The 72,089-nt window shown below is 39.7% G+C and overlaps 2 protein-coding genes across 10 annotated transcripts in view; both read right to left on the bottom strand.

The window, feature by feature from the left end:
* gria3a (glutamate receptor, ionotropic, AMPA 3a) overlaps window positions 1-38,314 on the bottom strand; it is a 267,421-nt gene extending 229,107 nt beyond the window's left edge. For 5 of the 6 annotated variants that reach the window (XR_009815421.1, XM_061962198.1, XM_061962199.1 and 2 more), the window contains exons 1-2: window positions 10,304-10,683; window positions 6,245-6,403 (exon numbers count right to left, since the gene is read on the bottom strand). Coding sequence is in view for 5 of the 6 variants with exons in the window: in XM_061962198.1 (XP_061818182.1) it covers window positions 6,245-6,403; window positions 10,304-10,385 (241 nt within the window). In the remaining variant the exon portion in view is untranslated. Of the gene's footprint in view, window positions 1-6,244; window positions 6,404-10,303; window positions 10,684-38,183 lie in introns of those variants that run through there. The other variant, XM_061962200.1, reaches the window with a different exon arrangement.
* Window positions 38,315-43,177: 4,863 nt separating this feature from the next.
* Window positions 43,178-71,073, bottom strand: cchcr1 (coiled-coil alpha-helical rod protein 1). Of its 4 annotated transcripts, none has more exons than XM_061962204.1 (20): window positions 70,744-71,073; window positions 66,223-66,502; window positions 65,967-66,134; window positions 65,755-65,872; window positions 57,436-57,582; window positions 57,120-57,283; window positions 56,942-57,044; window positions 56,714-56,824; window positions 56,205-56,348; window positions 56,030-56,140; window positions 52,320-52,426; window positions 52,136-52,248; window positions 51,991-52,063; window positions 51,789-51,907; window positions 51,522-51,710; window positions 45,334-45,435; window positions 43,798-43,877; window positions 43,621-43,738; window positions 43,457-43,550; window positions 43,178-43,371 (listed from the first exon to the last, which is right to left on the bottom strand). In XM_061962204.1, exons 1-19 carry the CDS (start codon window positions 70,814-70,816, stop codon window positions 43,459-43,461), a joined length of 2,412 nt encoding a protein of 803 aa, XP_061818188.1. In that variant the 5' UTR covers window positions 70,817-71,073; the 3' UTR covers window positions 43,178-43,371; window positions 43,457-43,458. The 4 variants fall into 4 exon arrangements, 3 of the variants coding, with proteins under 3 accessions (XP_061818188.1, XP_061818189.1, XP_072769911.1); XM_061962205.1 differs by having other exon boundaries at window positions 43,457-43,527; XM_072913810.1 differs by having other exon boundaries at window positions 43,178-43,527.
* Between the last annotated feature and the right edge of the window lie 1,016 nt (window positions 71,074-72,089).

Raw genomic sequence — 72,089 nt, 5'->3', positions numbered from 1 at the left:
TTAACCTATCCCCAGGTGCACGTCTTTGGAGGTGGGAGGAAGCCGGACTACCCGGAGGGAACCCACGCTATCACGGGGAGAACATGCAAACTCCACACAGAAAGACCCTGAGCCCGGGGATCGAACCCAGGACCTTTGTATTGTGAAGCACATGCACTAACCCCTTTTTCCACCGTGCTGCCCGCAGCCAATATTACATACAGATAATACGTCATGTGACATGCAAATATAAATTAAATACACAGAGGACATCAAGTAAATTAAATGAGCTCAAATATACCTACAATAGAGGCATAATGATGCAATATGAACATACAGCTAGCCTACATAGCATGTTAGCATCAATTAGCTTGAAGTCATGTTAGTACTTTGTGCATTCACGCACAGCATAAAACATTTGGTGGACAAAATGAGACAAAAAAGTGGTATAAAACCGGTCTTTCTGTGGCAGCGTTGGATAAAGTTGTACATGTAAACAAACTACGGTGAGTTCAAGAACCGCTGAATTAGTGGTATAAAACAACGCACGCCAAATACTCATCAGTGATGCATGTATAACATAAACAATGGGATTTCTAAAAATTAGGAAGGCTTGCATTAGAGGTGTCTGATAATGGCTTTTTTGCAGATATCCGATATTCCAACATTGTCCAACTCTTAATTACCAATTCCGATATCAACCAATACCGATATATACAGTCGTGGAAATAACACATTATTACGCCTAATTTTGTTGTGATGCCCCGCTGGATGCATTAAACAATGTAACAAGGTATACCAAAATAAATCAACTCAAGTTATGGAAAAAAATGCCAACATGGCACTGCCATATTTATTATTGAAGTCACAAAGTGCATAATTGTTTTTAACATGCCTCAAAACAGCAGCTTGGAATTTGGGACATGCTCTTCCTGAGAGAGCATGAGGAGGTTGAGGTGGGCGGGGTTGAGGTGGGGGGGGGGGGGGGGGGTGATAGCGGCGGGTGTATATTGTAGCGTCCCGGAAGAGTTAGTGCTCCAAGGGGTTCTGGGTATTTGTTCTGTTGTGTTTATGTTGTGTTACGGTGCGGATGTTCTCCCAAAATGTGTTTGTCATTCTTGCTTGGTGTGGGTTCACAGTGTGGCGCATATTTGTAACAGTGTTAAAGTTGTTTATACGGCCACCCTCAGTGTGACCTGAATGGCGGTTGACCAAGTATGCCTTGCATTCACTTGTGTATGTGAAAAGCCGGAGATATTATGTGACTGGGCCGGCACGCAAAGGAAGTGCCTTTAAGGTTCTCCCTGCGTCCGTGTACACAGCGGCATTTTAAAAAGTCATACATTTTACTTTTTGAAACCGATATCGATAATTTTGAAACCGATATCTTCCGATATTACATTTTAAAGCATTTATCGGCCGATAATATCGGCAGTCCGATGTTATCGAACATCCCTAGTTTGCATCATGTTTGTCCTCCATACAGAAACCATATCAAAACCAAAAATATATTGATGTAGGATATCGGTTCGATATCAGAAAAAAATCGGATGATATCGGCTTGCATGTAGAATCTTACATGAGCTTTGAAAGAAACAGTCCTACAGCATGTTTACTTGTGCAAAGCTGGACAGCCGGTTAGCATCTAAATTTCCTCCAATACGCACACAAAGTTGGTCTTTTTAGTCGCGTCATTTACAAAACGTAAGCATGGTAGGCTATATGTTACTAGGACCAATCAGCTAAACAACAGTTAAACACACAATAGCACACAAGCTAGACATTTATAACATAATTGAACAATATCGCAGTCAAAAACACAATTGTCAACATAAACAAGTATCAACTAATGATAGTTGCAGATACAGAGCTCCAAAGCAAAAGTGTATCAGAAAGTATCCAGTAACAAGCGTGTCCGCATCATTCCACTTACTGAACTTTACTAAATAAATCAATGTGACCACAAGGTGTCACAAAACATACCACTCCACTTCAACTTAAAGAATGCGTAAGTCCATTCCAGACAGTTATTAATAAATAGGCTAGTGTTTTTTACACCTACCATTGTTCACTGTATGAGTAATTTCACTTGATCAAACCTTTTTTAATACAAAATACAACATTACACAGGTATGTATGATTTGTGCCGATATCGTATTAGATCAATATCGATATCCTCCAATACTCCAGGCTCCAATATCAGTACTGTAAATTAAAAAGTTAAGTTGGACACCCGAAATATTACAAACCCCGTTTCCATAGGAGTTGGAAAATTGTGTTAGATGTAAATATACACAGAATACAATGATTTGCAATTGATTTTCAACCCATATTCAGTTGAATATGCTACAAAGACAACATATTTGATGTTTAAACTCATAAACATTTTTTTTTTTTGCAAATAATCATTAAATTTAGAATTTGATGCCAGCAACACGTGACAAAGAAGTTGGGAAAGGTGGCAATAAATACTGATAAAGTTGAGGAATGCTCATCAAACACTTATTTGGAACATCCCACAGGTGAACAGGCAAATTGGGAACAGGTGGGTGCCATGATAAAAGTAGATTACATGAAATGCTCAGTCATTCACAAACAAGGATGGGGCGAGGGTCACCACTTTGTCAACAAATGCGTGAGCAAATTGTTGAACACCTTTCTCAACCAGCTATTGCAAGGAATTTAGGGATTTCACCAGCTACGGTCCGTAATATCATCAAAGGGTTTAGAGAATCTGGAGAAATCACTGCACGTAAGCAGCTAGGCCCCTGACTTTCGATCCCTCAGGCTGTACTGCATCAATAAGCGACATCAGTGTGTATTGAATATCACCACATGGGCTCAGAAACACTTCAGAAACCCACTGTCAGTAACTACAGTTGGTCGCTACATCTGTAAGTGCAAGTTAAAACTCTCCTATGCAAGGCGAAAACCGTTTTTCAACAACACCCAGAAACGCCGTCGGCTTCGCTGGGCCTGAGCTCATCTAAGATGGACTGATACAAAGTGGAAAAGTGTTCTGTGGTCTGACGAGTCCACATTTCAAATTGTTTTTGGAAACTGTGGACGTCCTCTGTCCTCTGGACCAAAGAGGAAAAGAACCATCCGGATTGTTATAGGTGCAAAGTTGAAAAGCCAGCATCTGTGATGGTATGTGGGTGAATTAGTGCCCAAGACATGGGTAACTTACACATCTGTGAAGGCGCCATTAATGCTGAAAGGTGCATACAGGTTTTGGAGCAACATATGTTGCCATCCAAGCAACGTTACCATGGACGCCCCTGCTTATTTCAGCAAGACAATGCCAAGCCACGTGTTACATCAACGTGGCTTCATAGTAAAAGAGTGCGGGTACTAGACTGGCCTGCCTGTAGTCCAGACCTGTCTCCCATTGAAAATGTGTGGCGCATTATGAAGCCTAAAATACCACAACAGAGACCCCCGGACTGTTGAACAACAAACTGGGAAGCAAGAATGGGAAAGAATTCCACCTGAGAAGCTTAAAAAATGTGTCTCCTCGGTTCCCAAACGTTTACTGAGTGTTGTTAAAAGGAAAGGCCATGTAACACAGTGGTGAACATGCCCTTTTCCAACTACTTTGGCACGTGTTGCAGCCATGAAATTCTAAGTTAATTATTATTTGCAAAAAAAAAAAAAAAACTTTATGAGTTTGAACATCAAATATCTTGTCTTTGTAGTGCATTCAATTGAATATGGGTTGAAAAGGATTTGAAAATCATTGTATTCCGTTTATATTTACATCTAACACAATTTCCCAACTCAAATGGAAACGGGGTTTGTAAATCATTGAAGTGACAGTTGTAATTCTTATCTTTTTTTTTTTGCCACTGTTCGATCGTGACGAAGGAAGCTAACAGGCTAAATGTGTAGAAGCACAGACAACTTAAATATGCCTAAAACACCAAATTAAATTATACATTATGTGATCATGAAGACTCCCTTTATTGTCATTCAGTTTACATTTTTTTTTCAGTTATGTGCCGGTTCAGTACATAATGGTACATTATTACAGTCCCTTGTATTACAATTGCTACATTAAATGTCTTTCATACATAGAAGAATACAAAATGGTTTAACAAATTCCCATGAGACATGCACCATATTCAACTGTACCATGGCAGCAGGTGCCTGAGTGCCCTTGAGCAAAGAACTGACCTGCCTGCCGCTGCACAGTAGTTAATAAAGGCTGACAGTGCAAGGCTGTAGCATGTTCATGACCATGTATCAACAACAACAACAACAACAACGTGTCAACGGGTCTCTCGCACATGCATGACTTACAATGGCAGTCTATGATTTATTGTGTGACACCACGTTACTGTGCTCGTACTTTATACACAATACTCAATTCTGTTTCTTGGAGCTTCACTAATTTCCTTGGACATTGGAGTATTGCATAATCCAATGAATGCTGTCACAGCAATTATCTGAAACTACAAACTGCAGTTTACGTGCAAAGATAAACAATATTCTTGTCTTAAGCACAATATTTCATGCTGATTAAGGAACATTGGACATATCACATCTCTAAATTTGATCTTGGAATTGTGGGGCTCGTGAAAAAACGGTGTTCAATGTGATTTTTTTATTGCTTTTTTTACTTTTTTGAAGTCCTTGTCAAGCAGGAGTCCTCGGTATTATCCTAACTGTTTCCTCTTTTACACGCCTGCTTATAATTAGAATCTTCGGCCAGCATATTATTTTACGACCACTCTCAAGCATACTGTAGTCAGCTAAGTGAAGCACATTGCTTTCACTGGAATGACTTCATTACTTGACACATTCACAGTATTTGGCAAACTACAGCCCATCATGCACCATCATCCAGCCGGTGATTTTGGACAACAGGACTAGAGGATTGTGTGGACATCTGGCAGGTCTTGGTCGGTGTCCATGAAAGTTGCACATAGTGAGGACTCAAAACACAATCTCAGACAACAAAGCTTATACAACTTGAGAATATACATGCAGGTGCAATAACTAGCCCCAAGAGCTAAAATGAGCAACACCAGTGAATCCTATTTCCAAAAATTGGATGAATTCCATTATTGTCGCTAAGCAACTTCTAATCCTCTGACCACTTAAAACCACATAAAACAACAACAATTTGACATCTATATACTGTATAGGTCAGCAGCACATTGAAGGGGAACTATACTTTTTATTTTGCCTATCGTTCACAATCATGAAAGACATGACGACGGATGTATTTTTTTAATGCATTCTAAATATTAAATAAATGCCATCAAAATCCGCTTACAATGGAGCCTATTGGAGCCGTTCAATTCTGCCCATAAAGCCCTTAAAAAAACATCCAAACACGTCCATTAAGGTTTTATATACATTATGTAAGTTGTATATATGTAATTTAGTAACAGGCACATTTTTAATAACATTTAATATTTACGTATTTTGATCATTTTAAGCATACACGGCGCCTTAATAACAAAATGCATCACAGCGTTCGCTTTATTTTCTTCATCACTGATTATAACTCACTGCAAACTTCATGAGAGCCAACAAACATAATAAAATATCACTTACTGCACAATGTCTGCTGTCATGAGGATGCCGACTGCTAGGATGTTCATATAATTTCGTTTAGATGAAAAATTATTCACAATCCTCACAAAGAAACTGGAGAGGGGGTACGCGAAGGGGGACTGAGGGTTTGTAGGGGGGCTGGGGACCAAGCGTCTTTTCGTGAGCTTCACTATTTCCTTTCTTTTCTGGACATTTTGGCCGCGCTATTAGCCGCTCATTCCTGGGTCTAAATTGGATGTCAAAGTGTACCAACTTGTCAGAATACGTTCTCAGCCTTCTTCTGTCTAGGTAAGAGGCGTGATTTATGATCCACAATTAACTTTAAGGGAGCAAGGAAGCGTGGAAACAGGTGACCACTCAATGATGTCAACATATGGACACAGGGTAGTGATCGCTATAAATAGTTTGTCTGTGTTAGTGCTTATAATAGAAATATCACTAAGAATATTCAAGTCACAAAATGTAAATGGCGTAATGTTGGTGCTTTTTGAATGGTTATTTATTGGATTTTATGGGTGGAATATAGGACCTCCCATTGGCTCCATTGTAAGCAGACTTTTATTTACGTTTATTTAATATTTAGAATGCATTGAAAAGAAAATCAATCCGTCTTGTCTTTCATAATGATTGTGAACGATAGGCAAAATTCCCAAAAAAGTGCGGTTCCCCTTAAACAATGGTTCAGTGCATGACTACTCACAGGCATGTGTGACAGAGAAGCTGTTGGAGGACTCCAGGTTGTCAACATTGTAGTTGAGGTGGAAGGGTTTCTCCGTCACGTTCTGGTTGGTGTTGTACAGCTGCACTGCAAACCTGAAGGCGCTGTGCTCCTGCACTGTGGAGCGCATGAAGAGTCCACCTACAAACAAAGAACACGGAATATGGGACAGTGCCAACATAATGCAAATGAAAATGACAACTTCGAGCAAATAAGTCCAAAAAGACACGCCAATTGTGTATTATTGTGCAGTGTCTGTCATAGCGTGGCAGTTTTACACACCTGCTTTTGATTAGTGATCAGGGGACATAACTGCCCCTGATTACTAATCGGGTATGTTTATTCCCCAGCGTTGAAAGGAAAGCAACACCTGGGAATAAACACATTCGATTAGTGATCAGAGGCAGTTGCGTCCCCTGATCACTAATGGGTGTGTTTATTCCCCAGTGTTGCTTTCCTTTCAACACTGGTTCATTGACGAATGTTTATGGTGTGGCATTTAATTTTCACGTGCCTAGTCCAAATTAAAATACCTTGTTATCCGCACTTCACCGACTGTCTGTACATCCTGGGGTCACACCAACAGCAACCATGCGCCACCATGACATTATCAAGTACACTATAATTACCTTCACATACATTCTGACCATACATTACAACACTAATTGTGCAATGTTTTTAGCATGTGTCATCTGCAAATAAAGCTGCAAGTCACTCCTCGGGTGAAAAATATTTAGTTGATTGTTGCTCCCCAAATATGAATTTCAGAAATGCTTACCAACTAGGGGTGTGGGAAAAAATCCATTCAAATTCGAATTGCGATTCTCACGTTGTGCGATTCAGTATCAATTCTCATTTTTTTTAAATCGATTTTTTTATTTTTTTAAATTAATCAATCCAACAAAACAATACACAGCAATACCATAACAATGCAATCCAATTCCAAAACCAAACCCGACCCAGCAACACTCAGAACTGCAATAAACAGAGCAATTGAGAGGAGACACAAACACGACACAGAACAAACCAAAAGTAGAGAAACAAAAATGAATATTATCAACAACAGTATCAATATTAGTAACAATTTCAACATAGCAGTGATAAAAATCCCTCATTGACATTATCATTAGACATTTATAAAAAATAAAAATAAATGAACAATAGTGTCACAGTGGCTTACACTTGCATCGCATCTCATAAGCTTGACAACACACTGTGTCCAATATTTTCACAAAGATAAAATAAGTCATATTTTTGGTTCATTTAATAGTTAAAACAAATTTACAATATTGCAATCAGTTGATAAAACATTGTCCTTTACATTATAAAAGCTTTTTTACAAAAATCTACTACTCTGCTTGCATGTCAGCAGACTGGGGTAGATCCTGCTGAAATCCTATGTATTGAATGAATAGAGAATCGTTTTGAATCGGGAAAAAATCATTTTTGAATCGAATAGTGACCCCAAGAATCGATATTGAATCGAATCGTGGGACACCCAAAGATTCACAGCTTTATTACCAACCCTCCAACTAAAATATCATGGATATGTTCGGCGCATGTGTGTCGGGGGTGCAAAGGTGTAAATTGTGTGTATTACATAGACAAAAATATATATTACTCTAGCAGTGAGCCCTAATTAAAGAAAATACCCAATCAGTGCTTTTCTTCCTGTCACTCGCACACAGGAGAGGTGTGGCCACGCCACAGGAGACCCACTTGAAAGTGAAAAGTTTGGCAAGTTATCAAACAGAAGAGGAATTATGATTCTAATTTTATGATGATGTCACAGTCATCCAAGAATCGCTGAGCACCTAAGAAATATATTTTTATTTATAAATTCTATTGTTTGTTTTATTATTACATTGATTTATTTCTTTACATTGTTTTTAAAGAAAACAAAAGGTATATTACATAGTTTGTCTTAAAAAAAATTATATACTGTATATTGTAGATGTTGAAAAAGAGGGTCCAGTCCATATTTTATTGTCAATCATTTATTATTTTCAGTAAGATATTGCATGATTGAAGACAAGAATACATTTTAACATACATGCACAGTAGTGTTAAGACACTACTGTGCATAATGAAATATTAGTCACAACAGTCATATTACTATATTACAGCAATATATATATATATATATATATATATATATATATATATATATATATATATATACATACACCGTATTTTTCGGAGTATAAGTCGCACCGGAGTATAAGTCGCACCGGAGTATAAGTCGCACCGGCCGAAAATGCATAATAAAGAAGGAAAAAACATATATAAGTCGCACTGGAGTATAAGTCACATTTTTTGGGGACATTTATTTGATGAAACCCAACACCAAGAATAGACATTTGAAAGGCAATTTAAAATAAATAAAGAATAGTGAACAACAGGCTGAATAAGTGTACGTTATATGACGCATAAATAACCAACTGAGAACGTGCCTGGTATGTTAACGTAACATATTATGGTAAGAGTCATTCAAATAACTATAACATATAGAACATGCTATACGTTTACCAAACAATCTGTCACTCCTAATCGCTAAATCCAATGAAATCTTATACGTCTAGTCTCGTACGTGAATGAGCTAAATAATATTATTTGATATTTTACGGTAATGTGTTAATAATTTCCCACATAAGTCGCTTCTGAGTATAAGTCGCACCCCCGGCCATACTATGAAAAAAACTGTGACTTATAGTCCGAAAAATACGATATATAGATATATATATATATATATATATATATATATATATATATATATATATATATATATATATATATATATATATATATATATATATATTCAAGGTTTCTGTGGTTTATCCGTTATACAGTCCTCAATACCAGGATAGAGCGGAATATACGTTAGGTCAGGAAAGTGAGACACTTCAATTAATCCCCTGAAGAGCAGAGAAACAGGCTTGTAGGGATGAAATAGCCTCTGTATTTTTTCCTGATCCAACATGTGTATATATATATTCATAAACATAAAATGGGTATAGTGTCCCCTTACGCCCAAAATGGCTGCGCCCATGTTGTTTATACCGATAACGTTAATTATGCGATGTTTTAGACAGTTGAAAAGGTAAGAAACAAAGTAATCTCTGGGTGTTTTTGAATCAATTTATTCGACAAAACAATTCCGTTACAGTTGTCCATTAATAAGTAAAAAGTCAAGGGTGGTCACGGCATGTTCTTGCTGTCGATGCTGGTCAATTTTTTAGGGCATTACAGCAAGTGACAAGGGTGGTCGCGGCCGTGGTTGCCGTGGTTAAATTCGAGCCCTGCATCAGATGCAGTCTATAGTCATTTGTTCAACATCTTTAGTTATACTAGTGGTGTTCCTCAAGGCTATATTTTAGCTCCTCTCCTTTTAACCATTTGGGCTATTCAACTGGTGGCCCGTGATTTCAGTTCAAACAACCTGTGAAAAACTCACTTTTTTTGGGGCAGCAGATTCTTAAAAACACCAGAGTGCTGTCAATGCGATGATCTTTGACTGGCTTTTTTGCACATGGTCCTTAAAAACAACAGAGCACTCCTGTAACTCTGACAAAATAAATTGTCCAAAATCAAATGTCCACGGTAGAGGATGGAGTATACCGAATAAAACTAATAGTAAAGGGGGAAGTCCGGTCCCCTGGTCCTTAGTGTTCTGTAAATGTGGCCCCTAAAACAGTTTAGTTGAATATCCCTGTCCTAGACAGTAGCGCAGGCATGTTATGTAGTGACAGAAACTATGTAGTTCTATGTGATTTGTATGATGTATGATATGTTGTTGTGTCTAAGCCTCACTTAGATTCTCCATTCACTTCTTTCTTTTGTATTATAGATGCATGACATCGTCTCTCAGCGTTCTCATACATATTTCCAGGAGAAAGGTGATTTTCTAGTGATCAACCAAGAAAGACGTCTCACTTTTGAGTGAACTTGGTGATGAATTATTCAAAGCTAATCGATAGAGTTGGTTGGAGCGTGTCTTGTTTCAGCCGTGAGCACAAAGGAAGCATATTTCAGTCAACTCACCGATGTTGATTTGGTTCGGAAAGCCGGCCATGGAGACTCCGCACCAACACAACAAAAGTGTTGTCACCACGGCCGGACACATTTTCTCCGAGAAGTGAAAGGAACTCCTGGTGAGGTGGAGCACAGTGCTGCATGTACGCGGAATGGTCGGGAAAGAAATCCACAAGATGCGTGGGGGGAGCAAAGGGGGCTACTGTGGCACACACACCCACACACACACACACACGCACGCACGCACACACACACACACACACACACACACTGAATGTGAACGTGCACCCTACAAGAATAGTAAACGCTAAAGAAAGCGTTTTATTAGCAATAGATGGAGATGCCGCTAGACGGAAGAGAGACACACGCAGCTCCTTCTCTGTGGACGAGGGGCGTGCAAATGGACCACTGAAATAGAGAGCGAGATAGTTGGAGAGAGAGGCAGGAGAAGGAGGAGGAGGATATCAAACTTGTGTTGCCAGCCTCAGTCACTGCAGTGTGCGTGCGCATGTGTGTGTTTGTGTGTGTGCGTGGGTTTGTGTGTGTTGCTATAGCTGCTACGATTGCACACTGTTTACCCCATGAGGACCTGAAATGTGCTTCTAAGGCAGTCCTTCTCGACTAGTGGGTCGGGCCCCCCTGGGGGGGGGTGCTGTGCGATGCCAGGAGGGGCGCATGTGACCTCGGGGAACATGTTGAGGCGTATGTAGCACTTGGTTTCACCGGGAGACGAGGAAAGGCCGGTGTGTTGTTTCCTTTAATGTTAATAAGCTCACAATGTTATGCAGAGGTATAGTTCTAACAATTTCATAGACAAATAATGCTATTTATAGTCACAGTGAACGTGGGGGGCGTGAAATATTTTCCTCTTCCCAGGGGGTGCAACAGAAAATAATTGAGAAGCACTGTTCCAATGTTCCCTCTAATTTTTCATGTGTGTGAGCAAACGCACAAACTCCCTGAGCATTCAGTGGAGCACATGTGAGCAACATCAGACGTGCACACTGTGGCCACACCAGCGTCACACCTGTCCCAAACCTGACATCATAACAATTTAAAATGTTTTATTATATTTTATATACAGTCCGGGGGTCTCCGTTGTGGTATTTTAGGTTCATAATGCGCCACACATTTTCAATGGGAGACAGGTCTGGACTACAGGCAGGCCAGTCTAGTACCCGCACTCTTTTACTATGAAGTCACGTTAATGTAACACGTGGCTTGGCATTGTCTTGCTGAAATAAGCAGGGGCGTCCATGGTAACGTTGCTTGGATGGCAACATATGTTGCTCCAAAACCTGCATGTACCTTTCAGCATTAATGGCGCCTTCACAGATGTGTAAGTTACCCATGTCTTGGGCACTAATACACCCCCATACCATCACAGATGCTGGCTTTTCAACTTTGCGCCTATAACAATCCGGATGGTTCTTTTCCTCTTTGGTCTGGAGGACACAACGGCCACAGTTTCCAAAAACAATTTGAAATGTGGACTCGTCAGATCACAGAACACTTTTCCACTTTGTATCAGTCCATCTTAGATGAGCTCAGGCCCAGCGAAGCCGACGGCGTTTCTGGGTGTTGTTGATAAACAGTTTTCGCCTTGCATAGGATAGTTTTAACTTGCACTTACAGATGTAGTGACCAACTGTAGTTACTGACAGTGGGTTTCTGAAGTGTTCCTGAGCCCATGTGGGGATATCCTTTACACACTGATGTCGCTTGTTGATGCAGTACAGCCTAAGGGATCGAAGGTCACAGGCTTAGCTGCTTACATGCAGTGATTTCTCCAGATTCTCTGAACCCTTTGATGATATTACGGACCGTAGATGGTGAAATCCCTATATTCCTGGCAATAGCTGGTTGAGAAAGGTTTTTCTTAAACTGTTCAACAATTTGCTCACGCATTTGTTAACAAAGTGGTGACCCTCGCCCCATCCTTGTTTGTGAATGACTGAGCATTTCTACTTTTATACCCGATCGTGGTACCCATCTGTTCCCAATTTGCCTGTTCACCTGTGGGATGTTCCAAATAAGTGTTTGATGAGCTTTCCTCAACTTTATCAGTATTTATTGCCACCTTTCCCAACTTCTTTGTCACGTGTTGCTGGCATCAAATTCTAAAGTTAATGATTATTTGCAAAAAATAAAAAATAAAATATGTTGTCTTTGTAGCATATTCAACCAAATATGGGTTGAAAATTATTTGCAAATCATTGTATTCTGTTTATATTTACATCTAACACAATTTCCCAACTCATATGGAAACGGGGTTTGTAATATTTCGGGTGTCCAACTTAACTTTTCAATTTACAGTACTGATATTGGAGCCTGGAGTATTGGAGGATATCGATATTGATCTAATACGATACAAATGTTTATCAGTTTGAACATCAAATATGTTGTCTTTGTAGCATATTCAATTGAATATGGGTTGAAAAGGATTTGCAAATCATTGTATTCCGTTTATATTTACATCTAACACAATGTCCCAACTCATATGTAAACGGGGTTTGTATGTATTACAAATTTGCATCGCTTTTTTAAACAATGTCTCTCAAAAAGGTTGGAAATTTGACCCCTTTAAAAGTGGGACTTGATGCCAAGCTGACATTGTGTAGAGTGGCAGCACTTTCCCAAAATGCTATTATGATGAGGCAGCTGAAGACCTTGAAACAAAATGGTTGCCAATACAAACCCCCTCAGGAAAAGCAGGATTTTAGCCAAGGCAGACCCTCAGCCAGGTCCCCTGCTGGTGTGGGTTTGCAAGACCATTTCACAATAGCATGGATAAATGCACAAATACCAGTACGACCATTTTTAATAAATGCCAATAGGTCTGAAAACAACAAAAAAAACGGATGAAGTCCTACAACACACAAAGACAGTGTTTGCACCAGAATACATAAACCACAAATAAGAGTTCTAAATTGCAGGATTCCATGCACTCTTACTGACCTGAATATAAAACAACCCTGAACATAAGACCACTACTGACTTAAAACTAAGACAAAAAAATATATTTAAAAAAAATAATTTCAACATGGGTGAAATAAGAACTGGTAGATTACCATAAAAAATATGTTATATTTCTTAGGTACATGTCAGTTGTTTGATAACTCGTCGTCAGTGATCAACATTACCTTAGAATTAGCATCATAACTCCTCCTTGCTATTTGCTAACTTGTTAAAAACCTTTTAGACATTGTTTCCCATGCAGCAAATACTGATATTATAAAGTAGACTTTGCATAGAGTTGCAATGCGTCCAATGCCTTAGATGGCAGTAGTGTATAGACTACGGCCAGGAAGTAATCTTTGCCATTAAGTTGATTCCACCAGTTTTTTCTTTTGTTAAGCCCTACAAAGTGTTTGAACTGTAAGTATCTTTGAGGTTCATCACAAACTGTAGAGCCATGACACACCACTGTGACTTGTACTCTCGGGTGGGATGTGAAGTGAAGTGAATTATATTTATATAGCGCTTTTCTCTAGTGACTCAAAGCGCTTTACATAGTGAAACCCAATATCTAAGTTACATTTAAACCAGTGTGGGTGGCACTGGGAGCAGGTGGGTAAAGTGTCTTGCCCAAGGACACAACGGCAGTGACTAGGATGGCGGAAGCGGGGATTGAACCTGCAACCCTCAAGTTGCTGGCACGGCCGCTCTACCAACCGAGCTATACCGCCTTCTCTGTCCACTAGGAGACAGTGTCCTTGGTACACTTTTATTTACAAGGCTCTTCTGGGACTATTGCCTGATTACATTTGTACATTGATTTCACAGAGAAGTACGAACTCTTATGCACTGAGATCCAACAATCAGCTGTTGCTCTCTGTCTATTTTGCTCGCACTGAGCTAGGGGACAAATATTTTGTCTGTGCAACTCCTTGTGTTTGGAACATGTTACAAAGAGACTGGAAGCTGACTGAATTTTTATCCTTAAATGCTTTTAAATCTAAACAGAGCATTTGAAGGAGCCTCAGTTATCTGTAACTGTTTTACTTGATGTCCATCCTGTCATTTTAATGTGTCATGTGGATGTAATCTTATGTGTAACTTTGCTGCCTCTTGGCCAGAACTCCCTTGAAAAAGAGGTTTTTAATCTCAATGGGATTGTTTTCCTGGTTAAATAAAGGTTAAATAAAAAATACAAAATACAAATATTGTACTTATTACACACCAGCTGTTTAAGTTTTCATTACAAAATTTGGAGGTGGTGAAATCCCCATGTAAAATAGTTAATGCTAATTAGTAGCATGTCTACAGCAAACCCACTGTGCAAAAAAGGTATCGAAAAATCGCACTGTTTGCTTGTGTACAAGTCTTTTCATGGTCTTGTGCCAAAGTACATCTCTGACATGTTTGAGACATATGAACCATCTGGGGCTCTGAGAATCCTCAGGAAGTGGTTCTTCTGCTGTCGCCGAGTCAGGACCAAACATTGTGAGGCTGCGTTTCAGTTTTATGCTCCAAAAAGATGGAATAATATTACTAAAGATGTGTGACAGGCCTCATCATTGACCATGTTTAAATTCAGGCTGAAAACACTTTTATTTATTTGCACATAAAACAACGGAAAATATTTCATCTACACTTTTTGATTTGAGTTATAATAGTTTAATGATTAATTTATTTTATATATTCCACTTGAATTGAATGATTGAATGATTACTTTTATGATTATTTTATTTTTAGTTTGGACTTCCTGTAATTTTCTGTAGAGCATTTTGAATTGCCTTGTGTATTATATGTGTTCTATAAATAAACTTCTGCACCACGCCACCCCTATCACAGATTACATTACCAAACATCTTTGACGATCCACATTTTGTGTTATTAATGCATAGAATTGGTATCTAAACATGGTGTAGCTCCTCCTCTGAAGGCAAGTGCTTCTACAGCAGGAATACCAATTCTGTATTCCTACAAAATGTAAACTCCGGCAAGACACTAACAGACTTCAAGTATTTTTTTTTATGTCATTAAAAACGTGTTTATGTTCATTTTGTGTTGAGCTGTTTAAAAATCATATTTAAAAATAAATACAAAATATTAAAACAAACGTATCAGTCCAGTCATGGTATTCAACATTTTTAAATTATACAGTCTAAAGTACACTTATGAATGAGGAAAAAGAATATCTATCCATGATCAAATATTTTAATCGTTTGACAGCCCTTGTTTTCATGTATGATTTTGTAGATCACAAATAGACAACTTTCAGACTTTTTTCTAGAGCTAAAGTACTGTCGATTGAGTCATGCCTAGATATGCTTTTTAAGCCTGGCAATCAGTACCTGCTTCGTCTCATTGTGAAGCTGTTCACAGCAGCAGTATGCATTTAGTAAGAACACATTTTACTTATAAGGCACCTTTCAAGGCACTCAAGGACACCATACAAAAGAAAACTAATGAATAAAATCATTGGATAACAACAACAAAGATACAGTAGCTAAATATAAGTGAATAAGCAGTCAGGGATAAGTGTGTTTCGAGTCTTGATTTGAAGAGGAAAAATATTGCCAAGAGGTAGAATGTATGTAGAATGATGAAAAGCACGAGACCCACAACAGAGCCCGAGGACGCAGGAGAGTTGGATGAACAAAGTTGAACGGAGTTTAACAAGTGAGTGCGGTCGGAGAGACATGATCTAAACCAATGAAGGGGTGTGTTTGTGATGCCAATATTGTGAAGTCTATTGAGGACAGTGTGTGAAATGGTATCAAAGATCTTGGAGGATGAGGATAGTTACTACTATGGCCGTTCCTGTCGCATGCAACAAACTGCTTCCCGTTTTCTCTCTTCCAAGAATGGCTCGTATGCCTCTTGAGAGACTCTGCAGCTGTTGTTAATTGCTGCACGCCAGTTAGATCTGTCACTTGCAAGAGCCTCCCAGTTGTCAATGTTGATGGAGAAATATTTCAGGTCCCTCTTGATTACGTCTTTAAAACGTAGGCAGGGACGTCATTGTTTGCGCGGAGCATTGGCTAGCTCGCCATACAATAAGAGTTTGGGTAGGTGAGCGTCATCCATACGATGAATGTGCCCGGCCCATCTGAGATGTCGTTGGCAAAGAATTGTGTACAGGTCAATGGAGCCTGTTTTCTGTAGTATGAGTGAATTGGTTACATGGTCCTTCCAACAAACGGCCAGTAAGGAACGAAGGAAGCGGAAGTGAAATGCATTCAGGCGATGTTCATTCCTGCGGTATATTGTCCATGACTCCGATGCGTATAGTAGGGTACTAAATACACATGTGTGGTAAACACATACTTTGAAGAGCAAAGAAAGGTTCTTGTTGTGCCAGACACGCATTCTCAACTTGCTATAAATTGACGATGCCCTTCCAATGCGCATGTCAAGTTCTGCATCAAGGTTGTTGGTGTTGGAGACTGTGGATCCCAGGTAGGTGAATTTGTCCACCACAGATAGAGGTGTGTTGGAGATGGAGATAGCAGGGTTCAGGGTTGCAGGTTGGGCAGGTACAACAATCTTTTGTAAGCTAATCTGCAGGCTGAACTCTTGACATGCAGAGTCAAAAGATGTGCAGACAAGTTGTAGTTCAGCCTTTAAGTGGGTGGCGAAGGCAGCGTCATCAGCATGAAGCAGTTCACGCACCATGACATGACGTACTTTGGTCTTAGCCCGGAGTCCAGAGCTATGGGTATGTAAGAGGATGCCAGAGTCTTCGGGGAAAGCGCGACGTAGTAGGGCAAATAAAAATATTCCAAAGAGGGTAGGAGCAAGAACACAACCCTGCTTCACCCCACATCTCATCTGGAATTCGTCAGAGCGAGTGCCTTCAAACTGTACCGTTGCATTCATGCCATCATGAAATTCAGTAATCATCTTCAGCAGTTAAGGGGGGTAGCAAAGTATTTGCACAACAAAGAAGAGTCCAGATCGTCTGACATAGTCAAAGGCTTAGTCAAGTCCACAAACACCAGAAACAGCGTTTTTTGTTGTTCAATGCACTTTTCCCGTAATTGTCGAACACAGAACACCATGTCTACTGTAGAGCGAACGGTTCGAAACCCACATTGGCTTTCAGGAAGGATATGGTCTGCAAGGACTTGTAGTCGTGGTAGAACAGTTCGAGAAAATATATTTCCGGCAACACTGAGCAGAGAAATTCCTCTGTAGATGTTACAGTCTGCACGGTTCCTTTTGTTTTTATAGATGGTGATGTTAGCATCTCAAAAGACATCTGGGAGATATCCATTGTTCCAGCAAGACACACACAGTTGGTGTAAAACAGAGACGCGCGCATCCCCACCTGCTTTAAAAACCTCAGAAGGGAGGCCGTAAGCTCCGGGAGACTTGTGGTTTTTAAGGGCGTTTATGGCAGATTTGACGTCCTCAATGGTGACATCAGCATCCAGGTCAGTCAGAGGGGGGAGCTCAGGGACAGCAGCAGTGATTGCCAGTGTGTTGGCTGTGACAGGCTGGCCATAGATAATGCTAAAATGCTCAGCCTAACATGTCAGATGAGATTCCAAATCAGTCAGGGATTCACCAGCTAGGGAACGGAGGGGAGAGGAATTTTTGGGGACTGGGCCCAAAGCTTCTTTCAGGCCTACGAAGACACCTCTGATGTTGCCACTGGATGCACATGACTCGATACAGTCACATAGTGTGTTCCAGTATTCTTGCATGGCAGTATGAATGGCCTTTAGGACGTTTTGGACAGTCTGGCTGAGCGCTTTGAGGCAATTGCTGGTAGTAGCAGGCTGGCATGAGCCTTGAACCAGTCTGGCTTTGACCTGGATAGCTTTCCAAAGGTGGAAAATGCAGCTTTTGTGGTGATAGAGTGGAAGTGCTGCCAGGCAGAGGTGATGTCCGCAGGTGAGAGGCATGGGTCAATGTTATATGCATGCAGTGATGAGGCGGCATAGCCAGACACGAGTACTTATTGGAATGCATGCTGCAGTGCAGGAGTATAGGTAGCAGAAACATCCAGGCAAGAAGTGGGCTTGGGCCTGGCATGATGAAACTTTATCAACGTACAAGGGCGTGATCAGTGTCACAGTCTGCGGAATGCAGTGATCGGCAATGTGTTACATCCTTTAAGTGCTCACGTTCACTAGCACATGGTCAAGTTGATAACCAGTATTTAGAACGAGGGTGACACCAGGTGACTTTGGAGAAGTTTGAGCCCTGAAGGAAGGAAGAGGGCATACAGAGTTGGTGTGTGCTACAGAGTTCCAGCAGACTTTGTCCATTGTCATTCATGTTGCCATGACCATGGTCTACCAGGATGTTGGGCCACGCTGGAGTTCACACCCACTCAGGCATTGAAGTTCCCAAAAATCAGTAGGCATTCGGTTGAGGGGTTCTTTTGAGTAATGGAGCTAAGTTGATTGTAGAAAGTTTCCTTTGAATCCAGGTCAGAGGTCAGTGTAGGGGCATAAGTGGCTATGATTGTGACTGGGCTACAGTTTTGGTGAAGGCACAAGTTTTTCCACTTAAGACAAGAGCTTGTTTTGAATTGCAAAGCCAACGCCATGTATTGCTTTGTCGCCATTTGGGAAACCATTCCAGAATAAAGTGTAGTTTTTTTTCTTGGACAGAGCCAACGCCGGTCAGACAGGTTTCACTAAGGGCAGCAATAGAGATGTTGAGGCGAAGTAATTCTGCATCAATGAGTGATGATTTGCAAGGTGAGGCACAGTCCATCTCAGATCCAACGACAAGGGAACGTACATTCCAGCATGCAATGGATGTATATGTGGCAGTTGCAGGATGTCGACCAGGTCGCGCTTGCCGTACACGCGAGCCTTGCCGAGCAACGACAGCGCTCTTGAGAACAGAGCGCTCCCGAGTTGCCAGTCGTGGAGGCATAATATTTGAATTCATGGAGAGAAGAGATGTTCATAATGGAGACCGCCGGGGCAGAATTTTGTGACAGCATGCTTGCCCAAGACAAACTTCCACCTCTGGACCCACTACTACAGGTTCCATCGAAACACAAGTGTGTGACAGTTGGTGTAGTTTGTGGGTTGCCCCGCAGTGACCAACTATCTAGGTCTATTGCCCCGTGACCATTGGCGATGTGCTCTTCTGCTCACCGGGCGACAGACAGCCGACACGCCCTGAACTCAGCCTACCAGCCCCTGCTGCCAGGCTAGCTAAGTGGACTGGGTTTTGTCTGGTCTCTCGCCTTTGACCTGTCTGGCTTGCTTTGAGCTACCAGGGGTACAGCCCCTCGCCAGCATAGCTCTCAGGGTCATTGAGACTCACAAGCTGTTCCACCACACTAAGGCACCAGTCCATAGAACAGAAGGATATTGAGGATAGTGAGAAGACCAGAATCAACTGCCAGGAGGAGATAGTTTGTGATTTTCACGAGTGCTGTTTCAGTGCTGTGCAGGGGCGGAAACCAGACTGAAATTGTTTATATAGGTTATCTAACAGTAGGTGGGAGTGAAGCTGGGAGAAGACAGTTTTTCAAGGATTTTCGAAATTAATGGTAGATTTGAACTGGGACAAATATTATTAAAATTATTTGGATCTAAGTCAGCTTTTTAAGAATTGGTGTCATGGCTACTGTTCTGAAATTTGAGAGAACAATTCCAGTAGTGAGAAGAATAGATGATATTAGTGATGAGGTGGATCAGTGGGGGGAGGCAAGCTTAAAAGTACCAGTAGAATGGAAAAAGAAGTTGACTTTATATGCTTAATTGTGTTTCATTTCAAACACCCATTTTGAATATTCCGCTATTTCTTTTTCTTTTATACATTCTAAATAAAAAAATAAAACAAATAAAAAGTCAACAATTGAGTCAATTCCGCCCACAAAGCCCTCTAAATAACCATCCAAAACCCACCAACAATACTCTATTTACACATCGTAACCTGAATATTAACCGAATATTAGCAATATTGATTTGATTGATTGATTGAAACTTGTATTAGTAGATTGCACAGTACAGTACATATTCCGTACAATTGACCACTAAATGTTAACACCCGAATACGTTTTTCAACATTTTTAAGTCGGGGTCCACTTAAATTGATTCATGATATAGATATATACTATCAGTTTTATAAGAGCTAATGCAGACAATCAATTTTTAGCAGTGCATTGATAACAGAGAGGCAACAATCTTATGCTGCAGCATTGAGCTGACCGGTGTCCTGCTGGAAAAAGTTATTCTAGATTATAAACCATGCCTCTCATCTGGATAATAGGATGATTTAGCTATAAATCAGAAAGTTGTTCATCTGTAACATTTAATGTACAGTATACCCAGAGATGGAAACAAAGACAGGACAACCGAAAACAGAGCATGCAGGCAGCAACTTTTCTTTTTAACCCTCAGTGTGGATTATGATTAATTCTTCATCTCAACAGGAAGGTATGAACATCCTATTAGTTGTCATCACAGTGAGAGCAGACATTGTACAGTAAGTGGTTGTTTTATTATGTTGTAGTTTGTATTTTTTGTTTAGCACTTAAAGGGGAACTTCACTTTTTTTAGAATTTTTTCTATCAATCACAATCATTATGAGAAACAAAAAGTTTTTTTTTTTTCGCTTTCTAACATATACAAATCTTGTTCTAGGTGTCTAGCAATGCAGCTAATGGGAGCAATCATTTCTACCTTTAAATCACTTTAAAAATGCATTCAAATCATCAATACTTCATTTACGTTCCGTAACCTGTATTATAACCAAACTGTAGCGACATTGTTATTGTAAGAGCGAACACGGAGGAACTCTTTTTCTATCGTAATAACACATCGGCATGCTTTGGTATTAGCCGTAAAAGCTAACTACAGAAAGAGATATGCTACGTCAGCATAAAATACGTTTGAGTTTGTAATGCACAACACAATGCGATAAGACACCAATCTGTACTGACTGAAAAACATCCATCCATTTTCTACCGCTTGTCTTTTGGGGTCGCGGGGGGTGCTGGAGCCTATCTCAGCTGCATTCAGGCGGAAGGCGGCGTACACCCTGGACAAGTCGCCACCTCATCGCAGGGCCAACACAATACTTGCCAACCTTGAGACCTCCGATTTCGGGAGGTGGGGGGGAAGGCGTGGTTGGGGGCGGGGCGTGGTTAAGAGGGGAGGAGTATATTTACAGTTGGCCGGGAACGTTTCCAGTTGATTCGGCGTTGCTTGGCTCGAAAGTTCTAGATATGCAGCGTGACCAAATCGCACCTACCTCACTCTCAGCTTCCATCTGCTCCAAGGTTTTACCCTCTTCTTTGTGCTCGCTTCTATAAGCAGCAGTTCAACCTCAGTATATTCAGCTTCAAAAAGATAATGTTGTAAATCCTCATTTGTCCAAACATGGTCGTATTCGTTGGCTGTAACCAAGTTTGCCATGTTTACAACACACACTTGCGTGTTTGTTTGTGGGAGTAGGAACACACAGTAGATGCCGAAAGTCGGCTGTGCGCTGCTATGGAAACGGAAATCAATGCGCCGGAGAAGGAAGTCCTGCTACTGATTTAAATGACCAATATACTGTACATATTGAACATATTACATATTGTTATGAACGCGTCTGTTACTGCATTATATATAGACTTGCAGCATGCATACAAAACGTTGATGGAGGGTTTTGAAATTGTTTTAAAGGGCTTTGAAGGCTACAACAGTGGCTCCCATTAGCCGCATCTTGAAAGCGTTTTTTCCATCCATCCATCCATTTTCTACCGCTTGTCCCTTTTGGGGTCACGGGGGGTGCTGGAGCTTTTATGTCAGCTGCATTCGGCCGAAGGGCGGGTTACACCCTGGACAAGTCGCCACCTCATCGGAGGGCCAACACAGATAGACATCATCTTTAAAATCCACCCATCCGTTTTCTACCGCTTGTCCCTCTCGGAGGTGAGGGGGGTGCTGGAGCCTATCTCTTAGCTACATCCGTGCAGAAGGCGGGGGACAACCTGGACAAGTCGCCACCTCATCGCAGGGCCAACACACTAGGGCCAATTTAGTGTTGCCAACCAACCTATCTCCAGGTGCATGTCTTTGGAGTATCCGGAGGGAACCCACGCAGTCATGGGGAGAACATTCAAACTCCACACAGAAAGACTCCGGCCTGGGTATCGAACCCAGGACCTTCGTATTGTGAGGCCCTGTCACACCGTTCTGCCCATCTTTAAAATCCTAATAAATAAATAAAAGAGACGTGTGTTCTTGTTCACATAATAATTGTGAAGGATAGGCAAAATAAAAAGTGCAATTCCCCTTTAACACTAGTGCTACATGATGCTTAGTGTTTCACTAAAGCTGGATCTGTTTAACACACGGCTTTTAAAACTTGTAGCTCATCCTTCTTATATTCAGGCTAAAAATATAAGGTTCTGGATCATAAGTAATAAAGTACACAAAGTAATTGTTCTTGGCTCTCACAAAGTCTGCATAATTTGCATTGTTGTTGGTGGGGAAGGGATCTGTGGTTCCCACGTCTATGTCACGGATCACGTGGCTGGCTAGCTCATTATCTTTCAAAATGGCTAGTGAATTTCTGTGAGATTGATATTATTTTGATATCTATTTACTTGAAAACTTTGTAAGTCTTTTGGTGTTATAAATCAGATATATATGATAATCGCTTCAATATAGAGGCAGCTTGTTTTTACATTTTACTGGTACTTTAACCAAAGCAGTTGGGAGAGGATTTAAATGACAGGTCGATGGATAAGTGCAGTAATGTCCAACTGAGAAGGCAGTGAAAACTAGAAAATGAATGGATGAGGGAGGCAGGGAGGGTGTACTGTAGCTGAGGGGAAGTAAGTTGCTGGTGAATCTTGGTGATTTTGGAATTGGAAAATTGCATAAGGGAACAACAAAAAACGGACGAGTCCATATGAGAGCGAAGTGAATGCGGTTGGTTGGTAATTTTGGCGAGAAGAGAAAAAAGTGTTTTGGAGTTGCCTTCATTAGAACTGATTAAAGATGTATAGTAGGATGATTCGGTGTTGTTCAGGCAGTCTTTGTAATGTTGAAGGTATTAGATACATGTCCTTGTGAAAAGTGAGTCCGTTTTTTTTTTTTGTAGAGACGTTCAAGTTGGCATCTCTTGTTTTTTTTAATTTGCGGAGTGTGTGAGTAAACCAGGTGAAAGAGACAGTTCCGTTTTTCACTGGAGCCAGCATGTCAAGTAGTAAATGAAGATTATTGTTGTAGCAGGTGACCAGTTCATCGGCAGAGGAAAGAGAGTCTATGCTCGGGAGGCTGTCAGTGGCGGTGGAAAGAGCGTCAGAGTTGATGTCCTTGATTTTGCAAATTTTAAATAAAAAAAAAAAGTGAATTTGACAGTGAAAGATACTAGCAGGTGATCGGAGTAGGATAGCGAATCAAAAGTTGCATTGAAAACATTTACACCAGAACACCAAACCAAATCAGGTGTGTGTCCTTTACAGTGAGTGGGGAAGTTGATGTTCTGCTGCAGACCAAAGCTTTGGAGACAGGATGAAAAATCATTGGAGATTGTATTATTAGTGCTGCATTTTCTGCATAGTAATATCGCTCACATGCACTGCTCAACGAAGCTAATATGCAGTATCCTGTTTCCTGGTAAACTTAATTTGGAACGGACATCATAACACATTTTGAAATGAACATTTTTATTATAGTGCGTAATTCAAAAGCCCATTCATTCATCTGTAATGTGCTTTAACTTTATAGAGATATGGTTATTGGTTAAAAATACACTCTCTTGGGCTTTACATAAAGCCAATCGGGGTGTTTTGTTCAGTAATTGCTTACTCGCTGTGGTGGGCATTCTATTAGACTAGTGGATTACTACAGTATTCAGTATACCTACAGTTGGATTTGATGGACCAGGCATTTCTCCACATGTGTGCATGTGTGTATAGAAATATTTGCCGCCTTCAGACTGTAAAACACAAGCACAGCAGAACAGGATCAGTCTGTAAAGACTGAAATGTAATTTAAGTGCTTGGCATACAACAAATCCACCACTAGTAAAAGCCAGTCTATGCATTACGGTTTCCCTGGACTAAAACACAGCCTTGTTAATTAGATTGCTTTAAAACATGGGCACCAGAGAGACCTGTCTGCAGCATATAAATCTCCTCACACAACCTCTGTGTTGGCATTCAAGTGACCGTAAATGTTCAACAACTTTTTTTTTTAATTATTAAATATGATGGTCGTTAAGAGCTGGCCATATGGTGGGCACAATTAGGGGATGTCGCTGATAGAATTCCTTTCAAGCAGCTCATGATGATGATGATGATGAGCCTGCATGAACTTGTAAATTGGAAGGAAAAATACCCATTATTTAAATAAAACATACAGCAACCAGATTAATTCAATAAAATACATCCTGTAAATTTAACCTTGTTGCATGTATGAATTATATATGAAGCAGTATACATACAGGATATAGCGATAGCTTGTTATAACCCACAGAATTACACAAGTTGTAAGCCTGAGGGAGTGGAGTGGCCTAAATACAGACAGATCCAGTGTTACATGTAGCACACTTAACAGAGTGCAAACACACACACACACACACACGCACACACACACACACACGCATGCACACGCACACACAGTTGCAATGTCACTCATCAGTCACATAATATAATTAAGTCAACAAAAGGACAGCTGATCAAATCCATAGCTCAAATTGACAACTGATGTTGACAGGGATGTGAGCACCCTTTGACAATAAAGGAGAAAAATTGAGGGGAAAAAAAGGGGAACATTTCTATCAGCAAGAAGTGCTGCCACGCAAACCCCTCCCCCAAAATTTTGAAAATCAAGACAACATTTCCTGCAATTAGGTGCATTTCTACACTATTTTTTACTTTTAGATTTATTATCTACCAACCTATTTTGGCTGTCTTTTTGAAATGTCACATGTAATGCACCACATATTTTTTGGTGTCATTACTAGATAATTTTATTACCATTATTATCATTTAAAAATGTAATTTAAAATTCTATAACATGCATGCAAAGAACTCGCCCCCTCGGGTAATATACTTCCAGTGTCGTAACCTCTGTTTACAATCCGTCACGTCAAAAATATACATTCTCGATGGCTCCAATTAAATATTCTACAACTACAACTGGTTCAGAACAAACGATGTTCGGATTGTAATCATCCAAATATGATTAGCAGCAAAGTGGACAGCCGTCAACATTGTGGCGAGGAGAGCAAAGGCAGGAAACAGCAAGTAAGCCAGCTAGATGATGCTAACTTGCGAGCTTGTTTCGGTGCTCTCAACCATGGTCTTAACTTAGACTGACAATACGTCCTCTTTTCCCCAGACATGTCCTCTTTTGCGGGACTGTCCGGGCTGTCCGGGCGGGGTTTCTTAAATGCCTCAAATGTCCGGTATTTTGAGTTAGGGTTGCGTGTATTTTCAATGTACGTCCAGGGTTAAGAAGGGGTTAAAACAAAACAAATTGCGAAGGTGTGCGCACGCAGCAACATTCGTGAGGGAGGGGCAGAGACAGAGAGCGAGACAGTCGAGAGACAGACAGAACACAAGAGAGAAGCCGAAACGTAAATGCAACTTCACGGATGATTTGCGGGAAAAGTATCTGTGTTTTCGTCCTGGCAGTGACACAAGGAAAGCAGAATGCACTGTGTGCAAAGCAGGAACCTATATATATATATATATATATATATATATATGTGTGGCAAATAAAGGGGCCAACGATCTACAAGCCCATATCGACACTACAAAGCACAAAACAGCTGTGCAGGGCGAGAGCTCGTCTGCTGTTATGTGTTTAAATTTAATTAACTTGTTTTGAGGCATTATTTATATTTAGATTATATACAAGAGGTTATTTTGAATATTTCTACCTTTGCACTTTGTTTCCAAAACTGTGAATGTTACAGAATATAATTGTGACTTATTTTGTTATACTGTCAACCAGTGTTGGCGTTAACACACTTTTTGTGTCTTTTTAACGCATTGAAATCAGAAAGGACGCAGATTTGTTTTTCATTTTTTACCATTTGTGGCCCACAGCTAATGTTTTAAAGGCCCACGGCACATTCTAAAAATACTATTAAAATAAACAAAACATAACAAAAGTGAAATAAAAAAGCTTAAAGGTGAAATGTAATTTAGAAACAGTTGCAATGTTGACTAATAAAACAAAGCTGTTATTTTTTTCTTTCAAACGGTCATTGCTCAAAACATAATATTGAATCAAAATCAATGTTATTATGAATTATTGACCTATCAAAGGTTTCGATTACTTCACATCAAATATTCCACTTTGAAAAATTATTTTGGTGGAAGATTTTGCATATTTTGTGTGTTTGACATAAAAAACAGTTTTGTTTGACAAAAAAGGGCGGAAAACAAAAACAAAAAAACAAACAAACAAAAAAACATAAAAAAACAAACATTTTGAAATGAGGAATAGATCTGAAGTTGATGTAGACTTCAGAGATTTAAGCGTTAAATATAAAATGTATGTATGCCCTGGCACACCATTATCATTTCATGACCAAAACAAAACACTTTTTACACTTTTATACTGTAAAGTTTAGATCCATGAAGGAAAGAAGAAAGTGAATGAATGTTTATAACTTAATAAATTTACGTATGCATACACATTTGTTTTCTTTTGTATTATTATTTTTTAATGAATTAAGTAACGTTTATGACAACCTTTTTCCAAAACACAATATAGAATGTGAGATATAACAGGATAATGCATACATTTGTCATTTGTTTTCAAAACGCTTACAAAAAAGTGGGACCGGACCCCAAAACTTTACTGTGGGACCCCATTTTGAAAATTCCTAGCGCCAACACTGCTGTCAACAGAGGAGGAAAAATGCTTTATTTAAATAAATAGATTATTTATAAAGCACGTTCGAGTATCATTGGCAAATTTTCACCTAGTCCCGGCCTTAGAGTGCTGCCCGCCTTGGCACGCATATATGTGTCCTCTTTTTGGGATTTCAGAATATGGTCAGCTTACTTAACTTTTTTTCGTCTATTTATTTTGAAGCACCGAAACAAGCTTGCTAGTTAGATAGTTCGCTATCAGAGCCACAACGTTGATGGCTCTCCACTTTGCTGCTAATTATACTAGCTTGTCCTGCTAGTCAGTACGGCTTTTAGGCAAAAGGAACGGCGAGTACGTGTGGCTGAGGAGAGCATTCAACAAATTTTGTTAAGATCATATTTTTATTGATATTTCTTTTAAAAAAAAACGCGAAAGTGATATTTTGACGAGTACATTTGTGTTCAAAATCACTGAAATTTCACAAATGTAAAATAAATATTAGCGGTGGGAATCTTTGGCCATCTTAAGGTTGTATCTGATTAAGATTATTCGGGTAACGATTCAACTCAGAATCGATTCTTGATTCAACCCGATTCTCGTTTCAAACCGATTCTCACAGTGTATTATTTGGTATAGTAATTACAACAAAAACCTTTTCAAAACAAGTTACAAAATCTCATTTTATGACAGACAGGTGTAGCAAGTAGGCATTGAAATGTCTTTTTAGTAATGTATTCTTAAAAAAAAGAATAATATTAAAACAAAGACAAAATAAATTGACCAAAATCAAGAACTGCGGTTTTCCGGAATATACAAAATAAGACTAATAATAAGAAGGCCCCCAAAACGCTTTAAATTGAATATCCCTACTGTACACTGCACATGTTTATGGAGCTAATGAGATGAGATGTAATTCATTAATTTTCATTTCATTGAATTATTTATTTCAGGCAATGACAGACAAAGTACAAGGTAGACAACATATAATAATAATTCAAAAGGAAATGTTCAACATGTAAGCATGATGATCCAGTTTTGCCTGAAAGGGAGTGGGAGGACGATACCTTATTTAATCCCACCCCCAGTTCTCCATTCAGTGATTAATACATTGAGCTTCACTGTTACTTTGTTCAAGGATTATAATACAAATGTTATATATCATAGTGGCATTACCACAGGTAACAAATTATTACACTGTAACAATAATTTGTATCAACAATGTAAGAAGAATGAACAATACCAACAATTGTAATGGACAAAATACCAACAATGGTAATGGACAATATATCAACAATGGTAATGGATAATATATTAACAATGGTAATGGATAATATATCAACAATGGTAATGGATAATATATCAATAATGGTAATCAACAATATCCTGACGATGGTAAGGAAACATTGAGCACATGTAAACACTATGGAACAGAGTACAACAGCAATTCAAATTAAGGACCCTCCTGTCTATATTTGAACCAGACCCGATGTTTGTATAATAGTTTAAATTCATTAATAGTTTGGCATTGCTTGTGTTGTAAGTCCAGTTTGTTCCAGAGTTTTACTCCGCATACAGACACACAAAAAGGTTTACGAGTGGTTTGAGCTCTCGGCAATAAGACATATCCAAAGCCTCTCAAGTTATGTAGGTTAAGCGGTAATAATTTATTAAATGCTTTATTAAGATTATCGATGTATCACATTTAACAAGATCGTCACTTTTTAGCAACTTTGATTGCACAAACAGTATCTGCGCATGTTGTTAAAAAACAACCTTGTGAATGATCCGCACTGCTCTTTTCTGTAATATGATCAGAGGATTATTTGTGTTCTGGTAAGTATTCCCCCATACTTCAACACAGTATGTAAGGTATGGGAGTACCAAGGTGCGGTATAAAGTACGGAGTGCATTTTCATTAAGGTGTAGTTTTGTTTTGTTTATAATTGAGAGACTTTCGGAGATTTTTTGTTTGTGTCTGACATGAGGTTTCCATAATAGTTTACTATCAATTATTACTCCCAAAATTGTGTTATCATTTCAATTCACAATTTCAATTTGGGTACCATTAATACTTATTTTCTGTTCAAACATTATGTTGAGATTATCAAACATCACTAGTTTAGTTTTGTTTTTATATTCAAGGATCATTTATTTGTGTCCATCCATTTTTTTATCATGTTTAGTTCCTTGTTCACCGTATTTATGAGCTCATTATAGTCATCAATACTGTAGAATATATTTCTGTCATCTGCAAATGGTATATATTTCAGTACTTTGGACGTAATAAAAATATAATTGGTATACACATTAAACAGTTTTGACCCCAACACGGACCCCTGGGGGACACCACAAGCAATGCCAAGTATCTGATAAATATTGACCTACTTTTACAAACTGTACCCTCCCTGTTAAATAACTTTTTAACCAGTCTCCAGCCAGCCCCCTAATTTCATATCTTTCCATCTTATCTCGCAGGATTGAATGATTAATGGTATCAAACTGGTAATGAAATAACACTATCACATACTGCAGGACCCGCGACCCCGAAAGGATTAAGCGGTAGAAAATGGATGGATGGGGCATACTGCAGGTGTCCCTCGTGATGCACATCCACAATAAATATCGTACATAATTAGGTGTCAGGGGTTGTGTATTTATTTAGGAACATTTTTCATTCCTTTTTTGTGCCGTGAAATCGGCTATGGAACGCGACATTAGAGCCGAAGCCTGCTGGGATGCTCTGCATGGCTGCTCTGATGCATGCACCGCCTCAGTCTCCATGGGCAGATAACATAAATGAAGCCTGGAGCCGGGTAATTAAAGATGAGAAATCCAGTTGTAAACAGTGTCTTTAAAAAAACAAAAACAACACATTGCACACATCTCATGTCCTTATAGATTCTTAGTCAGGGTTTAAGAGTTGCAGGGGAAAAAGTGGTCTATAAAAAGTGTTTACTACTGGATGCTCAGCAGATCCCTCTGAAGCTCACTTTGCTGTTATTTCCCAACCTGCGTGAAGCCAGTAAAAGAGCAGACAACCTGAGGGAATACTAATTAACAAGTATCAATAATGAAGTATGTGGGAGGGGTAATGGATGGTGTGTGTAACAATGGAAGCTTTTATATGCCTGTGACCTTCCTGAGAATCAACATTGCTTGTCTACTTTGCACTCCAGAAAGGTTAACACAATAAAACATAGCACAACAATTGAGAGGTATTCAAGTCCACAATGACATATTTTCTATTTAAATATCCGTCTTGTAGTTATGGCTCACTGTAAATTTTTAGACCGAGGCTCTCGACGCACCTCGTCTAAAATTACGAGCTTTCATTTTATTGCTTTTCAATTAACTTCACGATTCACGTCCTGTTTAATGGCTTGTTTTAACATCTGCAGCGTATCTTATCCTTATGTGCACTTCTCAAAACTGTCATCCTGCAATTTGCTCAATTATTTTTTGTTAGCCTGAGTTTAAGGTGTGAGGGTGAAGTGACAAACTTCTAGATAAAGAGTTAAAATTTGACATGACAGCAGCTTTGTGTCAGTGTGAAGATGAAGACTTACTTGTCTCCTTTGGTCAGTTTCCAGTCAAGTGAAAATAAACTACACATGTAGGTGCTGACCTATTTGAAGAAGTACAGTTTTACATTCCTTAAGATCCAGACGTTATTGAAAGGTGCACTTTCAGATTTTAATATTAATATTTGTCATTTTGGAATAACATACTTTTGATGCAGAACACTATGAGGACATAGGACACAATACATTAAAGTAAAAATAACTACTGTACAAAATGGGAACTACAACAATTCCATAAGTGTCCCTGATATTTATTTATAAGGTAAATTAATAATAATTTATACGATTTAGGGTATATTCTAATCATCTACAAGGTTAATACAGTTCAGTTCTCTTTCTTCCCCTCCATTTATCTGATATCTTTTGTAATTCAAGTTATCATTACATGTATGTATTGTTGTATTTGAAAGAAGTGTATTCTTGATAATAGATGTAATTATTATTATTATTCATTATCAATGGTGCTATTTCTATTGGTGTTTTTATTGCTCCATTTGTAGTGCAATAATGTTCATTGTCATTTCTGTTTTATTAATATTTACTTCACTAACTGCTTCTCGTCTCTTCACTTTTCGTATCATATTTGTACATATAGTATTTGCTGAAGTTGTTGTTGTTGTCTATGTCTTATCGCCCTCTTGTCCCCGCAATTTCCCTCTCTGTCTTCTTTTTTTTCTGTCTATCCCCTCCTGCTACAAGTCCGGCGGCACCAAACATTAAATAACTCCATTTAATAAAGTCAAATACAAATAAGCAACAAGAGAAGAATCCCACACTTCTCTTTTGTAAAGTAAAACTGTACAGCAGATATGGGCATCTACATCAACTATATGATTTGCCTGAGTGGCTGGACAGGACGGTCTGTTGCTTTCTCACTTCCTTATTCATGATCATAAATCATGTATCTCACCTGGACATGAGACGTCTGAGTAGATATTCCGACAAATTGGTACAATTTGACAGCCATTTAGGACCCGAAACACGAAAAGACGCTTGATCCTCCATTCCCACCACCCCGTTTCTTTGTGAGGATTATGAGTCATTCATCACCTAAATGAGATAATATGAACATAATAATAATGGATTAAACTTTTATAGCGCTTTTCTAGACATTCAAAGAGAAGTGAGAACCCATCATTCATTCACTCCACATTCACAACTGGTGGTGGTAAGCTACATTTGTAGCCACAGCAGCCCTGGGGTAGACTGACGGAAGCGTGGCTGCCAGTTTGCGCCTACAGCCTCTCCGACCACCACTCATCATTCATTAATTCACCAGTGTGAGCAGTACTGGGGGAAAGGGTGAAGTGTCCTGCCCAAGGACACAACGGTAGTGATTTGGATGGCAAGAGGCGGGGAGCGAACCTGCAACCCTCAAGTTCTGGCACGGCTGCTCTACCCACCATGCCCTGCTGCCCCAACATCCTAGCAGTCGGCATCCTACAAACAGCAGACCTTGTACAAGTAAGTGATGTTTTATTTATTTTTTCTCGAAGTCTGCAGTGAGTGATAATCAGTGATGAAGAAAAAAAAAGCAAACGTGAAGCGTTTTTAAAATGAATGCGCCAAAATACGACCTTAGTGGGGACGAGCAGTAGCAAACATTCCCTACATTTAGTAGAGTAAAAAAAATTAGCATGGAACAATGCTCCATCATTATTGCGTGCGTCTAAGCATAAATATATCTGGCTGTCTATCTCCCAGTGCTCTGCCATGGTCACTGCTCTTGCCTGTGGCGTCGCCTGCCACCATGCAGCACCACCACCTCCACCGCCAGTGGTGTTTGACACCCGTTGGATCCAACTGTCATCACACAAAGCAGCAAAGTTTTTGCATGGACCCTCTGACCCGGAACAACTTAGGAAAGACGAGGACAAGATGGTGAGATGCCGCGATTAAAGACATTGCACAAATGGATGTGATGTGAACATAATTAAACTGAAACATGGAGACTAAATCATTTGGATAATTTTCAGAGCAGTTTGGCTGTGTCAGACTTGAATGAGGACTGGTCTCATGAGGACCTGACTTTAGGGACTTTAGGCAAAGCATGACACAGAAGGAGGATGAATTAAACATCTAGTTTGACTTAGTTAGACAACGCGGGCTTGTTGGTGTTGCGTCGTAACTTTTTCAATACTCGGCCAAGCACTACAAGTTCATCAATTATGTCTTTGAAATGAAATGATTCAAACATTGAAGAAAAAACGACAAAAATATTATATATTGATCTATCAGTTTTTGTCTGTATAAAAATGTTCATTCATTAATGAATTATTTCCTCTCATATCCCCCCTATGGCACAGCATTTTGTTTTCACGCACCCCAAAACGGAATTAAAATACCATTAAGAACCTGCTAAGTTTAAATGTATTTATTTATGTGTACAAATTCAGTTACTGGCTGCAGCATTCTGTACACAATCAATGAGCGGAGATAACATATGCAAACATTTAAACCAAGTGAGGTTCATAAAGTCAATTTGAAAGTACTATTCTTAACAGATATGCAGCAGTGGCGTGCGGTGACCTTCACACAGGTGAGAGACATTGGTGAATTTTGTTTATTTTATTTATTTTTTTACTTAATTTAATATGCTCTTATTACTGTTGATACAGGTTGCTCAAGAAAGTGATAAGAAGAACATTTTTCTTGACACAAATAGTAAAACACAAATGCTGCCTTCCTGATGTATTATAAATGTTAAACACCTCTGACCACACAAGTGATCTACAAGAAAGGCTGACACAGCTCTGGCCGGTGCTAGGTATGTGAAAAAAAATACAATAGAGCCGCCCGCCGCTTGCCGCTGGAGCAAACAACACGAATAGCTTCACTTCGCTGCCGAGCAACCATGAGCACGGCAAGAAGTCGTCAACAGAGCAATACAGCGTTACCAGAGGTAGAACCGGACTTAAAAGCGTTAGTAGGAACTCTACAAAGCGATGTATTACAGTACAATATCCACTAACAGATTATCAAAGGTGTACAAAAAGATGTTGCAGATCTCCAAGAACAAATGATCAGAGACAGAAAAGTGTCTCCTAATGATATGATGGAATTCAGAAAGTTCAGAGAAGAAATGGCAATTCTCAGTGAAGACAACACAGCATTAAAAAAAAGGGAGGTGGAGAAGCTGAAAGAGGAGAATGCAACATTGCAGCAACAGTGGAATGACAAGCAGCAAGACAACAGCCATTGGGACAATAGCAGTGTTGTGGAGAACATTAAAATGGAGATAGCAGCAGTGCCCCAACAGTTGCATGCCATGCAACAAGATAACACTGAAGTTAAAGTTAAAGTACCAATGATTGTCACACACACACTAGGTGTGGTGAAATTAGTCCTAGCATTTGACCCAACCCCTTGTTCACCCCCTGGGAGGTGAGGGTAGCAGTGAGCAGCAGCAGTCGGTGATTTAACCTCCAATTCCAACACTTGATGCTGAGTGCCAAGCAGGGAGCTAATGGGTCCCATTTTTATAGTCTTTGGTATGACTCGGCCAAGGTTTGAACTCACAACCTACCGATCTCAGGGCGGACACTCTAACCACTAGGCCACTGAGCAGGTTTGCACTGAGCAGAATTGAAGAACTTCAGGGAGGAGATGGCTGCATTGAGACAATGCCAGACAACAAAATATCACCAATCTGGGGCATATCAGTGTTTTGGCAAACATCAAAGAGGTGGATGAGTTTACACGACAGAATGTCTATGCATCAATCCTCAATCCTATGCAAGAGCAGTTGACAACAGAGGAGAACCATATGACATGAAAGCTGCTTCAACAGAGCAACAAGTGGTCAACTTTCTGCAATAAAAGGGGAATTGATGTCCATATTAACACCATTCACTGAAAAGAAGAGGCAACAACCCCACGCCAGTCACCATCGTTAAGCGTGCCAACAGGAAATCCAAAATGGCATCGCTGACACTGGGAAAAAAGCTGAAAGGCACAAATGTGTACATGAACGAGCACCTCACTAAATGCAAGGCTGAAATTGCAGTGAAAGCACGCAACTTGAGGAAACAGTGGAAAATTCAGGGAACTTGAGCGCCAACTGCACCATCTACATAAAACTGAATGGAGGCCAAAAGCAAGAGTCCCAGTTGTCAAAGACATCAAGGATCTGGACAAATATTAGAACTCCCAAAGAAAACACAAAAATAACGATAATGGAGTCTGACGGAAAACAAACATTGACATTCAACTACAAAATTACAACACTCCAAGGGATTACCGAACAAGAAGATCTGTACTCAGGTGCACGTTCACCTACACTTATAGACATTCATCGGACAATACAAAAGATTGCTGAACAGGAATATATGGAACTTAGAACCTTCAGCATCATAGATCATAATAGTCCGGGATCAGATCATGTGTGACAGTTTGGCCCCCCTACGATCACTGTTTGACCTTGGACTTCCTTACAAACCGTGCACATTTGTAGGGAAGCACAACTTGGTCAAACCCCAAACATTCAATCTTGTTAGTCAGTGAAAAGTATGCGCTCAACAAACAAATTGTAACCTCTCACTCACCATGGCTCTGAACAGGTAACTAAAAGAGTCAGGGTGGGGCTGGTGAACACACCTGCCCTGACTAATTAGGCCTAATTTGGGCCGAAGCATGGTTCTCAGGAGCTGGGTGTTGCAGAGGGACACTGGACATTTGAAAGTTGTGTTGTCGAAGCTTGAATACACTGTGTACAAAAATGACTGCTCTACAAATGCAAAAGTATTATGTGAATACTTTTTAGACATGTACTCATGGTGTAATTTACAAAATAACTGTATTTTTAATTCCCCCTGTCAAATTGGTCCCGGCTAGTGGGAGAGGCTATGGGCTATTTAAATTGGTAAATGCAATTTTTCTGACAGGCTGCTGTCGGTCACTGCCAGAGGAGGTTCTCTGTCCTGATGCATCAAACATCTACTGAGATTGTGGGTGCTTTGTTTCCTCCTGTCGTTGTTCACCTTTTGACACTTTTTGGGATTTAAATAAATGTTTGTAAACTGTACAACTACGTGCCTTGCCATCCTTGGTTTGAAAGTCTGGTTTCCAAAGGTTACATTACCTTCACCCGAGGCGGGGTGTGACATAAGGATCCAGATAAAAAAAAATGTCTTTCATACGAGGAATAATTGTTTTTATTATACAGATGAACAATATAACGGAAACATTAAAATGTACAATAAACTGACGGTTATTAGCGGAGTATGCAAACTACAACAACGTGAAGCATTTGTTTTGGAACAGTTCAATGAACACTTCAAAGTGATTGCTGTCTCAGAAACATGGATAGATACTAAAAAAGGAATGGATTTTGACCTGGAAGGATATGACCTAAATGCATACTTGCCAACCTTGAGACCTCTGAATTCGGGACATGGGGGGGTTGGTGGTAGCGGGGGGGTGTATATTGTAGCGACCCGGAAGAGTTAGTGCTGCAAGGGGTTCTGGGTATTTGTTCTGTTGTGGTTATGTTGTGTTGCGGTGCAGATGTTCTCCCGAAATGTGTTTGTCATTCTTGTTTGGTGTGGGTTCACAGTGTGGCGCATATTTGTAGCAGTATTAAAGTTGTTTATACGGCTACCCTCAGTGTGACCTGTATGGCAGTTGATCAAGTATGCTTTGCCTTCACTTATGTATGTGTATAAGCCGCATGTATAATGTGACTGGGCCAGCACGCTGTTTGTATGGAAGAAAAGCGGACGTGACGACAGGTTGTAGAGCAGTGTTTTTCAACCTTTTTTGAGCCAGGGCACATTTTTTCCATTGAAAAAATGCGGAGGCACACCACCAGCAGAAATAATTAAAAACTGAAACTCAGCAGCCGATATTGACAATAAAAAGTCGGTGTCGCAATTTTTGGATATGACTTTAAAGCATAACCAAGCGTGCATCAATATAGCTCTTGTCTCAAAGTAGGTGTACTGTCACGACCTTTCACATCACGCCGTGACTTATTTGGACTTTTTTGCTGTTTTCCTGTGTGTAGTGTTTTACTTCTTGTCTTGCGCTCCTATTTTGGTGGCTTTTTCTCTTTTTTTGGTATTTTCCTGTAGCAGTTTCATGTCTTCCTTGACCGCTATTCCCCACACCTACTTTGTTTTAGCAATCAAGAATATTTCAGTTGTTTTTATCCTTCTTTGTGGGGACATTGTTGATTGTCGTGTCATGTTCGGATGTACTTTGTGGACGCCGTCTTTGCTCCACAGTAAGTCTTTGCTGTCGTCCAGCATTCTGTTTTCGTTTACTTTGTAGCCAGTTCAGTTTTAGTTTCGTTCTGCATAGCCTTCCCTAAGCTTCAATGCCTTTTCTTAGGGGCACTCACCTTTTGTTTATTTTTGGTTTAAGCATTAGACACCTTTTTTACCTGCATGCTGCCTCCCGCTGCTTCATTCACATGCAATTAGCTACCTGCTGCCACCTACTGATATGGAAGAGTATAACGTGGTAAGTCTGCCGATCTCCAGACAGCACAGACACTCAACAACAACACATTATTTGCGGATTACTGGTTTGCAAAAAATATTTTTAACCTAAATAGGTAAAATTAGATCATCTCCCACGGCACACCAGACTGTATCTCCCGGCACACTAGTGTGCCGCGGCACAGTGGTTTAAAAACACTGTTGTAGAGGACGCTAAAGTCAGTGCCTTAAAGGCTTGCCCCTAATATTGTTGTCCGGGTGGAAATCGGTAGAAATTCGGGAGCATGGATGCCCTGGGAGATTTTCAGGAGGGGCACTGAAATTCGGGAGTCTCCCGGGAAAATCGGGAGGGTTGGCAAGTATGCCTAAATGATATCAACATAACCAACATGAACGGAGGGGGAGTAGCTGATGAAGAAGTTAAACTACGAAGTGGTAAAAAATATGTCATTAGCTATTGATAATATCTTAGAAAGTATAACCATTGAAAAATTTCATGAAAAAACGTTTGTATTAAAAATCATCATAAAATCTGAAAATATATATTTTTAACACATTTGTATGAAACTCCAAATAAAAAAGGTGCGTGCCACCTGTTGTTAATGATTGACCATGCAGGGTGTCCTCAGCAGTCGTTGGGAAATTATGGGGCGGGGTTTTGTTTGTTATTGCTAATGAGGAGAGAATGTGTTCGTAATAATGTTCACGTGTGTATATTCTGGTAATGGGCTAATGTCCCTTTAAGGTTGCACCGCCATATGTTGATGTCGTCGTAAAACGCGGCAGTTGAAAAAGCGTGTTGACCAAACAACACCGCAGTTATGGTGCTGCGAATACAAAAAAGTCTGTACTTACATGTTGGGTGTAGTTTATTGTGTGCGGTTGCCTCTTCCTAGTTAACATCAAGTTACTTTTTGTGTGCGGGTGGTTGTTGCCTGCATTAGGAAAATATTATGTTGTCTTGTTGACATATAATCACTTCAAAAGTAGCCACTACATACCCCTTCGAACGCGTAACTTATTTGTGTATTTTTCTTGTAATAATGTCATTTTAAATGGCAAGAAAGTAGGGCATACAATCAGCAAGTGTACTAGAAACGATTGTGCTCACCTTACAAGGACCCACTGTAGTTCAGGGTGGAATATTACCAATGACAAATAGATGTTACTACTTTTCACTGTTGTCTGACCATTAAAAGAAAGACTGCACTCAGGACGGAACGCTCTCTGCTTTGACAACACTACCCTCTAGTGGTTGGAAGCTTAACATACATGTACCAATATTTCAAGATTTAACATTTGATGCGATCTGACTTTATCAAATTTAAACAAATAGTCCAAATATAAGAAGTCAAATGTTTTGTATCCCTTGAACTTATGTAACGGGGTCAATTATGTCATGTAAATAATGTAATTGTTTGGTTTTCTTTTATGAATTTATTATGGGTCTACTGAAAATGTGACCAAATCTGCTGGGTCAAAAGTATACATACAGCAACATACATGATCAATTTCGGTGATGTAGAAAAGTTACAATCAAATCAAACTAGCTTCATGGCATGGCCTCTTAACTTCATGTGAGTGATTATGATTGACGACACCTGTTGTCTTCTCTGAGCCCATTTAGATAGGACTCATGTCTCAGTCATTACTAGACTCGGTTACAAACGCGACAATGGGAAAGTCAAAGGAACTCAGCACAGATCTGAAAAAACGAATCATTGACACAAAATAACGCAAAATGTGGAAGTTACATGTAAATACCTGAACGTTGTTCGATGTTTAGTCAATGTGGAACCATTGTCTCGTTGTCCCTCCTACTCAATCAATCAATGTTTATTTATATAGCCCTAAATCACAAGTGTCTCAAAGGGCTGCACAAGCCACAACGACGTCCTCGGTTCAGAGCCCACATAAGGGAAAGGAAAAACTCACAACCCAGTGAGACGTCGATGTGAATGACTATGAGAAACCTTGGAGAGGACCAATCTGGTCTCTCCCACCCCTCGGAGAGGAGACCAGATACAATGGACGTTGAGTGGGTCTGGTATAATATTGTGAAAGTCCAGTCCATAGTGGATCTAACATAATAGTGAGAGTCCAGTCCATAGTGGGGTCAGCCGGAGACCATCCCGAGCGGAGACGAGTCAGCAGCGCAGAGATGTTCCCAACCGATACACGGGCGAGGGTCCACCCCGGGTCCCGACTCTGGACAGCCAGCACTTCATCCATGGCCACTGGACCTGTGTCCCCCCCTCCTCCACAAGGGAGAGGGGGGCAGAGGAGAAAAGAAAAGAAACGGCAGATCAACTGGTCTAAAAAGGGGGTCTATTTAAAGGCTAGAGTATACAAATGAGTTTTAAGATGGGACTTAAATGCTTCTACTGAGGTAGCATCTCTAACTGTTACCGGGAGGGCATTCCAGAGTACTGGAGCCCGAATAGAAAACGCTCTATAGCCCGCAGACTTTTTTTGGGCTCTGGGAATCACTAATAAGCCGGAGTTCTTTGAACGCAGATTTCTTCCCGGGACATATGGTACAATACAATCGGCAAGATAGGATGGAGCTAGACCGTGTAGTATTTTATTTGTAAGTAGTAAAACCTTAAAGTCACATCTTAAGTGCACAGGAAGCCGGTGCAGGTGAGCCAGTATAGGCGTAATATGATCAAACTTTCTTGTTCTTGTCAAAAGTCTAGCAGCCGCATTTTGTACCAATTGTAATCTTTTAATGCTAGATATAGGGAGACCCGAAAATAATACGTTACAGTAATCGAGACGAGACGTAACGAACGCATGAATAATGATCTCAGCGTCGCTAGTGGACAAAATGGAACAAATTTTAGCGATATAACGAAGATGAAAGAAGGCCGTTTTAGTAACACTCTTAATGTGTGACTCAAACGAGAGAGTTGGGTCGAAGATAATACCCAGATTCTTTACCGAGTCGCCTTGTGTAATTGTTTGGTTGTCAAATGTTAAGGTGGTATTATTAAATAAATGTCGGTGTCCAGCAGGACCGATAATCAGCATTTTCGTTTTCTTGGCATTGAGTTGCAAAAAGTTAGCGGACATCCATTGTTTAATTTCATTAAGACACGCCTCCAGCTGACTACAATCCGGCGTGTTGGTCAGCTTTAGGGGCATGTAGAGTTGGGTGTCATCAGCATAACAGTGAAAGCTAACACCGTATTTGCGTATGATGTCGCCTAGATGCTAAAGAGTGCAGGGCCAAGAACCGAACCCTGGGGAACGCCACACGTTACCTTAGCATAGTCCGAGGTCACATTGTTATGGGAGACGCACTGCATCCTGTCAGTAAGATAGGATTTAAACCAAGACAAGGCTAAGTCTGACATACCAATACGTGTTTTGATGTGCTCTAATAAAATATTATGATTGACGATTTTGAAAGCAGCGCTAAGATCAAGAAGCAGCAACATAGATGACGCATCAGAATCCATCGTTAGCAATAGATCATTAGTCATTTTTGCGAGGGCTGTCTCCGTAGAGTGATTTGCCCTGAAACCGGATTGAAAAGGTTCACAGAGATTGTTAGACACTAAGTGTTCATTTAGCTGCTGTGCAACAATTTTTTCGAGGATTTTCGAAATAAACGGAAGGTGACCTCATGGTAGTTTACCATGAGGTCAGGATCGAAGTTAGGCCTTTTGAGCAGAGGATGAATAACCGCTTGTTTGAATGCTAGAGGAACAGTGCCAGAGGAAAGTATAAGTTTATAATATTTAGCACTGATGGACCTAATATTACAAAAAGCTCCTTGATAAGTTTCCCAGGAAGTGGGTCAAGTAAACATGTTGTTTGTTTTATCCCATTTACACGCCGTAATAATTCCTCTAATGTTATTTCATCAAAAAGAGAGAGACTATTTTGGAGGGCGGAATCTGTCGTATATACAGTCGTATCTGTGTTATTATAACCCAGTTGTAGCTGGGATGCGTTGTCTTTAATCTCATTTCTAATGAGTTCAATTTTCTTATTAAAGTAATTCATAAAGTCATCTGCCGAGTGGATGGAGCTACTGGGAGGAGTCCCTTGTTGGGTTAGCGATGATACTGTACTAAACAAATATTTTGGATCGTTTTTGTTGAGGCGGATAAGATTTGAGTAATGTTTAGCTTTAGCTAAGGTAAGCATGCGTTTATAAGTTATTAAACTGTCACTCCATGGTTGATGGAAAACCTCGAGTTTAGTCACGCGCCATTTGCGTTCCAGCTTTCTACATGATAATTTATGAGCTCTAGTTTCTTCTGTTAACCATGGGGTACGCCTTTTAGGGGCCCTTTTTAGCTTTAGTGGTGCTATACTATCAATGGTTTTGCGCAGGGCGTCGTTAAAGTTGTTGTACTGCAATAATTGCTGCAACACCTGTCTCTTTACATGCGTTGGACATGCCTTCCTACTTCCCATTTGTCCACGATAAGGGGAGAGGTAGGTGTCCATGTGACGACAGAAAAGTGCATTTATTGTTTCGTTAAGAACTTGAAAGTTCACTATTTCTTGTTTTGTACTATTATATTTGTGTAGGGGCTCGACAATGGCATAAACATTTTAACAATTGTATTCTCTGTATTATCAGTAAAGTGCAGCCGCCATGGCGTCGGTCGTGTTCATCAAAACTACACACAATGCAGAGGAAAAAACCACCGGTTACACTTAACCTATCTTAATGCATGCAGCACTTTCACAGAGCCATTATTGTTTATATATTAAATGCTTGATGGAAGCTTTCTCATTTTGAACATCTTGTGTTCTCCAAAATCAATCGGAAAGAAGCAAAGTTGAGCTGGTTAAATTCTCCCAAAGTCCCACCCGAAATGTTATTGAATGTTCCCTGCTTGGTAAGATGAATTAATCCTCCAGCAAATCTTTTCTGATGCTCTCAGAAAATAAAATAAGAAACTCTTGATTTTGTTCTTGTTTTCTCTCCGTCGACGGTTTCATCTCTGGGCGAGAAGTTGAAGCTGTTGCAAAATGTGTCAGCACTTGAGACAAAAAAATATCTCAATTATCCAGCTCTCATCGAGATGTTTATCAGCATCTCTCGGCCCCAACGTTTGCGAAATAACTTGAAACCGGCTTCTGTAGAATAAACAACAAATCGAAAATATAGATTTTTGTTTTGTATTGAGTCTCCTGCCTGTGTGTATGCGCTAGGTCAGGAGAGCGCATCCTGACCATAAAAGGAGATGTTTGTGTGTAGGTGTCTGGATTTGGAAAGACAACAGATGCAGGTCGTATCTTAGATGTTTACATTAAGATAAACATTTACTCTCTTCTCACAGATAGGACCATCACCTTTGCATACCAAGGTCCAATTTTATTGCCTTTTCTTCTGCAATAACTAATCCAATCCACACACAAATGTCAATACTAAAGGGCCCTATGTTATTATGTGCCCAAACTGAAATACCTGCTAGTTAGACTGGTGGTTTGCTTTCTCCCAGATGAATATAGACATTCACCATATGCAAAACAAGAGTTAATTAATTGACTTCAGTATTTACAAATCAAAACATCTACTACTAGGTTTTCCAACATAATTTTTGTAAAAAAAAAAAAGTGAATATGTTCCGATCACACAAATAACTGCTTTTTAAAAGCCTTTTGATCATCTCATTGAAAGACCATAACACAATTCAACTCGCTAAAACTAATAAAAACCCATCTGTCAATAAAAACTTTGTTTCGTGTACTGTCTCTTATTTTGATATTTCCTGTTCCTGTTCTGCACTGTTGGTGGAGCCTTTACTCAAAGCGGTAAAAGCATGGTGCAAAGCTGGGACTTGCTGGCAATCAGGGTTATTCGATGCAGTTTGGAATTTCAGCTAGCATCTTTTGCAGACACTACTGCATACTTATTGGTGCTTCTCCTATAGGAAGGTGAGTTTTGTTGTTTTGGTCATTTGCATTTTTGTATATTATGCTACTACGATTGAGCACCTTTTTATTGTTATTAAATACTTTATTTATATCACCTGCCACTTTGTCATTGATTGAAAGCCAGGTTCATGCCACCGACACGAAGAGCAAAACATGTTTATTATGATTCAGTTAGATGGCAAAAAGCAGTAATAGACAACATAGTCATGGGACACTTTATTAAGTACATCTAATGCAAACAAATACAAGGTTTCTATGGAAAAAAATGCACTTCCAAAGACAATAAATAATTCTCAGCTTTAGGTCTTCATTGACAATATCGTTGTATGGTCACCAAAATTTGGCAAAGATGCTATAGAGTCCTCCACCGCAACAACCACAATATTTGTGCGGCCCTGGTTGTGGAAAGTATGTCATCAAGGTTTGCATCACAAATTAAAAATGTGTTCACTGATTAATCATTTATCATTTAATCCTCACAATCAGCTGTGCTCCTCTTCTTCAGAGTCCTCTGAGCTGTTTAGCACCGCAGCACTGAGCACTTGGAGATCCTTCAAAAGAGTACGAAATCTCACTGGTGGGATTACAGACAGTCAGAACAGTCCAGTGTGGAATGACTGAGCGGTACGATGAACCCCACTCACCCTCTTGTTCTCCAGTCGTAATGCCACTCTTGTCTGAAAGAGTTCCTGCAACATTTTGCAGAGCTGAGGTGCAAGCTCTGGGAATGTTAGTGTTCGGCGCTCTCTGCGCCACGACAGCCTGGAACAAACTGACAGTTGGTCTAACGGTTACATCAAAACTGATTCCTTAAGTCTCACCTGCAGTTGGCGTCCGTGCCGCTCCATCTCTTCGATTTCTCTGTCCCTCCTTAGTACATCAAACTGCGCTAAAGACTTAACTGCAAAAGCAAATGGAGTGAGTCCTGTATTATACAAAATTGACTTTTTAATTATATTAAAACACTAAGACCTGTGCCTTTTTGTAAAATAAAGCCTGGACTCTTTATTTTATGTTGATTTGTGTGATATATGGCATCTATTACAAGTGCAGAGTTACGGTGTATATATAGAAAGTAGATAAGTACACAAAAGTGCTTCCTAAAGCCACGTGTTCTGGTGTGGACAAACAGCTGATTTTAAAAATCAATATATTTTTCCTGTCTTCAAAATAATAGAAAATATGTGGATGATAGAGTAAGCACTAAATACTAGGCTTGGGTTGATAAAACAACATCAATATATATCACAATAGACACTTAATTAATATCAATACAAAATGACTCCGATAAAACGTTCCATATATATACTGGATACTTTGGTAGGAAGATACTGGAAAGAATGAAAGCACTCGCGGTTTGGTAACTCGAGCAAAACATAAAGTGATAGTGTGTAATTAGGTGGGACACGCTAAACAGCCAACTGTGTAACAGTATCAACTATCACATTTGGTTGTGCCATCTTGCTGTCTCGCTGTTGATTCTCTGCATGGAGTGACAAGAGAAAGTAAAAATGTGTACTGCAGAGAGTGAAGAAATTGTCGATAAAACAGGAGAAGTCACCTCGCCAGTATGACACTCTTATAGGATTTTTTCAAACGGACCAAACTCTTTCGTCACACTCATCTTTCTTTTCAACCCACATCCGTACGGAAACAACAGGAAGGAACTAAAGTGCAGGACTGTATAAATAAAATATAACAAATGTGCTACTTTAAAATAATAATTTGGTCTAATAATATTTAAATAATTACCGCATAACTTAAAAGCTGCATTCCATACTTAAATATTAAGAATAACCGACCAAATTAATTGTCACACAGACCACGTAACTTTCTGCCAGTAAACCTGCAAAATATTGTTCTTAGGTTTCTCTGTTTACAGTTTATTAAGCATTTTTTACATATTCGTAATTGTTCCACCTTAATTTAAAGAGCTTATTGCTAAGTGTTTATTGTGATTTTAGAATTTAGTTTACATTGATTTGCTTTCTATGGTTGTGTTGACATTTCCTTTCCTTTCAGCTTTGATAGCTGAGAGGACAATAATCACAAGGTTATATATAAAATAAAAATGTTAACATTTGATATTTTTCCCCTGGTCAATATTTTCCATAGGTCATAAATAATAATTATCGATATTGATCAATATAAAAATACTTTACATTGTAATACAGCTTTCAGCCATGTCGCCAAACCCTACGAGATACTGTTGTCCACTGCAAAGGACATTAAACAGAAAGTAAACACATACAAATATCGTGGTGCATTGTTTTCACCAAAGAGGATTACTTAAATGGAGGATAAAAGGACCTTTAAAGGGCAGTCTGCTATGGGGTGATGTCCGCTGAGCCCCCTACCTACTTTGGTGTGCTCTCTCTTAGCCGTATTGACTTGGACCTCCATCTCGCTCAGCTTTTCAGCACAGCGGCTCTCGATCTCTAATATCCGTGCCTCCAGGACTGTTGGGAACAATGTGCGTTATTTATCACAAAAATGCAAAGAGGGTGTAAAATGTAATCGACTGAATTTGCTGGGAGTCTGGGACAAAACTTTCTTACAGTAGGATTTTTCCTAATCTTGGAAAGTCGAGCTGACCTTGACTGTTCCTGCTTTAAAACTACGAGTGAAGTGGCGGACTGATCCCAGATATAATATGTGGACACTGCGATGAGGGACATGCCTGAGGTGGGATTTACAGTGACCCCATTTTTTCTCCTATATGGCTCCAGCTCATATGAGTAAAGGCAGAAAACCCCACATGAAATCAGATATCCTCAGAACTCAAGCATATGTGGATAAAAAAAAAGATAAGTTGGACATCTGCCAATGTTTCTGCAGTGGAAGAGCAGGGATTGACTATAGATTGTCATGGAAGCAAAAAAAAAAACACACCTTGGGATGTCCTGGTTTCGAGTCCCGAGCCGAAACTTTGACAATAGATCATAAAACTGAAAATGTTTTATAGCAAGTGACTAGAGAAAACACATTAACATATTTTTATAAAACATTTAGAATTTTCTATTATTGTTGTCAATCAGATAATTTATTACATGTTTTTAACAAAATAAGGTGGCTAAACCACTATAACTAAACAAAAGTAGAAATGATTATTGGCTCCCATTTAAATAATTTGGGTTTTGCCTCAAAGTCTTCCTGTATCTAGACATTTATTCCCAGAGTTTGTAAACAATAACAAACATTTTCCCAAAAATGTTTTTGTAACAATAAGAACAAGAAAAATAAAAGGCTCACAATACCTTTGACAGCTTCTCGCCTCAACTCTTGTCCACTTTCTCGTTGTATTCTTTTTTGTATTTTGTATTCTTTTTTTTTTTTTAGTTACTTGTCTGCACTCAGCTGTCCCTGACGCCTACATGCACATCACATCACCTATAGGTGAACCACTCTCATGTGCGCTTTAAACGAATCATCGAATCAACAAATTACAAATCGGTGCTTTTTTCTAAACAAATTAAACAATTTACTCAATTATTGCCACCCTAACTGGGACACCGCTGTGGTAAAGATCGGCAGGGCATCAGCCGATCAGTTACAAAAAAGCAAATATTGGGTTGCGATCCGATCCCATGTGCTGGATAGGGACATCTCTTAACACACCTTAGGTGCACAGACCATTAAATTGGAAAGACAATGCTGGTGTTCAGGGCCAGCCCCTGGCAATAACAATCTCTGCGGTTGTTTAGGGCCACGGCGACGAGGGGGGCAACCCGGCCACCTGATTATGGCAACTGGTCACAAAACTGTGGTTGTCGTGCTCTCCAGGTGTCTGCTTGTTCAACTTTGATGGACTGAATTGCCTCATGGATACAATTATACATTCTTTGTGCTAAACTAAGATTTAGCAGTAAGTCAAAATGTCCTTTTGTAATAGTTTAGTTCGATTTAACAGGATCGTGGCCACTTCCATTCAAAAGCCGATAGAAGATATAAAAACACTTGGAAGATGCGGGTAATGGGAGTCGCTGTTGACGTTTTGTATACATGCTGCAAGTGTATATATGTATATACGGTAATGTAGTAAAAGACACATCTATAACAATATGTAATATGTACAATATTTACTGTATTTTGTGAAATGTAATCATTGCCGGAACTAATTATTCGACACATTTATTCCCGTTTCCACAGCAGCGCACTTCTGACTTCGTGCAACAACGTGTGTCTGACTTCCGTAAACAAGGCGTGTGTGTGTTCTAATCATGGCAGACATGGTAACAAACAATAAAGGCAACTATTTTTGGACAAATGAGGATTAACGACCTTTTTGAAGCGAAATATTCGGATGATGAACTACTGCTTCTAGAAGCGAACACGAAGGAAGAGGGAGACGTTGGAGCAGAAAGAAGCCGAGAGAGTGAGGTGAAAGTCACTTGAATCTGAGAAATGTGAAATTTGAAGCCATGCTATTTTGATATAAGTGGCGTGCTTACCCAAAAACGTGCCCGGCCAGCTGGACCCAACACACAACTGTCCATCGAGTGAGTCACACTTTATATTGATCATGATACATGCAGCAGGTCATGCGGGTTATTACAACTACAGTACATACACTGTCTGGCTAGCAGTGTACAAACAAAACATGAAATGTGGCCCAATACTTTACAGATACTGTATTGTGATTGTTCATGTTTTTCAATCAATACAAATTGGTTTCCTATCGCATTGTGTTGTGCATTACAAACTCAAAAGCCATTTGGCTGCCGACACAAAAGCTAGCTTACGGCTAATACCGTAGCACCCTGATGTGTGAACACTTGAAAAATAGTTCTTCAGTGTTCGCTCTTACGATAACAATGTCGCTACAGCTTGGTTATTATACAGGTTACGGAACGTAAATGAAGTATTGTTGCTGGTTTTTGAATTTTGACGGTTTCTGAATGCACTATTAAAGCGATTTAGAGGTACAATTGATTGCTCCCATTAGCTGCATTGTGAGCCACCAAGAACGAGAAGTTTTTTACAAGTTAGAATGCAAAAAATAACAAATAATTATTGCGAATGATACACAAAATTCCTAAAAAAATGCATTTCCCTGTTAAGTGGATGATTAAAACAAATTCAATACATGCGTTTTGCAAACCGATGACATTTTTTCATTAAGAAATATGTTACAATATATCTCCTATACAAAAAACGTCTTGCAATATGCATTTACTCGCGTTTGGATTATTTCAGATGCATGAATGGGCTGCACTGTTATAGTCCACAGCTTCCCTGCAGAGCGCATTGTACACATGCAAAAAATAGTTTGTCTGGATTGCAATTCTATATTGCAGAAAAGGTGTTACATATTGTAGATGTGTGCTGCTTGTTCAACACTGAACACAAATTGGTGATCATAGTAATATAAACATGGAGGAAATTTTGTATTTTCATGGGCAAATTATGCCAGTAGTGCACGCAAAATCCTCATTTGAAAAAAAGCATGTTGTGCCATTTTTGCAGTTATGAATTGTACACAGTCTTAGAAAATCACGTGCAACACGCCCAATCATCATACTTGCCAACCCTCCCGACTTTCCCGGGAGACTCCCGAAAATCTCCTGGGGCAACCATTCTCCCGAATTTCTCCCGATTTCCACCCTAGTCACATAACATCTACGGCTTTTGGAGCTTAGTGCACAACTGCACATATATGTCTCTGTTATCCATAGGTTTATATATAACGCATAAAGTAGGCAGGCACGGAGCTATTTCTCAGCGTGTGTTTATTCCAGCCGGCACGTTAATACACTGACACACAATATCCGGATTCCCATCATGCAAAGCTGTTTAGTTTACAAGAAGGGCATGAGCATACTCTTTTTCCTGAGGAAGCTTAGGTCCTTTAATGTGTGCAGCAACCTGTTGGAGATATTTTATCAGTCTGTTGTGGCCAGTGCCCTGTACTTTGCAGTGGTTTGTTGGGGGAGCAGCACCAGCAAAAGGGACTCAAACCGGATAGATAAACGGATCCAGAAAGCCGGCCAAACTATTGGCACGCAGTTGGAGGCGTTTGTGTCAGTGAGGAACAGGAGGACACTGGACAAACTGCTGGCCATCATGGACAATCCTGCCCACCCACTCCACCTGACAATTAAGGGACAGCGGAGCTCATACTCCAACAGGCTCCTTCAGCCTCCTTCCCGCACTGTGCGATTCAAGAACTCCTTCATTCCACACTCCATCCAGCTGTATAATCACTCGCCATATAGCAATAGATGATATTTGCCTATTACCTGACACCTTCTATGTTAGCTACTTCTATTTTTTGCTGGATCTACTCTCTATTTTATGCTGCTGCTGTCACATATACTGTATATACTGTAATATTGTACATGGTCATTGGTATACATTATATATATGTTATAGACATAATATATCTGTATACAATGTTCCCTCTAATTGTTCATGTGTCTGAGCAAACACAAAAACTCCCTGAGCATTCAGTGGAGCACATGTGAGCAACATCACACGTGGCAATACCTGCAGCACACCTGTCTCAAACCAATCTTTTATAATAACACTCAAATGAGAAGAGTCATTTTCATGAGAATATTTTGTAATATTAGTGATTTGGCCCACTTGTAATGAAAATAAAAGACATATTGTTTTTCATAAGCTATGGATTAGTATTGTACAATATGTCTGGGTGGGGGTCCTGCTTTGGAAATCATTTGTGCCCCTTTCAGAGATCACATTTAGTTGCCCTTAAACATCCTCATGTTGCACAATGAAATGTAAGCATAGGATTAAGTGTGCATTCCTGTACCTTTCTCTAGTAACAGCATTCCATGATTAATATCAATAAATTAACATTAAAAATAAATGACAGTAGAATAAGCACACGTATGACTGAGGAGTCATAGTGTAACTTTGTGTGGTGTTTGACTTGTCCGACTTTTTGTGTGGCCATAAACGCACCAGTGGTTTAGTGGTATGCGTGTTGGTGACAGATGACAAGTTAGTTTTGGCCTGGTTTGTACGGCAGAAAATGACTAGTTTTTCGAGATAGAAATTTTTTTGCTGATGTTTTTGGTATGGTTATGGCCGAATATAAACAGTTTTGCTCAATAAAGTGATCGATATAATTCCTGTCCTCGAAGCATCTCGATAGACGTTACAATAATTGAACGGTGTTCAATTGAACGGTGTTGACGAACACCGTTAGGGCCGCTTGTTGTCACTGTCACTCAGAGTTGCATTTCAAAATTACACAGAATAAATGTGTTTAATTTGTTTAGAATTCAGATGGGTTTGATTTGGTGCGCGGCATATATTTGCTGTGCGCAGAGGACGCAATTGCGTAAGGCGCGCACCTTAGAGGGAACGTTGTCTGTATATATAATATACTGTACACATGTATATATTCGTATACCGTATATGTTAGATTTTTTATCGCTATATTAGTCTATTTATACCTGCATTGTCCTATCCATCCTTACACTTTCCATCATTGTAACTGAGGAACTGTGTTGAATAATTTCCCTTGTGGATCATTAAAGTTTGTCTAAGTCTAAGTTTAATGCATTGCTTCAAAACTATGGCAAGTAGTAATGTCCAAAAACATAACAGAGACGAAGCAGAAGAACGAAGAAGAGACATGGCGACGACGAGTAAGAAGAAGAAGAACGCTTGGAAGTTCCAAAATGATTGGAAAAAATAATTTCAGTTCATCCAGGACAGCTCGAAAGGGAAGGGGTATGCTGCCTGCAAATTTTGTAGATCAGACTTCTCCATTGAACACGGTGGCCAAACGGATATACTCATTCATGAACGGATTATTTAAATATATATATACAAATATAAGAAATACTTGAAAATATATGCACCCCCTACCCAAACCCAAATTCGGAGGTCTCAAGGTTGGTAAGTATGCCAATCATAGTACACACAATGTTATAATTTGCGCACGCTGTTTAGCGCGTGGTATTTGGATCTTAATAGATCAGGCCCATGGTGTCCTTTTTCATAAGTGTTCCATTTATCATGCTATGTTTACTTTTTCAATGAATGCTGAAGTGGCATAGTATTTTGATTTGACTTCGAAGCGATGGATATCAAAAACTTTTTTTCTTTTATTTTACATCTTAGGATCTTTCAAACTATTGTTTCCACTTCTTCATATAAACTTTGACATTATCTGGAATATTAACACTTGATTATTGAACATATTGGATTGAACTGTATTGTAGTTGTCAAAGAAGTCTTCTTGTTTATTGTTCACACGTGATTATTTATAGCAAAAAAAACAAATTTTTACAAAACTTGTAAAATTTTAATAATACATTATCTATTAAAATCTAAATATAAAACACTGCATTTGTGTTGGTGTTGTCTTTTATACACACCCTGGCTCCCCAAACCTACTTCTGGTCGCCAAGAGTAAAGATTCAAGGAACTTTATTGTTGAAATTAGCCATGCAAATGTTACAAAATGAGTAGCTTTTGGCCATTTTAATTTTGTAAATGAAGCTCTCAGAAGAAAACATTTTTTTGGAGACCTTTGTATTATAGTGACATAGGTATTTGTGACATCACTCACCTTGTTTGTTGTGCTCCTTCTGGCTGAGCAGTTCACACTGGAGTTTCTCCTGCGTCATCTTGCTGTCCTCTAACTGGTCCAAGACCTGCTGCAAATTCTGCTGGACCTCCTCTCTGCCAGACATGACATGCTGGACCTCCACGCAGCTCTGCTCTAGCTCCTGCTGCTTCTGCACCAGCTTGTTCTCATCTGAAAGGAACATGAGACAAGATACAATCAAAAATTGTCGGATACGAGAACGTTTCTGGGCCCGTGGAGGGTGCTTACACTGTTCTTTCATGTCGGCCAATGCCTTTTCAATCAACTTTGGGGTTCTTTTGAGCTCATGCCTGAGTTTGCTGTTCTCTTTGGACACCAAACTAAGTTCTGTCTGCAAATGTCTAATGCTGTGGACCCACAAATACAAGATAGCAGAGGTGCACATCTCAGTTGACGCTCTCTGGGATAATGAGTAATTTATTGTGACTACCTCTCAGCAGCCTGTTCTGTCGGTTTACTGGCCTGCTGGACTTTGTGCAGAGCAACTCTCCTCATGAACAAAGCTGTGAAGCAAAATCATTGGGATTTACAAGACTGTCTTGAAATAAATTCAACACAAGTCACAATAACGGCACCTTGGACTGTCTCTACTCGGCCTCTGGCGAAATTCAACCTCTGACCAAGGGTGTTGAGTTTTGCTTGTGCGGCATCCACTTTTACCATGTGATGGTGAAATGCAAGACTAAACCTGTGAGGCACAGACAGCATCATAATACGTTAACATTAAAAATATTGTTCCCCTGTGTAAAGTTGCATTACCCGTGCACAGCCTCTGTTGTGCTTTTCATTTCCGCCTCTTTGCTTAGACGACATTCTTTCAGCTGTTGGATCTCTTTGCAAGCCTGTGCCAAGTTATGTTGCAAAGTCTAAGAGGAAAAAACATACATTTATAGTACCAGTAGGGTTGGGCATCAATGTGAACCAGTATTACATTTCAACTCTCCCGAAATTGTTCAAGTTATTAAATGTCGATTCCAATTTTCCCCCAAAAGGGACAAGTGGTAGAAAATGGATGGATGGATTCCCATTCTCGATGTTTACTCTGCCACAGAGGTGGCTAAGCAGCTAATTGTCTATCTTCATATACCGTGCGGAGCCGCTCCTCTTAAGTTAATAATCCTCTATTTGGGCAAATAAACTGCAGTTCATTATCTGCAGTTTATGATCACTAGGAGACTGGAAGACCAGGCTAAACATGTTACAGAGCAAGAGCAAGCAGGAGCAGGCAAGCTAATAGTTAAGCATGCCGTTAAATTAACTTGAAACAACAGAAGAAGTAAGTACTTACTTAGTAAAGTTCAAGAAGTGTAGATGGAAGCGCATTACAGAAGAAACTAAGCAGCTATTAACAGGAAATTTAACAAATAGAGTAATTGGGGGCGCAGATGGTAGAGCGGCTGTGCTAGCAACTTCCGTCATCCTAGTCACGCCCGTTGTCCTTGGGCAAGACACTTCACCCTTGCTGTGATGTTAGCGCAACACATGGCAGCTTCCGCCATCCATGTGTGAATGTGTGTGTGATGTATAATGTAAAGTGCTACAGAAATACACACCATTTACCATTAATAAGAGTTAGGGGGAGGATAATATAACAATAACTGTTGTGCTGCACTGTTGCTGTTCAGCAACCGCTCTCGGGTATACACTTAAGTGGAAGATGTATGGCATCAGAACAGTGCCAAAATTCTTGCAAGTAAAAACATAGTGTGTGCACGCAGACACAATTTGCGTGCACGCAGCCTCCCTGTGAGTCTTTTTGCGTTTGTGTTATGTATTTCTCTTTCACGCAAACTCACTTTACGCTCATGATGTGTCTTTCTCTTTCTCTACACGTGTGACGTTTGACCCTTTTGGCACTTAGGGGCGGGCATTGAATCAGGGTCTCTGCAGGTTTCAACAAATCAAATTTAGGACTTTTTTAAGACTTTTTTAAAGACCATAATGAATACAATTTAAGAAGATTTAATATCCTTAAGGACAAGAAAGTACAAAGACAAAGGAAAATCACAGGGCAGGAAAGAATTGTAAGTATAGGATTTGATTCACTGCTCTTTCACATTGGAAAACAAAATGGTTTAAATACACCAGAAGCTTCTCTATTGTAGCTAATTAAAAATAATATTAGCAAACATCATAACAGCCAATTTTCAGATATGCCGTAGAGCTATTTTCTTGAAAAGGTGCAGTGTGCTTTATATCTTGCAAGTGTTTTGATGTAACAACCAGAACATCAGCAATGGTAGAAGACACTTTAAAGTCTTCATTTAACCCAACATTAACCCAACATGCATATTTTTTTAAATGTGGGAGGAAGTCATAGTATGCACACGTACAAACTCCACACGCGATTCTAACCCAGATCTCTTAACCGTGTGGCCTGCATGCGAACCATTAGACCACATTGGGGCCTTCATATCTATCACAACAAAACCAGCTGTGATACATGTGCATATATTCCGCTGTATAAGTGCATATATTGTGCACAATCAGCAGAAATTGATAATTGAAACACAATTCTGTCTAAGTTACTGTTACAACGGTGTGCAGGTGACAAACTAACATCAACTGTAACAGCATTGTAACTGCTGACTTGGGGTGACTATATCTCATTTCAGTGACCCTAAATTACCGTAATTTCCGAACTAAAAGCCGCTACTTTTTTTCCAATGTTTTGAACCCTGCGTCTTATAAAACGGCGCAAAGGATTTGATGGATTTTTCTTCACTAATTAACTATTTAACATTTTTATATCACACCTACAGAGACACTGAAAAGGTGTCTTATTGTTTGTACTATGGCGTTATCTTTTGGACGAGTACGCTCACAGCAGGGGCTGTGGGTTGAAAATATACTTCCTGTTTCATGCCTTGAACCAGAAGTATAACCATCCACAATGTTTCTGCTCGAACGGATTCTTGCATTCATCACTCCAAGCAACATTTTCAAATGTTACAATATAACAATTCATACTTACTAAACCGTCCCATGTGTGATGTCTGTACAAGTGTTTCCATGCATTGTGTACGTGTTGTTGTAATGTACCGTAATCAAGCTAGCATCGTTAACATTAACGACTATGCTTACAGAATTACGAGTGTCTGTGTTGGTAAAATTAACTTACATTGGTATTCTTTTTGTATTGTTTCACTTTTGTAAATTCACCAAAACGTCAGTTTGGAGTTATTGAGTGTATTTAGCTGATTGGAGAGCTGGCTTCCGCAGCTAGCGGGTCCATGACGATGACTTGTTTTTTTCTGTTTTACTGCTGTGACAGGCACCGTGCGGAAACAATTAGGGTATGTAAATAAATATTTACAAAATATTCCGCAACGTTATATGTCTGCGACTTATAGTCCGGTGCGGCTAATATACTATATGTAAATATATGTAAAAACATTATTTTCTTCTAAAAAAAAATTTCACATACCGATGTGCTCTATAGCCCGGAAAATACAGTAAGAGTACCTGTCACTTTACCACTGAAATTGGGCACCAATCTTTTTTTTTTCTGGTTACTACAGTTTACAACAGCAAGGTACCATTATGGTACGAGGTTTTGGTGTGCACATACTCCCCAGTGTAGCAGGTATTTAATATATATGTTATGCATTCCACCAAAATTCCCTCACGTTTTATTTAATTGCTCTATTGTTTTCATTGGCACTTTTATTTTGTAATTTTTTTCAGCAAATAGTTCGTTTTGGTAGCATTTGTCATTTTATTTTGAAGTCCTACCTTCTTCCGGTAGTGACGTTGTCGTCCTCACTTGCTGTTGAGACATGCTGTGAGGAGGTGAGTGTTTTTCTCTTCTCTCGTGTTTTAAAGAGAATGTAACTGTGAAACGAGGTTATAAGTTACTCTTGTGCTGCTAATGTTGCTAACATGGTCATGTACACTTGTTTTGCTCAGAGTTTGAGTGTTTTAGCAAACGTTTTGCCAGTGTACTGTTCTGTAGCACTTCTCACTCACACACAGTGGCTGCGGCACTTCATTGAAGTTTTCCCTCCATTTTAGACTGGTGTGCTGCAGAGTCGTGTGTTAATGGTGCCGCATTATTTCCTGTGTATTTCATACAGGTATGTTTCTGTTGCTCCCAAAACTTTATTCTATTCTTCTGTAGTTTTAATTCATTGTTTATTTTGCTATTGTATATAATATTTGACGGTGGATATTAATTTTCAGTGTATTTGTAATTGTGATGTATAGGTTTTGTGACATTTGTGGATGTTTTATATAGCATTTCTGGTCATTTAAACTCACTTGCTGTTGAGACATGCTGTGAGGAGACAGGTGTGCTGCAGAGTCGTGTGTTAATGCTGCCGCATTATTTCCTGTGTATTTCATACAGCAATAAATACGCCACCTGTTTCGGCTAAAGGCAACCACCGAGTCCCCTTGTCTTCCAAGCAACACCAGCAATACACAACGCAGACTCGAACCGGCTACACCAGTCATCAATACGAACTAACCTCCTTTTCCACTTTCTCCTGGCCCAGCTCAGCTATCTTGGCGTCCAGATTACGCTGGAGGAGAGTTGTGCGATGCTGCTCCTCCTGAAGCTGTTGCTCCATGAATTTGAGCTGAAACATGCGCCACACTTTTGTTTCAAACACAATGAAAGCCACAGAGCTACTGTTTTGATACCTGTGAGAAATGCTGTTCCCTCTCGCGTCGCAGCTCCACGTCCTTCAAGCGGAGCTGGACGCTCAGTTTGAACACCCTGTTCCTCCACAGGTGAAGCGCATGGAGGCCATCAGGTCGCTTTGTCACCAGTGGGTCTTTTGAAGCCTGTTTGAACGTATATATAGCACTTCAGGAAATGCTAATATTTAGCTTGTTTTAGCTCGTGGGCTAGAGCTCTTGACTCTCAATCTGTGGACCATGGTTCGAGCCTCAGGCAAAGTGAAGCGGTCTAACCTAGGCAGGTTTAGGTGGGTGGTGCAGCTGTGTGAGAGTATGATTGTAAACTCTATGACGCCATAAGAGTCACGTTGGACAACAAGCTGACATGTCGGGCTTTTAGCTCATTGACTAGTGCACTTGACTCTGAATCTCTGGACCCTGGTTCCATCCTCCAGGTAGGGAACACAATGTGCTGTGCAAAAGTAAGACATTGATGTGACTGAGCAAATTTCCCATAATCAAGCACTCACCTCCTTCAGCATTTTATTTTCTTGGAGGGAGACAATCTCACTCATGGAGTTAAATCTGACAGTCAAAAGCTCTGCGGTTCTCTGTAATGCTGAATTCTCTTTGGTCAGCCTCTACAAAATAAAAAAAATCCACAATGCACTACTTTGTGAATTTCTTCACAAATCTGTCAAAAGGAGCAATGGAAAGCACTTTTAATTTGGTTTAAACAATGTGTGTGTTGTATAGACCTCAACATCTTCCAACTCTCCTTTGTCATTGACCGGCTTGCCAATGTAATTCCGGAGGCTATGCAAAGTTTCCGATAGTGTCTCATTGGCTTGTATGGTTTGTCTGAAAAACAAATGTGATCGCTTATCAGAAATGTGAAATCAAACTTTGGTTGACTTTGCAGCTGAAATGCAGAACCTTAGTTGTTCCTTTAGCTCATCTCTCTCCGCAGACACCATTGTCAGACTGCTTTTCAGCTGCAGCGCCTCCTGGTTCACAGTCTGAAATTTGCTCTGCAGTTCAATATTACATTTTTGGGCCGCTTCTAACTCCACATAAGACGAGTCGCGCAAGAGTCTCATCTGAAAAGGGAATTTAGAGATATAAAAGATGGGTGTTTTAGAGTATGCTGAGGCAAGATTGTTCAAAGGGCTCTCATTAATTATGAATGGCAATTGCTCGTGCTTCACCTTTCTTTCCATATATTTAAATTCTAAAAGTAATATGCAAATACCTCTTCCTCTTGCATTTGTTGCAATTGCTGTGACAATCTAAAAGACTGGTTTTCTGCCTCCTGCTGCCTGCTCATCTCTCCTTTAGCTTCCCTCTTCTTCCTCAGCTTCACAAGTTCCTCATCAGACTCCCTCTGAAGTATTTGTAGCTGCAAAACACAAGTGACACAAACACCAAACTGAGCATCGAATGTTTTTGCAGTTTATTTCGAATATGCACACAGTTACAATATAATACATCACATATTCCCATTTTGTCATTACATGTCTGAAAAGCAGTAGGAAGAAGCAGAGCCTATTTAATTTCCATTAAGGCTGAAACAACGCGTCGACGTAGTCGACGTCATCGGTTACGTAAATACGTCGACGTCATTTTTGTGCGTCGGCGCGTCGCATATTTACGTCACACCACTGTCATGGCGGCGCGCAGAGCAAACGATGCGAGCGAGGGGAAAAAAACACGCCAAAAGTCCTCAAAAGTGTGGGAGTATTTTAATAAACGGCCTAATAATGTTGTTTTATGCACACTGTGTCGAGCGGAAATGGCGTATCACAGCAGCACAACGGCTATGAACGAGCATCTAAAAAGAAAACATCCGACAGCGTTCTTCCCATCACCATCAACGAGTCAATCATCCGCGTGAGTATACGTTGTCATCATTACACAAAAACATGAATGTGTCATTTGTATCTGCGTTGTAAATTCATAAACTAAAACACCGTTTCGCTCTGAGAGGCGCGTTTGGCGTGCCTGTTCAGTGTTTACAAAGACGCGCTCCTCTTTAACGCTAACGTTAATAAGTTGTACAAATACCTTTTACAACATTAACAGTTACATATACTATCTTTAACGCTAACGTTAATAAGTTGTGCAAATACCTTTTACAACATTAACAGTTACATATACTATCTTTAACGCTAACGTTAATAAGTTGTGCAAATACCTTTTACAACATTAACAGTTACATATACTATGTACAAACGAACAATTAACTTCACTTTAATCATACTATCATTGTTGTGTTATTAAACCAATTTAACAAGATAATGTGTGTAGTTTAATTAACCTTTTGTATTAAAGTAAGCTGTATTTGGGTATATTTAAAATGAAAATTAATTGTTGTCTCTTATGTTGCAGCAAACGACAAAGCAGTGTCCAGGATTTTTTTCCAAAGAGGCATGGGACTGAATGCACACCCCAAGTGGCCGCTGACCTGACTGATGGTGTCCTGGAAATGATGGTCATAGACATGAGGCCATTAAATATGGTAGAAGGGGAAGGGTTTCAAAAAATGATCAAACGGTTTCACTCTGGCTACACACTACCATCAAGAACCCACTTCACTAAGCTTATGGAGCAAAAATACACAAAGAAAATGAATGAAGTCAAAGCAATCCTGAAAAATGTGAAAGGAAAACTGACACTCACAACTGATGCATGGACAAGTATGGCCACTGAAGCTTACCTTGGTGTCACCATTCACTTTGTTAATGATGAGTGGGAGCTTACCTCAATTAACTTGACAACAATGCCCCTCAATGAAAAGCACACTGCAGAAAACATTGCCTCTTGGATTGAGGATGTTGTCAATAAGTTTGAAATAAACATAAAACTAGTACAAATCATTGTACATGACAATGCTGCAAATGTTGTTGCAGCTTTAAGAGTTCTTGAGGAAAGACATGGTGTTTCATCCCTCAGATGTGTTGGCCATACGCTACAGCTTGTAGTTAACCATGCTCTAAAGGACAACCACATCAGCAGAGCTTTAGGAGCAGCAAGAAGTTTGGTCGAGAAAAAGTGAGCTATCCAGTACAAAACTAAAGGTTAAGCAAAAACAAATGGGTTCTCCAGACCACAGCCTCATACAAGATGTGTCTGTGAGATGGAACAGTTCCTTTTACATGATTAGTCGCCTGCTTGAGCAGAGGTGGCCAATAACAGCAACTCTGTCAGATCCGGAGGTCACTCAAAGAGGGAAGCATTTTTTGGATCTTAAGGCTGACCAGTGGAGCTTGCTTGAAGAACTTGAACAAGTTCTGAAACCTTTTGAATGTGCAACTGTGTACCTGAGTGGAGAATCTTATGTAACAGTTTCCGCTGTCCCTCTGCTGGTCAAAGGGCTTCGGAAGGCTACACAAACTGCTTTTGAAAATGCATCAATCAAGTGTTTCCAGGTCACTGCTGCACGTGAGATAACATCCAGGTGGGAAGCCGAGACCACATTCAAAGATGATGGACCAAATGTGTGCATATTAGCAGCTGCACTTGACCCACGATTCAGGAAGCTGAAATTCCTGACTGCAGATGAGTGTTTAAAAGTTCAATACAAGCTGCATGCAATAGTTCTGGAGGAGAAAAGAAGGGAAAAGGAGACACACGCTCAACAGGGCACAGCAATGCAAGTGGAAAGACCAGATGCTGACAGGCGGCCTGTATCTTTACTAGACACACTTCTTGGCTCAGATTCAGATGAACTCAGCAACAATGAGGAAGACAACAATGACAGTAATGATGCTGAAATGGTCAGAAACGAGTTAGTGTCTTATTTTGGAGAATCCCCCATTTCCAAGGATGAAAACCCATTAAAATGGTGGAAAGAACATCAGGCAAGGTTTCCAAATCTGGCAATGCTGGCTCGGTCATACCTCTCAGTTCCAGCCACATCGACCCCTTCTGAGCGCCTATTTTCAGCTGCTGGGAATATTGTAAACAAGAAAAGAACCAGCCTCACCCCAGAGCATGTAGACATGCTAACCTTTCTTCATTACAACTGTTAGTCACTCACTGGAATGAGTAGAATTGGTTATAGTGTACTGTGTTGGACTGGATGTTTATTTTGCACATTTTAAAAGCAATACTTAATGTTTACAGTGCTCCAGAATATTTAGATTGGCACAAATGTTTACAGTGTTACAGAATGTTTTGCCATGTTTTCAATGTTGACTGAGTGGCCATACTTTTTTTTTTTGGAAATAAAAGCCATGCCTTTTGGAAAAACTGGCCTAAATTTATTTTTTTCATCTTAATTTTAAATAAAAAAAATAATCGGTAAAAGGAAAAATAATCTATAGATTAATCGAAAAAATAATCTATAGATTAACCGATTAATCGAAAAAATAATCTATAGATTAATCGATAGAAAAATAATCGTTAGCTGCAGCCCTAATTTCCATAGCAATTGATAACACACTTGTTCACTTCTTGTGCTAAATTTGAAACACAAACAAACATAAAAAATAAAACATAAATAATGAATACCAATCTCATAAATAAATAGATGTAAATTGTGATTCACATAATGAGATGTCTATGGATGTTCTCATTCATCCAGGTCACTGTTTAATTTGTTTTAGAAGACGTTTCAAACTCTCATCCAAGTAGGCTTTATCATTTTATGCACATAAACTTAGATTGGTCAGATCTAGTCTAGCGGCTGGTGGCAAAAAAAAACAAATATGTATACTCCAAACACCAGGAGGGTGTGCCTGGGAAAGGATGGTTTTGCCCTATCATAGTGAGAAAAACAACTGTTTTGATGCAAATGAGCAATCCTACTGTTAAAGTCAACGACAGTCATTGAAGTGTAATTTTCCCTCGTTACCATTGAGGTATTGTGTGGCAGAACGATGGCTGTGGATTGACTACTACCAGTCCAACGTAGTCGGAATCCCCCACGTTAGCATTCCATTCAGTTGTGCGCGCGTGCACACACACACACACACACACACACACACACACACACACACACACACACACACACACACACACACACACACACACACACACACACACACACACACACACACACACACACACACACACACACACGCACGTAGCCACACCCACTATCCCAGGTGACAAGTGAGAAACAAATCTCTGTCTCTACATTTAGTACCTCAGGTAAGTAGGACTGTAGGTAAGTAGGACTGTTTTGCGTTTTGTTTTTACTTTCTGGGAAAAATATCGATATATATCGCCATTCCGCAAATGGAGCGGAAAACACAACCAACAATTGTAGGCTTCTTCACGCGACGAAGCCGGCCTACTTCACCGCAGTCTGTAGTCTATTGCCCCCCCAGGCTGTGGTGGCAGCGATGAGGTGGAGACGCAGGCACGTGCACACATAGGGCCCTATGGGTGCTTGAGCCCCTGCCCTTTTTTGCCTCGTCTTAAAAAGTGCCCTCTGCCTGTGTGTGTGTTTTTCTTTTTTTTTCTTTAAACAACATTAATAAATTCCTGTCAGGGATGTAAAAAAACAGCGGTACAAAAACTCCACGTTTTCTTGTAATACCGGGTTGTTTGAGCCTGCCGCTTCTGCCAGAGAGAGAGAGAGGGCGAGTGAGTGAGTAAGTGAGAGGAGAGAGAGCCAAGTGCGCCCCTGAGACGTGACAGTGGAGCAACTTGAACCTGTGAGTTATGGTCTAGTCGCCGTCCACTTATTCAGCATCTAATATGGGTAATATTTCAGAAAAACGCTGTAGTATTCTATTATTCAATGTGTCAGCTTCTATTTTTGCCGGACATCGGAGCACGGCGCATCAATTGAGCACGGCGCATCAATTCCGCACAGAGCAGAGCGGATCGTGCGGGACAGGAAGTAGTGTACAAAATACAAAATAAAACACCGGGTTAATTTTCAAAATAAAATGCACTGTGTTTCAGAAGCCTATGCACAGAAGAGAGGCTGTCTGACCTCCTTCTCCTCTCCATTGAAAAAGACGTACCGGTAGTCATAAATCACAATGATGTGATCAACATCTACAGGGACATGGCCCCCAGAAGGTTGCTGCTTTAAGGCCCCCAGAAGGTTTGGCTACTGATTGTGCACTGATTTCACAGCATTTCATGGAAGCCCTGAATTTACATTGAGGAGCATATTTGGGTATGGGTGGCCTCCATCCTACAGCCCTCGACTGGCCCCTGGTCCATATTTTTGGCCCTGTATTGCGTTTCAGTTGTTTAGTCTGAGCATTAAGTGAGAAAGACCATAAGTTACAACTTGATGGTGTTTTCATCAAGTTAAGGGAAGAAGGACAGATTTTCACATTGAAGTTTTTTCCATTTGGGTATTTATTTTTGTATTTTTTTTTCAAAGTTCATGTTGCACTGTTCAATGTTCAATATTGAAGTGCTTATCTTTAACAATAAATAGCCTAATAATAAACCAGTGTTTTGTTGCTTTTCATGTCTTCCAAGCCTATGATAATGTGAATTAACTCATTATGACAATAATTTGTTGACACAAAAGAAATGGCAATCACTTTTACCTACAAAGGACACACAGCTAAGTAGTTAGCTTCCTACTAGCAAATTTAATTTTACATTAATTTCCATATTGTGTAAAGGACCAAAAAAAAATGTCCTGCCCTTTTCTGACTTTGAGCCCCTGCCCCACTATAATCATGTGCACGTCACTGTGGAGACGTGATGGTGATGGCGACAGGAGAGACACCACCTTAACTAACAAATTTTCTGGGGGAAACACTGCATATATATATATATATATATATATATATATATATATATATATATATATATACAGCCCGGCCCACGACCAAATATATTTAACCCAATGCGGCCCCCCAAGTCAAAAAGCAAAAAGTTTGGGGACCCCTGGTTCATATCTCTCTGACCGCACTCACTTGTTAAATGAGCCATATGTAAAAATTACGGTTAAAATTCTGCAGTCCCCTCACCCTCTCCCTGACTGAGGTTGCCAGATATGCAGCCGAATTCAGCTCGATCGACTGGGCTACTCCAAGGAACTTCAAACTTGCACTGTATCTTACTAGGGCTGGGGTCGGCAACCCGTGGCTCCGGAGCCGCATGCGGATCTTTGATCATTCTGATACGGCTCAGCAGCTTACTTGCTGAACCCCCCGATTTTCCCGTGAGACTTCCGGATTTCAGTGTCTCTCGCAGAACACTCCCGGTATTAATATTCACCGATTTTCACCCTTACAGCTATAATAAGGGTGTGCCATGATGGTACAACATTTGGCACCCTATACAATCTGTAATAACAGCATGCTAGCCCAACCACTTGTTATACAATATGCATCTTCTGCTTACACACGTACGTGACAGCAAGGCATACTTGGTCAACAGCCACACAGGTTACACTGACGGTGACCATATAAAACAACTTTAACACTCTTACTAATAATGCGCCACACTTTGAACCAAAACCAAACAAGAATGACAAACACACTTCGGGAGAACATCTGCACCTTAACACAACATAAACACAACAGAACAAATACCCAGAATCCCATGCAGCCCTGACTCTTCCGGGCTGCATTATACACCCCTGCTACCACCAAACCCCGCCCCCACCCCAACCCTGCTCCCTCACACATCAACCCCCCCCCCTCTGTGCGTCGGTTGAGGTGGGCGGGGTTTGGTAGCGGGGGTGTATAATGTATCCCGGAAGAGTTAGGGCTGCATGGGATTCTGGGTATTTGTCCTGTTGTGTTTATGTTGTGTTAAGGTGCAGATGTTCTCCCGAAATGTGTTTGTCATTCTTGTTTGGTGTGGGTTCACAGTGTGGCGCATTATTAGTAAGAGTGTTAAAGTTTTTTTTATACCGCCACCGTCAGTGTAAACTGTGTGGTTGTTGACCAAGTATGCCTTGCTGTCACATACGTGAGCAAGCGGAGGCCCCATACAACGTGTGGCTGATCAGGTGCGCTGGTTGTAATGGGTGCTATATGCTGTACTATTACGGCACGTATGACGCTGACAAGCGCCATTTATTTAAAACCCGTGTGCCGCACCAGCTTCAAATTCCATATTAAGGTGTGGCCAGCGTGTCTGAGACCCCTGGTTTATACAAAGCAAAAAAAACTTTGTATGCAGTGTTATTTCATTTTAAATTTAAATCAAATATAATTTGTGAAACTGGTCAAAATGGCTCTTTGACTGGTAAAGGTTGCCGACCCCTGTACTAGGGGTTGAGATGCTGGGACCATAATAGCTGAATAGACAAGCGTTTGTCAATCTATAACTTTAATGTATTCATTTCTTCTGTTATTTGTTTTATCTTCTGCGAGTTCTCCGCTGAACAAATTGTGGTTGTATTGTCTGCAAATAATACAAACTTTAAATCCTTTGTAACTTGACAAATGTCATGTATATACAGATTGAACAGTTTTGGTCCCAGTCTTGAGCCATGTGGTACACCGCAATATATATTTAAAACTGTTGACTTGTGTTCTCCTAGCTTCACATATAGCTTCCTGTTAGGTAAGTAGCTTCTTACCCAGTTCATAATTAGTTGATTATTTCCTTTTCTGTCACATCCATGAGGAACATCGAGTTGAGATTTCTGTTTATAGTGTCATTCAAGTCCTCAATTGACAAGGGATCAGATCAGGTATCTTCTAGATTTGTGTCAATATTTACAAAGTCGTACTTGAAGCTTTCACTTTCAACTATATATTTCATCATATTGGTCATTTTGACCGTTTCTATCTGAGAAAAGTATTGAGGTGTAAATCTTCTGAGTACCATTTTTTATGAGGCTATTTAATGTGCCCCATGTTTTCTCGTTTAGTTTTTTTTCCTGACTGGTATTTGTTTTTCCTACTTACTTGTAAGATGCTGGCTAGGTTATTTTTGTAGGTTTTGTAATTATGTTATGCCTCTATAGAGCTTTGTGTTATACATTTTCTAGACAATGTACTTTTCTTTTAACAAACATTTGAGAAACCCTTTGTCATCTATGGTTGCTAGTTATTATTTTGCTTCTTACTAAGTTGTTTTTGTGGAGACTGTCATAAAGCATCATGAAAGAATTGAAAAAAATACCATATGCATCATCTACATCATTTTCACTGCAAACAATGTCCCAACTTTGTTCTCTCAGATCACTCTTCAAAGCATTAATACTTTTCTAGACATTGAGATGTCATTTTTTTTGTCTTTCATGTTCTTCTACCTGTAGTTTTCGTCATAAATTGGGAAAACGGGTAGAAGATCACTGAAATCAGTGATTAGAAGACCACTTGTATTATTATTGTCAAAATCATTAGTAAATATATTGTCAATGAGTGTGGAACAGCGGCCTGTGATTCTGCTTGGTCCTGTAATTTTAGGATATAAACTCAAGCAAACATTGCATCTATGAAGTCATCAATGGTCTTGTGCTTATTGGGGTTCACGAGGTCAATATTCAAGTCCCCACATCAGAAAAGTAAATCATTTTGTATCCTTCCAGATCAAAATCTATTGCTTATATGAAATGTCAGTGAGCCCCAGGTGATCACGGGCAACATTATTGTCAAAATGAAATGTTTGGTTTGGTAAACAAAATTACCTTTGAGCTTATTGTCTCCTTCTGTGCACGACAGTGCATGAGCTCTTCTTTCATTTGGCTGTGTTCAGTCCTCAACTTGCTTATTTCTTGATGCATTGTCTCCAAATCGTGACTCTGTCTGATGCACAATTGCAAAATCAGAGTGTGTTTCATCAAAAACATGTGACACAAACGTGACTCCTCCTTGTGCGTGTTAAAGCTACATTTGCTACCTGCTGTTGGCATTGTCTTTGACTCTCATCTCTTCCCGATATCTCTGCTCAGCCTCCTTCAGGGTCTCCATCTGCTCCGACAACCGCTCAGCCTCTGCTTTGTGCTTTTCAGCCTCCAGACACCACTCTACTTCCCATCTGGACGGCTGCTCGCCTCTCTCGGTAGATCTGTGTTTGAACAAATGGAGTTATTTGTGTACCTGCCATGCCCCCAGCGGATGGTGTCTTTGACCGTGCAAATCATAATGTGGAGTACCTTGTCCTCAAATCTGACGGGTTATCCTCTGGAGTGTCCCCTCCTAAGTTGTGTCCTCGCAGCACCCTGGTGCACTGATTTTCTTTACTCAGCGTTGATACGTCTCGTTGGCTCTGAGTGAAAACACGCCATGGATCTTTCGGTAAAGCTAGTGGGACAGTAGAGTTCATCCAGGAGACACGCTGCCGTGTGTCTGAGATTTGATCCATTGCAGGCAGTGTAGTAGCCTGGACACTTGATGCAAAATATGATGGAGGCACCAAGTCATCCTGGGGTTTTTCTGTGTAATGTGAAATGTGGATCAGTTGTGTGTATGCGGATACACAACTATTCAAACCGTCAGAATGCTTTTTCATGTTGTCGTTTTTCTTGTGTAGGCGTCAACTGACAAGATACTGCAAAGACAAGTGATACTGCAGCAAACATTTTATGACAAAACTTCAAAGCATTTTATTCTTTGTCCAATCAGATTGCTCTGATGTGGTGCTGGGGCTACGAACGACTTCCGTTCCTAGAACTGCGATGTTAAGTTGAGGAACTTATACCTACTTAAAATCACTCACACTGTACACAGAAGAGATACAAGATACTGTCTTTGCACTTAAAAAGTACAAAAATAATTTGTTTACAGTCAACCCATTCTAGAAACTGGCTGATGGGTCTCTCAAAGGATGTATAAAGTACAGTAATACAAATATTAAATAAAAGTAATAAACAAAACGGTAATAAAAAAAATAGAATAACTGCTATACTTTTGAGACATACCGTAAAAAGGATTAAAGTGTCATGATGATCCCACATGACCGTTTGGACTTTATTCTTTGTTCCTTTGTTCATCATTTCCTGTATCGGTGCTCTTGTTTCAGTAGTATTTCCTTTTGGTCGCTGTGTTTAGCAGCACCTTTTAATACTTGCAGCTGTGCGACTGGGTAAGGCCTGGCAGACCGTGTTTATAGAGAGTATGGCCAACTCGGTTTCAGAGTCGGTCCCAAACATAGCGCCATGTACTGTAGTCACGTGAGAGGTTGTTGACCAATCAGTCAGAGTATGGCCAGATGATTTTCTAAATGATTGATCAAAAGCCCCTCACGTGAGCACAGGGCGCCATGTTGGGGACCAACTCTGAAACTGAGTTGGCCATACGCTCTCTCTACACGGCTATGTGCCTGGGCGATATACCGGTATTCCGAGTTATACCGGTATTTTTTAGAATGAGATATGTTTTTGAGACAATGCTACCATAGCGATATATGTACTCTTTAATGTCTTGACGCGGAAGTCTCTCTGCTCGTTCTGTCTGTGCTGGGTACTGTGTCCCTCCTCCTCCACTCACAGATTGAGGCGGAGTAGGAGCCACGCTCATTTGACACGAACTCCAGTACGAGGAGGAGTGTGTAAAGCATACCTGTCAACGTGCCCGTTTTTCTGGGTAAATCACGTATTTTGTCCTTTTTTCCCAGGGTCTTGCCGATACCGTTTTCCCCCCAGCTTTTGCTCTCCATGAAAAAAGAATCATCAGCAGTAGTATATATATTACTTTACTATTCTGATATTATTTTCAAGGCTTTTTAATATTTTTATGTGCATATACCTATGCATTAAACTTTAACATTTGCAAAAAATTACTCATGTTAAGTATTTGTTTCAATAAAACAACTTGACACAGATATTTGGGTTTGACTTTGTCTAAATGTATTTCTGGAAAATTATAGGTTATATATTTCGCATAACAATATTCAGCCAAAATATATTGAGATATGAGTTTTGGTCCTTATCGCCCAGCCCTACGACTGGGGATAGGCTGGTTCATTCAGGGATAGTCTGGTTCATTCAGGGATAATCGGTGCAATTTTAGGATAAAGAGAAGACAAGCAACTTGCAAGCTGAAGCTGGTTTAATTAGCTACCAGGCAGAAGAAGAGTAACACAGGTCTAGCAGAAACTCAGAAAGCTACAGGACACTTTAGCATACACAATATGATGAACCAGCACTGAAGGAAGGAACAAGGTGGAACTAAATACAACTAATTAGGTGTGCTGGAAAGACATGGTAAAGGTGCTGCTAAACCTAGAGATCAGAAAGGAAACACGACCAAAATAAGAGCACCAGCTAGGACAGAAAATTATAGCAAACACAGGAAAATAAAGTCCAAAATGTCATGTAGGATCATGACATAAAAGTTCAAATGGGAATAAAACATAGACCAAAAGTGATGTTGTCCGTACTCAGTGTAGCAGGACAACAAAGTATTAGTCAACCCTACATATTCATCCACCACAGGCACGTAACTTTGTACCCTCTTTTTTGGAAGGTATTATTCATTTATGGGAGTGCACGAGTTGTCGTAAATAGAAGACCATCTATGCTACTTGAACTAATTTTTACAACCACTAGAACTGGAGACTGCTAAAATGCAGCAGTTGGGCAATATCCTGCCCAATTCGATGCGATCATTGAGATCACATGAGATCGGCTGATAACAATACAGATACCGATCACATGTATTAACTGTAAATTTTTCTGGAGACTGCTGCTATGCAGCAGAGTTGGGCAATATACTGCCCATTTCGATGCGATCATTGAGATCGGCCGATAACAAAACAGATACCGATCACATGTATTACATTTTTCAATGTATTTATGGTGAATGTTATTGACAGTTATAACAATATTAATACAATACTTAAACCAGTTTATTTATTTATTTATTTTATTACATACAATTGTTTGATCAAAACAAAATCAATAGTTTACAGTTACTAAACAAAAGTAACAATTACTTTTTGCTTCATTTTATTGTTTTGGTTTTTGCCCTCAAAGTCCTCTTTTGTCTAGGGAATTTCCCCCCTTAGTTTGTAAACATTAAAGGGGCCTATTATGCAAAAACAACTTTTTTCACCCTTTGGTACCTGTTGTTGTGTATTTGGGGTCTGCATAAGTCCCAAAAAGTTTAAATCAAACCATGGATGTATTGCGGGGATACAGTATTTATAAAATAATCTTGCCTTCCTTCCTACTCCCGCCAAACTGTCCATTTGGAATTTGTTGTTTTTATGGACAAGCGGTAGAAAATGGATGGATGGATGACGTGCATATATGTTATATATGTAGTCCGACAATGTAGTCAGTAAGTTCCTTATTTTTCTCTATCTTCTTGTTGTGGGCAGACTGGCTCATACATGTAATGTACATGTATCCTTCGCTGTTGCCATTTCTAAAACAAAGTACCGTATTTTTCGGATTATCAGTCGCAGTTTTTTCATAGTTTGGCCGGTGGTGCGACTTATACTCAGGAGCGACTTATGTGTGAAATTCTTAACACATTACCGTATCCATCCATCCATTTTCTACCGCTTATTCCCTTTTGGGGTCGCGGGGGGCGCTGGAGCCTATCTCAGCTACAATCGGGCGGAAGGCGGGGTACACCCTGGACAAGTCGCCACCTCATCGCATTCATACATTACCGTAAAATATCAAATAATATTATTTAGCTCATTCACGTAAGAGACTAGACATATAAGATTTCATGGGATTTAGCGATTAGGAGTGACAGATTTTTTGGTAAACGTAATACAGTCTGCAGGGATACAGTATGTAAGCACACATGATTGTGCGTGCTGCTGGTCCACTAATAGTACTAACCTTTAACAGTTAATTTTACTAATTTTCATTAATTACTAGTTTCTATGTAACTGTTTTTATATTGTTTACTTTCTTTTTTATTCAAGAAAATGTTTTTATGTATTTATCTTATTTTATTTTATTAATTAAAAAAAAAGGACTTTATCTTCACCATACCTGGTTGTCCAAATTAGGCATAATAATGTGTTAATTCCAAGACTGTATATATCGGTTTCGGTTGATATCGGTATCGGTAATTAAAGAGTTGGACAATATCGGAATATCGGATATCGGCAAAAAGCCATTATCGGACATTCCTATACAGTAAATTTGAGTTTTGTAAAGAAATATGTCAGTACTGCTATTTTTTGTTTTATATTTATTGACTTTCTGTAAAATATTATCAAATTCAATTACTTTTTTTTTCCAAATTTCTGGCTTTGAAATAGAATGTGCAGTGTCACCAATGCATTTGTGTTCATTAATATACAATTTATTTGAAGAATTTTGAGGTTTACTCACCTTTTTAAACACACTGCTTTTATTATGAACATAACTGTACAATTGGATAGGATTTAATGGATACAATAAAACACAATTAAGCATCTAAAGCAACTTGTTTTTCCACTCTACTTGTACTTAAACGGATATTTCAGCCCCCTTTAGGTTCGATTTTTCTAAACAGGAAGTGGCAACAAATCCCACTGCCACAAGTAGATTGCTGTGGAAAATACATGTTTGAGCTTGAGCTTGAGTTTAAGTTAATTTCGAACATGCATGCATACAACATGATACATCACAATTTCCAGTTTTTCCATTCAACATGTTCGCTCACTTAAACCCTTTGCTCCCCACACTACGCACCACACTAAACACAATACTGCACGTCGAATAACTTACTGGAAATATCTGGTGAGGTGAAATCTCTTGGTTTGAATAGTTTTTCTTTCCCAGTGTTATATCCGTCCATCATCAGTTGTCTGCAACATTACAAGAAAGAGTTATCCAATGGCGGTGATTCTCAGACGAGTCGCATGTTTTTGCCTTAGTTATTGCGTATTGTTCGATACTTTATTCATTAACACTAGCAGTACTACTTGTCTTACTTTTGTCCTTATCTTCTACTCAAACGATAATCTACATTATATTTGAGAATTTGGAATATACTTTCAATAACGCCACCAAGCGCGTTGCATTGTGGGTAAGAACGCGGTACCTAGGTTACCCTGAGTTTAGTCTTGCAGGAGATATCGTACTGGTCATTTTTCACGTTTTTTATCACCTCTCTTCACAAATAAGCCGGAGTATTTTAGTTTGAGAATATATTTTAATGAAGCTTTGACACAGCAACGAGTGAACTTGTGCACCATTTGTACAACTCTTTTAATGTCTCCTGCTCGCTTGTACTGTTACTTTCTAAGTGGCGCCCAAAAGACTGGCTCGGGATATAGCATTTAACCCTTTTTAAGGCTTGTATACCAAAACAGTACAGGTCCAGTTTAGAAACCACCTTACCTGACCCTCTCAAATCTGAAATAGAGTATCCACACACCCTGAAGATTCATAAAAACACAGTTTGTGATTTGTGAAACCTTTATTCTATTTGTGAAAATGCAAAAATACATATGTATCTCTTTTTGAGACATGTACACCAGATTACTAAAAACTGCTGTTCCTAGACCTCTCAAACTTAGACTTGTGATTTGTGAATCTATTTGTGAATATGACAAAAAATGGACATTTCCATTTTAGTTGAACATTTTTGTTCAATGTTCACAAAGTGAAGCCTCGTCTTTCCGTCTCGTTTCTGAGATCTTCATTCTCACTACAAAAACAGAAAAAAATATAAATAAATAGTACAATGAATAGTTATGTCAATTTTAATATTGTTTAATATAGTGCTTGAAAAATATGAAAGCCACACATAATATAATACTGGAATACAAATATAGGGCAGCACGGCGGAATCCCTGTGACTGCGTGGGTTCCCTCCGGGTACTCCAGCTTCCTCCCACCTCCAAAGTCATGCACCTGGGGATAGGTTGGTTGGCAACACTAAATTGGCCCTAGTGTGTGAATGTGAGTGTGAATGTTGTCCCTGCAATGAGGTGGCGCCTTGTCCAGGGTGTACTCTGCCTTCCGCCCAGATGCAACTGGGATAGGCTCCAGCCACCCCCGTAACTCCGAATGGGACAAGCGGTAGAAAATGGATGGATGGAATACAAATATTTATCTGTAAGAAAAAA

This window comes from Nerophis lumbriciformis, linkage group LG09 (assembly GCF_033978685.3).
Source record: "Nerophis lumbriciformis linkage group LG09, RoL_Nlum_v2.1, whole genome shotgun sequence".
NCBI classification, from domain to species: Eukaryota; Metazoa; Chordata; class Actinopteri; order Syngnathiformes; family Syngnathidae; genus Nerophis; species Nerophis lumbriciformis.
The sequence above is the reverse complement of the archived record's forward strand: the minus strand, read 5'-3'. Positions and strand labels throughout refer to the sequence as shown.

Bases quoted from the DNA above. Each gene is read 5' to 3' on its own strand.
- cchcr1 (XM_061962204.1), bottom strand. From the start codon at position 70,816: ATGATGGACGGATATAACACTGGGAAAGAAAAACTATTCAAACCAAGA. The intron at 57,045-57,119 runs GTTCTGCATTTC...TTTGTTTTTCAG, and splicing joins GAGCTAAAGGAACAACTAAG to ACAAACCATACAAGCCAATG. The intron at 56,349-56,713 runs GTGAGTGCTTGA...ACGTTCAAACAG, and splicing joins AAAATAAAATGCTGAAGGAG to GCTTCAAAAGACCCACTGGT.